Source organism: Colossoma macropomum, unplaced genomic scaffold, assembly GCF_904425465.1.
Source record: "Colossoma macropomum unplaced genomic scaffold, Colossoma_macropomum, whole genome shotgun sequence".
In the NCBI taxonomy this organism is placed as follows: Eukaryota; Metazoa; Chordata; class Actinopteri; order Characiformes; family Serrasalmidae; genus Colossoma; species Colossoma macropomum.
Window position 1 is genome coordinate 5838194 of NW_023494801.1, and position 72089 is coordinate 5910282.

General features: G+C 38.9%; 2 protein-coding genes and 1 long non-coding RNA gene across 3 annotated transcripts; 2 read left to right on the forward strand and 1 right to left on the reverse strand.

Moving 5' to 3' along the window:
* The first annotated feature begins 17875 nt into the window (after nt 1-17875).
* Nucleotides 17876-19879, forward strand: LOC118821841. Its single transcript, XR_005008363.1, has 4 exons — nt 17876-17971; nt 19283-19400; nt 19555-19583; nt 19683-19879. It is a non-coding gene; the product is annotated as an uncharacterized LOC118821841 (long non-coding RNA).
* Nucleotides 19880-26031: 6152 nt separating this feature from the next.
* Nucleotides 26032-28882, forward strand: LOC118821732. The gene is made up of 3 exons (XM_036590461.1): nt 26032-26089; nt 26266-26294; nt 27684-28882. Exon 3 carries the CDS (start codon nt 27728-27730, stop codon nt 28880-28882), a length of 1155 nt encoding a protein of 384 aa, XP_036446354.1. The 5' UTR covers nt 26032-26089; nt 26266-26294; nt 27684-27727.
* A 10111-nt stretch (nt 28883-38993) lies between these two features.
* Nucleotides 38994-56432, reverse strand: ramp2 (receptor (G protein-coupled) activity modifying protein 2). Its single transcript, XM_036589395.1, has 7 exons — nt 56286-56432; nt 53255-53322; nt 52810-52867; nt 46553-46579; nt 45287-45313; nt 42251-42419; nt 38994-42143 (listed from the first exon to the last, which is right to left on the reverse strand). The coding sequence occupies exons 1-7, from the start codon at nt 56341-56343 to the stop codon at nt 41894-41896; spliced, it is 657 nt and encodes a 218-aa protein (XP_036445288.1). The 5' UTR covers nt 56344-56432; the 3' UTR covers nt 38994-41893.
* Between the last annotated feature and the right edge of the window lie 15657 nt (nt 56433-72089).

The window sequence follows — 72089 nt, forward strand, 5'->3', positions numbered from 1 at the left end:
CATCATCAGGAGGGTCAGTTCATGAGGGGGAGGTTTGCAACAGCATCAGAAGCACAGAAAGGGCAGAGTTAGTTCTGTAATGAGTGACTGATCACAGATTACAGTATTAACAGAGTAGCAGAGACTCCAGCAGGTCTAGTTTTTGCAGCCCTTTACTAAAAGGGAGAAACCAGAAAGGTAACATGAGGACATGAGGCTCCCTGAGATGTCGGCGCCCCTCCGCTCCACCGTCAGCAAACCTGAGTGAACGCATGAGAACAGCGGGACGACAGTACCAACACTCCCAGTTTACCATAATACTCCATGACCACGAACCCCCAGATCTACACCTTTTATCTAACAGGGAAAACTAATTACCAAAAGGTTGACTAAACAAGTAGGTGTTATTAGCCTAGACTTAAAGACTGAGGCTGTGTCTGAGTCCCAAACACTGACTGGAAGATCATTCCAAAGCTGGGGGGCTTTGTATGAGAAGGCTCTCCCCCCTGATGTAACTGTATTAATTCTTGGTACTAATAGTGAGCAGCACCTTGTGATCTAAGTAGGCGTGATGGTTCATAGTGGGAGAGAAGTTCACTCAGGTACTGAGGGGCGAGTCCGTTTAGAACTTTATAGGTCAGAATTTTGTAATTGTATTGTAAAAACCACTCAAACATTGAGCTCACTCTTCACAAGAAGCACCTGCTGAAAGGGTTACAAAGTAATATCAAAGAGTTTAGGTACTCATCAGTATATAGCTGCTCAAACGCTCAGTGAAGTGAAAAAGAACCCTAGAGCAGTGGTTTCCAACCTGTGGGCCGCGGTCCACAGTAGTACTGTTAGAGGGCCGCAGCTTCTTTTCAGGTCGACCTCATAACGCTGGTTATGTTTACATTTTCAGTGCAAATCACAGTTAAACATTTCTCTTTTTGATTATATGGAATTTATCCATCATTAATGAATGGTTACAAACAGTATCTTTCAAAAAGAAAGATCCCGAGGCTGGACCACCTAAAACAGCTTCCGTATCTCAGACTGAGACAAACCAAGAAAATTAAATATAAACCAAATCAAAGAAAATAAAGCAGTGAGCACTAACAGAGCTTGGCCAATCTGTCGTTAGGAGTCAAGGATACCACTGTGTTATAGCATTGTGTTATAACCAGGGAATCAAATGCTACTGTGACAAATGGAGGGTGAAGGTGTTATATACAATATGCTTTACCAACTGTCCCTCATGCAAATAACATACCTTGCATGTTAGGAACTTGACAAGCAGGAAAATCAAACATTGGAATTGAAAGAATTTTAAACCTGTCTTTCAGAGAAAAACATCACCTCTGTCATCACTGAGATGTTATCATGTGTAGGTGGCTTTTGGCCCCTGTGAGCTGTTCTGCTGTTTACTTCTCGCTACATTATACATGCTATTTTTGGGCCTGTGTGCATTCCAATCAAAGAATGTCATTTGGGAATATCTCGTGTGATCCTAGAATACTTTTAGCACCTGTGTTATTAAGACAGTTCAAAAAAATGCCTTACACCTTCTATTAAAGCAAGCAGCCACGAGAGGCCTTCCCTGCAATAACATTACAACAACATCACAGTAACACATGGCCTCAAATCACTAAAAGAAATGACCTAAAATGACTTGAAATGAAAAGATTCTGGTTCCACTGACCTACATTAAAAGTAAGTAATTATAGTTTCAGTAAACTTACTTGTTTTGGACTGTAGAGTGACTTGGTCAACATCTGTTGTTTTTAATGTGCTCTATAATTAAATGTAATTTGACTTGACCTATGTACATTTCATTTCTAATTAATTTGCCTCTTAAGATTCTCAGATAGGCCTTGGTGAGTCAATGCAAAAATGTCTTTTTGACTATTGCAAAGACTGTTTAAGGTTAGAGCTTGTAAGTCTAAGTGATTCAGTTCAATGAAATAGCCTGCTGGCTATAGACTTTCAATACTTGTTAGTTACAATACGTTAGCCTTGTAGCTCCAGTGCAAAATTTAAAGAAGCAAAGACATCAAACACGCCTTGCTTGACTCACTGCATTTGGGGTAAAGGGGGAAATTGTGTGAATATTATAGAATATGAATGCATATTCTCAATACGTCTGCATGCACCGAACCGTAACATCTAAACCGTGATGGTTCGGGATGAATAAACATTCCGTTACACCAGGGGTGCCCAATATGTCGATCGCAGTCGACCAGTTGATCACACAGTGCATGCTGGTAGATCGCGCATCATTCAAACAGGCTATCAAATTTCAACACCGTCTTACTGCTTCTGGTGGTGGGCAGGTCAATGTGATAAACTGACATGAAATGTGGCCACTGCCTCTTTAATTTACTGCTACCATAGCGATGCCACAGCCTACCAAATCACTGCTGTAAATTTGTCTCTCTAGCAATCTAGAAAGTCTTCATTTATCATTAGCCAGTTTGTGTAGCGCCGTTTTTGTGGTTCTCTTTTTGTAACTGACTCCTTTAGAAGATTAGTGCAACACCTGGCACAAAGTGGTTCAGACTACACAAACCGGCTGTAAATGTCTTGATTTGCATGACATCAAAAATAGTGAAATCAAAACAGACTTAGTTTTCATATATGGACTGTATGGACTTGGGAGTGAACGGTGCGTTTTAAAACTTAAAAAGTGTGATACCAGGAGTGATTTCTACAGTTCTATTTAACACAATCCTAAAAACATTTTCCCACACATTTTAACCATGAACATAAAAAATCTTCAATGCACAGACCTTGGAGCTTGCAAGTGTGATTGCAATATTGAAAGATTGATAACAAGCTTGTGAACTTCAGCTTTGTCTACCTTGGCTAGCTGGTTAGCTGAGTTATTTGAAATGGTGAGCAGAGAAAGTGAGCTAGAGCTGGAAGAAGCGAAGTGTACTCAAATTCATCTCCTGTCTGAAGACACTTCACAGAGCGAATCCTAGTCAAGTGCAAGTAATGACAGGCAAGCAGTGGTAGACTGAATGGGGATATTGTGCTAGCATTACACAAGTATCAAGTACCTGCACTAATACTTCAGATTTGATGACTTATTACTGAAGACTCACCCAAATGTGTGAGTTTCCAGACTGAGGAGTGCACACGAGTCTTAACAGCTGCTGTAGGTGTAGTTTTTAATACCTAATGTTACTCGGATGTAGAGTCGCACTTTATATATAGATGACTGTAAATTCATTTGAAAAGCTCAGTTTGTTTTTAATGTTGAGAAGTAGCTTTGTAATCTATACATTTTGTTTACTTTTATGATGAGCTATGATAATAACATGCATTTGCTAATCACACGTGCAGCATGTAATATACAGTCATGTGAAAAAATTAGAACACCCCATTAAATATTTAGTTTGAGGGGTTTCTTGCATACACAGCCTGTTTTAAAATCACCCCACAGTATCTCAATACACGCTTAAAAATTTTGTTCTTTAAGGGTTCTTTAGTAAAGAAAATGGTTCTATGTAGAATAAACACTCAAAGATCCCTTTGCAAGATTAAAGGGTTCTTTGCATCATTAAATGGTTCTTCAGATTGATGGAGAATTTGCTGTACATGGTTCTATATAGAGCCTTTTTGAAAAGGGTTCTATAAAGCACCAAAAAGGGTTCTTCTATTGTTACAATGTCAAGTTTTTTTATTTTTTTGAGTTAAATAAAACTAGTTCAATTTCTTGTTACCACATTAAGTCATTTAGGTTGAATTAATTGATGAACCATTTTTACAGTGTAGATATAAGGTATACGCCAATCAGGCATAACGTTATGACCACCTCCTTGTTTCTATGCTCATTGTCCATTTTATCAGCTCCACTTACTATATAGGTGCACTTTGTAGTTCTACAGTTACAGACTGTAGTCCATCTGTTTCTCTGATACTTTGTTAGCCCCCTTTTACCCTGTTCTTCAGTGGTCAGGACCCCCATGGACCCTCGCAGAGCAGGTACTATTTGGGTGGTGGATCATTCTCAGCACTGCAGTAACACTGATGTGGTGGTGGTGTGTTAATTTGTGTTGTGCTGGTCTGAGTGGATCAGACTCAGCAGTGCTGCTGGAGTTTTCAAATACCTTCAGTGTCACTGCTGGACTGAGAATAGTCCACCAACCAAAAATATCCAGCCAACAGCGTCCTGTGGGCAGCGTCCTGTGACCACTGATGAAGGACTAGAGGATGACCAACACAGACTGTGCAGCAGCAGATGAGCTATCGTCTCTGACTTCACATCTACAAGGTGGACTGACAAGGTAGGAGTGTCTAATAGAGTGGACAGTGAGTGGACACAGTGTTTAAAAACTCCAGCAGCACTGCTGTGTCTGATCCACTCAGACGAGCGCAACACACACTAACACACCACCACCACGTCAGTGTTACTGCAGTGCTGAGAATGATCCACCACCCAAATAGTACCTGCTCTGTGAGGGTCCATGGGGGTCCTGACCACTGAAGAACAGGGTAAAAGGGGGCTAACAAAGTATGCAGAGGAACAGATGGACTACAGTCTGTAATTGCAGAAGTAGAGCTGATAAAATGGACAATGAGCGTAGAAACAAGAGGTGGTCATAATGTTATGCCTGATCAGTGTATGTGCCTAGTAAAGTGATCATTGTGTGTATCTGAACATAGTCTAAGGCAGTTTCGTGAGAATGACCCATATATACATTTCTCTGCTTCTGTCTAGGAACAAGATTTATGTGGTGCTCATTATGAATCTGAAAGTGTTTCATTTTCTTCTTCTCACTAACAAGGATTAAATCATGCAGCAAAACAGGTTAGACTCAGCCTGAGCATGCTGGCATCTGTTTGCTGTTCTTTGATGTGTTTCACGTTGCTCTGCCTTCATCATGTGGCACCACCCAGCTCTGTTCCTCATTGTGCCAGGTAAAGCTCTGAGTGAACAGAAGAAGCTGATTTGCTCTTCAGCCATCACGTGTCACCCTGAGGACATTACTGTACCAGTGAAGTTGATCTTCAGGTTTACTCTCTGCACTCTGAGTGTTTTATCTGTTACTGTAGTTGCACATTTCCCATATACAGATAAAAACAGGGAGTCGAGAGTCTCTGATCTTTCTCATCGTTTAGGAGTGTTCAACTGAGAAAACGTTTTACCAAGATCGTCATCACCCCTGTTAGTCATTCCATTCTAAAAGAAGGTAAGACACTCTGATAATTTGGCTATTTTGTTTGGCAAATATTTATAATCAGTTGCGTTGGCTGGGCAGGTTAGGATCCGGGGCTGAGCCCAGTTTATCGTCAGACTGTTTTGGGATGTCCTCTTCTAGAATGCTTTTTGAAATTAACCTGTACAATGTGCAGGTGCTGTTTTTTTTTTTTACTTAATCCCTTGAATAGCCAGAGCCTGCTGGCAGGCCCAAAGGTTTATTTCACATTCTGTAACCTAAGAATAGCTCAAACAGTTTGTGCTGAAGTCCCTTTAGATTTTAAGGGGTTAATGTGACGATTTACGCATCAACAAAATGAACACTGATTCAGCAATGTTTATTTGCATGACTCAAAAACTAAATCATAAAAAAGCAAAACAAAAAGTGTTTATAAGATGTAATGATTTATTTTGTCCTCCCAACTTTTACTGGTTCCATTTTTTGCTTGTTTACACAACTAAAGTCAGATGTATTTGTATTGCGCCTTTTACAACAAGCATTGTTACAAAGCAGCTCTACAGATATCTGGGTCCAAGACCGAAGCCAAGAAAGCAATAATAACACAAGAGCAATATGAATAAAAGAATGAAGACCTGACTAATGAATGTACAATAGTGAATAATGCCTAAAGAAAATAAATGAGCCATCATTAGGCAGAAGTGTTCAGAGTAACCAATGAAAACCTGCAACAACTGTTAGAAGCCTGAGTGAGAAAAGCATTAAATTCATGATTGCCATGATGGCATATTAGTTTTAATATGTAAAGAAATCACTACAGAAATCAGTAAAATAAAGTAGGAAATCATTGTGAGGTAGGTGAACTATATCCAGGACTAAATATTTCAGGCATTATGCAGACATCCATCTCTTCAAGGGGAGAAGTCAATATCAGACATATTGGAATTAAAATAGTTTATAACAAGTTTATGAAGTGTCTCTGAAGTAAGAAAACTCACAAATGGAAACAAAGTGGTGGCTCAGTGGATACTGGGAAAAAGAAATTTTAGAATAACAAAGCCAAAGCAACAGCTATTGGACCTCGCTGAAGATTTGATCTAATTATTTTTATACTGAAGAGGACATAAAAAAAAACTTGTTGGCTTTGAGATTGACTAATTAATTAAATCTGTTAGAAAAGCCAAATGTTTCTCAAGAAATTGGAAAATTTGATACATGACATCACTGATGGACAACAGTGAAGGCTGTTATACAGACTTGGAAACTGAAATCACCAGAGCATATTTAAATCTGTTGAAGATGATGAATGTTGAGTGATTACTGGGGTGACAGTAAGACCCTAATAATACAAAACAGCCCTTTAGGTTTAAGCCTGAGATGGAAGAAGCTGCACTGGAGAACCACACACAACAACTTGTAGTAGTACTTAGTAATAGTAATTTCTATAACTTGAAACATTGTAGTTCTGACCAATCACTGTGGAATCTGGTGGGATCTTATATCTGTATTTAGTATTTTTGTTTTACTGTTCACAGTTTGTTAGACTTGTTTCTGTCAGATATGCAGGGGTTTCTCAAACACAGTAAAGGACAGATTTTTCCTTACTGTTGAAAAAAGGGGCCCTTTATTAAAAGGTCATCTATCTATCTGTGTTTACAGTAAAACAGGATCATTAGATTGATTTTTGTTATGGTGAGATGAAGAGCCAGTACAAAGCCTGCTAAAACCCCTGACTTCATGAGTTTTTGTCCACCATATATGTCACCGGTATGATGTATAGGACAGATTCAGAAGTCTGTGTGTAACACCAGGCAAAACAACAATCTTTATTTATTGAGTTTCTTTTTGTAAACTGATTTTTATTATTGATAATCATGAGTTAGGAACTCATCCTTTGCTCTATTGATGTGTTTGACACTTTCATATTAGCTGCTGCTTAGTCTTGAACTGCTCTCAGCAGAGCAGGTAACCACTTTGCTACTGGTGACTAACATTTGACTTGATAAACAAAAGTTAATCTTTTTTTTTATTTACACTGTCGTTTGTTTGTTTGTTTGTTTAAACAGCTTCTTAATTTGCCATATAACCAAAAGCTCTGATTCTGTTATTAAACTGGTTAAAGCACAGCATACATTCCATGTATGTGTCAGACTGTTGATTTTTAATTTTGAGTAAACTAATCAACCAAAGTTATTTGAAACAAATCAATACTGTACATCGCCTCCAGACCCCCCTAGCATTAAAAAGTCCCCCTACAGTTTCCAAATCACCCCTACGCCCTTGCTGTTATCACATGTCTTATGTCATATATTCTTTGTTTCACTGGATTGAATGTGTGTTAAAAGGTTTAACATGTTCTCTGCCTCTCTATAGGTAATGTGTTTGGGGCACTGGGGCTGGGCCTGGTGACTGGAATCTCTGCTGGTTACTGCATTGGAGCCATGGCTATAAAGATGGCCCACCTTTTAGGAAATACCAGCTTTCTAACAAACATGCACAATCTCACAATGAAGAGTACAAAAAATGGTTACCTATTCCTGGCTCTTCCATATGTCACGTACCTGTCTTTGCTTGTTGCCAGCTTGTCATCAGCAGCTGGAGTAGCATGTGGAGTCCAAGCTTATAATCTGGTCAGAAGACAGAGTCAGGGAGATGCACAAGGAAAGGCTTTAGCTCTGGCTACACCTGTGGCTGTACTTGGAGTGGCAGTGACTGGAGCTGCACTTGGAGCTATCGCAGAATTGCTTTTCTCTGTATGTCTGTCCTTCTGGGAGGAATCACTTCTCATTTCTCTTCTACTGCACACATTTGTCCCCCTAATAGTGTCATTAGCTCTCTTTACTGTAAACCGTGAGTATGCTTTGACTGGTATTCTCATCAGTTTTATTATATTTGGTTTAGTACTTGTTAGGTGTTTAATGTATATATGTTACATGATAACAAAGGCTGCTCTTTTCTTAGACTTAGAGTCCCAACTACTCCTCTATCCTCTGTTTTTGATATTATGTTTACTTGAAGAAGATATCAGAATGATAACCAATAAGATACCAAATATTATCTTTACCTTTGTCTTCATAGCCATTAGTATGATCCATTACGGAAACAGATCAGCTCCTTTACCAAATCCAAATGAAGTCACTTCACCAATGGAGGAGAACATTTTTGTCATCCTGCTTGGTATTCAGATGTTCCAGGTTTCTTGTGGGGCCGTGCTGTACTCCTATTTTGTCACTGGTCGGGCAGGTATAGTCTGTATAGGTGCAGTGGCTGCTACATTTGGAGTTCTGGAAGGCTTATCAAATTTCTCTCAGATGTTGAGCACTGGGGTATCACTGGGGGTTCTGCTGGCTGCGTCTGGGGCAGCAGGAGCAGCCCTCAATGCAGCAGGAGATCGGGGCCAGAGTTATGGAGAACATGCAGGAAGGGCAGGAGCGACTCTAGGAGCTACAGTTGCAGCTTTTCTGTATGTCCTGCATGCAACACAGGATGTGAAATTTAGTATTATGGTAGCTCTCTGTGCAGCTGCTATTCCAGGATCACCTTATGTAAAGTTATGTTGGGACTTGTTGGATGATTTTCATTCACTTTGTCAGGCATTACTTCCCCTGCCATGTATTGTTTTCACTACTACCTGTTGGCATGTCGGTATTGTGGCAACAGCATGGACATTCATTATCGTTTACATTCTTTTTATTTTTCTGTTTTTACTTTTCACTTTCTTAGTAGACATCATCTTATTCCATTTACCTCACTCACCTGCCCCTTCCCGATTTAGAGACTCAGTAATTCACAGACGAATTGACAAACTCAGAGATCAGCTGAGTGACTTCATATAACGTTTTGGAGAGTGCCTCGTGGCCATGGCTGTGACACTACAAAAGAATAATGTGGACTGAAAGCAGCTATAAGTGACTTGTAAGTAACTGGGATTCATGACACTGGGCTTTTTAAGATCCTATTCATAACAGATTGCATGTCAGAGGAATTTACACATTAATGAAAAATATAGTTTATGTAGGGGTGAAAGATACTTTTGAAATTTAAATGTGGTGTGTTCTTGCCCCACATAACTGAAAGGACTTGGCTATTTTTGTTGTTGTTTTTTTGCCTGTTATAGTTGAGTTTGAGGAAGGCACTATATAAATGAAAATAAAAATGTTATTATTAATTATTATTATTATTATTATTATTAATAATAATAATAATAATATTATGGTAACACTTTATTTGGAGTGGTAGATATTTATAAACTCAACAGATTATCAGTAACACATCAACAGCATAGCAGTGAAGTATCAGTAGTGAAGCATCTGACTACTTAAGCAACAGAACACGAGAGGGAGTGTGTTATCGTGAAATAACATCACCTTTGGCTCGTGCCTGTGGCCAAATCACAGTCGTGATGTTATTCATGATAGCACACGAACTCGAGTGTTCTATTGCTTTTATACAATAGTTAATAAATAAAGCAAGAAATTAATAAATTGGGCAGTGAACGCGGCACTTAATATGTTTTAATGTTCGCAGTTCCTTACGCCAAATTATAGTTCCTTAATAAGCAGCTTGTTGCTACGTCAGAGTAACGAACTCCGCTCACTCGCTGCACAGTCTGCTGTAAGTTTAGCTCAGTGTTGTCAATTTTTGCCAGATCAATATTAATGTTGTTTTGTTCCAGCCAGTCTGTAAAGCATCTTATAGCCCATTTCTGGCTGAGTCCAAGTTGTTTAGTTGTTCTTCAGCTGTCGGTCAAATGTGATCTTAAAAGTATCGGAGTGATACAGTGTTTGTGAAAAACCCGTACTGTTATTTCGCCATAACAGCACAGGTTTTTCACAAACACTGTATCACTCCACTGAGACACTGTTGCTAAGCAACAACTTTGACAGATGTAGGAGACGCTCAAGCCATTTGAAAGTTTTTAGAACGCCTCAACCAATCAGCTTGCGTGGCCGGACTAACTGTTGTATAAATCGAAGTAAATATCTTGTAGATGTTCTGTTGATACATTACTTATATTAAGTAGATGGATTGTTATTATTTTACTTCCATTACACAAAACCTGCCCCCAACCCTGGTCCTAATCCTAACTCTAACCTTAATCTCAACCCAAAACCTAACCCTCATATGTTTTTGACATGTTACTGAGAGTCTGTTGAGTGTTTGTTCCATCTAAAAGGACTAGTTATTATTATTATTATAACAGAAGTTCTTGAGGATTACTGAACTTTGTTAACACTGTCACTATTTGAGTGCACTAACAGTGCAAGTTATCAGACTGAGGTGAAACTTTAACTTTGAACAGAATCATGACCTAAAACACACAGTTAAAACAATACAGTGGCTTCGAGACAGTTCTGTGAATGCCCTAGAGTGGACCAGGCAGAGCCCACACTTGGGCCTGCTGCCGAGGGTGAGAATGCTTGTGTAAATGTTTATTTCAGAGTTTTTTTTTTTGTTTTTTTTTTGACAGTGTTTGTCAATACCAGTCTATGCTTTTTCATAATGCATTTGTTAAGGTGTATTTTTCAGAATTCAGTTTCTGTATGTACTGACTTGTCTGTAGTCCAATTAGCCAAGTTATGAAAAACATTCATTTCCATGCATTTTATTTGAATAAATAAATTATGGGAACACAGATGAGGATCACGATGTAGTGAAAATGCCAACTGTTCAATGAATACTATTCCTGATGTGCCTTTTCATATGACAGTGCTGCCCACAAAGTCAAGTGATGCGTCTATTTTTATCTTCAATAAATATGATGATTGCGTCAAAGCTGCATTTTGTGTTGTCTTTATCTTATACAAAAATGTGTTGGATGATCTGAAACACTTAAATGTGACAAATTAGCAAAAATAAAAAAATAAAAACCTATGTGGACATCAGCAAGTTGAAATGGGACAGCTGAGATACACAACATACTTGAAGACAACATACCAGCAAACTGAAAACTAAATCATTTTGGGAGGTATATGATTTCCTAAACAGCATGGCATAAACATATACATATGTGTATATATATATATATATATATATATATACACATAGTGAGAGAGAGAGAATGTGCTGTAGATAGTGCTAAATAGAAACTTTTTGAAAAGGGTTCTTCTACTGTTATGATTTCAAGCTTATAAGAATAAAAGAACACTTTAATCATGCAAAGGGATATTTTGAGTGTTTATTTTTCTGGATAGAACCATTTTCCTTACTAAAGAACTTTTGAACCATCTTTTTAAGGGTGTAGTATTGCTTTGAATGAGGAGTCCAACATCACTAGGTGGCAGCAGTGTTCATTCTGAAGAGGCTCAGTGAAGCCTGTAGGGTGGAGCATGGACACCAGACTTACTGAAAAAAAAACATTGCAGAGGCTCAGGTCAGGGAATCCCACGCTGTGTAGTGGCACTCATTACAGTTAGACTGTAGTATTTACCAAAATGTTGGATTCTGTGAATTTTGAGCTCCAGAAACTGGAAGGGAGTGAATATCCTGCTTTATTGGGGTGGATCCAGCCATGCATGAGAATCAACAGAATCAACTCTGCTGGCATAAACAGAAGCCTGGAGCCTCTGGCCAGCTGTGACTGGCTGGGTTAGTTGTGGTGTGAGGTGTGTCCTGTCCTGTGGGAGCTGTGAAAGTGACGCAGGATTGGATGAGATCAGTGAGGAAAGGCGGAGCTGTGAGGATAACCTGACCTGGGCCGGTAGAGGAAGAGGAGGAGAGAAAGAGGAGAGAGAGAAAAAGGAGGGTGATCGCCCTCTCTTTCCCACCGTATCCTAACAGACAGAAGTAGACAGATTGTCCAAAAGTATCCAGATGTTTGGTTTAATGTGTGGGATTTCATTAAAAGCTTTGTTTGCAGGCAGCACGGTGACGCAGTGGGTAGCGCTGTTGCCTCACAGCAAGAAGGTCCTGGGTTTGATTCCCCGGCCGGGCGACCAGGGTCCCCTCTGTGGGAGTTTGCATGTTCTTCCTGTGTCTGCGTGGGTTTCCTCCCACAGTCCAAAGATATGCAGTGAGGCTAATTGGACATGCTAAATTCCCTGTAGCTGTGAATGTGTCTGTTCCCTGTAGGTGTGACTCTGTCTAGTGATGGACTGGTGACCTGTATTTGTAAATGTATATTCATCCTGAATGTGATGCCAGCAAAATGTTCCAAAAAAAGTTAGGAGAGTGGCCATTTTTAAGCCAGAATTGTTGTGAAATGTTTACGAAATATCTTAGAAAGGTAGGCAGGTGCTAGACTGGCCTGCCTGTATAACAGAAGAATGTGAAAAGGTGAGGTAATACAGTTATCTCTTTGTGATATGTTGATATGAATGTGCATATGTTTACCAAAACAAAAACAAACAAACAAACAAACAACTATAAAGTTCATAAAGTAAAACTATGGAAGTCCAGAGAACCCATGAAGGAGTTATTTTCTGTACATGAAAAAGGTAGCATAATTTTTTGGACTGTTATCTTAAGATGATGAAGATGTTTTCTCAAGATCACATGCATTGTTCTTGTGAATAACAAAAGTTCATAACTTATCACAAAAAGATCACAACTTATCTTGAAATCACAAGCTGTGATATTGAGAAAACAACTTTTGCTATCTTAAGATCACAACGTATTTGTCTTGTGATCTCAAGATAACAGTCCAGAAAATTATAACTACCTCATGGCCTCTCTGGACTTCAAATCAAATGTTGTGTTTTTGTACTGTTTTCAACTTAGTACACAGTATTTACTAATGGCTGCTTTCAGTTTTTCGAGTGTCAGCCTGTGAAATTTCATCCAGCTCATCTGAAATAAGGCACTGTTGGCCGTTTCCTTTCAAAGGCAGCAAGTATGTACGGTGTGGAACTGAACTGAGTGAGTTTAATGGCAGGCTGTAGTTTTCTGTGTAAACTGTCAGTGCTGGTTTGCTCTTCAGCCATTCTATTATCATAAATAAACTACATGACACTGTGAGGAATGTTGATGTTCAGGTTTCAAATGCTACAATCTAAACATTTGTAATGACTGCAAACCAAAAGTAGTGTGTGAGGTTCCTGGTTATGAATTATCATTTTATATGAAGAGTCACATCTCCCTCCAGACGCTGCTGCAGAGTAAGGTAAGATGCTCCTTCTGATCAAAATGATTGCTACTTTATACAACAATACAACAAAATCACAAGCATTTTGAATGCAGAACTTCAGTAGATATTTCAGGTCACTGCTAAAGGGATGATAGAATGTCTGAGTGAAATGCTGTGATATACACTAGTATGTAAACACTAAATGCTGCACACAGTTGCTGAAATGCTGTTCTTCTGTCACACTACACTTAATAACAGCACTGAATAAATCATGTAAAATATTATAAAAGGGGGAACAGTGATCTCTTTGATCTTTTATTTATTGTTGTCATTAATGTAGTGCCAAATGTTACTTTTTAGGAATCTATAGCATTTTTCCTTAACCACAAGTGGGGACATGAGTCAACTAAGAAATCATGCTAGCGTCCAGTCTATACACAAGGATGGTCCATTTTAAAGCTAATATTGTTGCGGAATTTGTTGTCTTTTGACTATGATTTGCAAGAACAGGGAACAGGTATGAGTCTGCAGAGCACGATAGCCCACCAATTAGGATCAGAGAAAAAACACTAACATCTCTTCATCTCTGTACTAGGTGAGGATTTGGAACAGCCTGAAGAGAAGATGCACCTAGATCCAAGCAGTCATCAGTCTGTGTAAGGCTAAAGATCCCTCAATCAAATACTTTTTCTGCTTTTGGAAATATAATACACTGACAACCCCCCTTTATCAATTTAATTTCCAGTCAAAACTGAAAAATATATGATTTCTTTAGGAGAATTTTCTGAGGAGATTAAATATAAGGCAATCTACTTGCATAAAGGGGAAAGTCAAGGGAAAATAAGTGGAAAAAACTAGACTTTCCAAAACTGACACTGAGTCCTAAGGCTGAACTTTGGAGGAGTGAAAAAATATCCCTGCAGATTTCTTTTAAGTCTGAAAGTGAGTCTCGTGAAAAGAATGAAAGCTGTGATAAAACACTGGACATATTAAATACTGAAAAAAGTGTATTTAGTTGTTGAAGCATCTGTGTAGTTTTATATTAAATACAGTGCCCTCCACAAATGTTGGCCCCCCTGGTAAACAAGAGCAAAACTGTCCGTGCAACACTCTGCTCTGATTAAAAAAAAAGTTAGCTTTGGGAGTGTAGCAACTTTTTGCTTTCCTTCTTTTTTAAGGTTCTTTCCTACACTTAAAAATTTTAAATTTATTAGTTTTCTCCACTTCCCAAAATGATACGATGGATCTCCTCTCTGTAATGAGGCTGCATTGAAAATACTGAAAGTAATCGCTACATTTAGATATAACACTTATTTTTAAAATGTATACAAAGTTTGGAATGTTTAACACTGTCATGTACAGTGTATCTTATATGATATCTCATTTTCAATGGGTCCTTGGCTTATCGGGGCCCAAGGCAGCTGCCTGCCTTTGCCCAGTGCAAAGACCGCCCGTCTGCGGTTCCCCAGCTGTGATGCTCAATACAGACATACACCCTCTTCCCTGCAGATTCTTTACATCTCCAGCCACTTTAAACTTCTTAATTATTGCCCTGATAGTGGAAATGGCCACTTTCGACTGTTCAGCTGATTCCTTCTTGCCATTTCCTGGTGCAGTTCAACAACCTTTGGCCACCCGTTATCACTGTATTGTCTGGTCTTTCTCATTGTGATGGATGACTGAGGGAATTTGGCCTGGATGTCGCCTCATATTTATACCCCAGTGAAACAGGAAGCCATGGCTGACCACTTAAGTGTTCCTAAATGTTTAGCTGAATTTTAAAACATATGAATGGAAACATACTTGAGTTAGATTTCACTTCACAAATTTATTGGGGTGCCAACAATTGTGGCACACTTTTGAGAAAAATATTTACTTTAGTTTTTTTCTTCCAATCATTTTGCTTCAAATAGAGTTTAGATTTTTATAAGATCAAAAGGGTAAGCAAAAAAAATTACAGTACAAATATTTGCGGAGAGCACTGTATATGTTTTTTTTTCCTAACGAAAAGCACTTGTAGTTCATGTCTGTTTTAACTGGAAATTAAACAAGGGAAGGGGGTCTCTGACTTTTGCACAGCACTGTAAGTTTGTCAGCAATATAAATCAAGTAACTCAGGTTTTCTCATCAGAACAACTTCAATGAACAGAACTGGATTCCTTCATCAGCTCCACCCACCTCACAGTACGCGATAAAGCATTTGATAATATTGGAGGGTTTTCACAACAGTTTGTGTTTTGTCGTGAGTGCAGTTAATCCTGACTAACTACTGTTAAGCACTAAACAACAAAAACACATAAAGAAACCTATAAAAAGCTCTGCTGTCTTCCTCAGATCTGCATTTGATCATTGGTGCGGTCACACTGGGACTCATCTCAGGACTGTTTTCAGGGGGACTCTTTGGTGCAACAATTGATGAAACGGTCTTCCACCTTCAAGATGTTCCATCATTACGTGATTGCTGGGATGTCAAAACTGCAGTACTAGCATTATCAGAAATGAGTTATGTGATCATCACAGTTTCATCACATGGTGGAATAGGTTTGGGATATGGAGCCTACAGCTTTCTGGTCAGGATTAAAGGGCAGCAGGCCAATGCAAAAGCTTTAGCTGCTGCTGGACCGGTGGAACTGCTGGTAGTCACTGCCTGTGGAGCTGCAATGGGGGCCATCTTTAGTAAAGGAGTGTCTGACACTGACTTACCTTTCATATTTCCTGGGATAGCTTCAAGTTTATTTGGTTTCACACTTACTTGTGCTTTTTTTCTGGAATTGTTCTAAAACACCACCATCATTATTTTAAGCTGTATGCTTTAACATTTTGTCTGTTTTTGTCATTTATAATTATGAAAACTATGTGTATGCATCATTATACCTTATGTTCAACAGTCTGGATTTACTTTTCACTTTTTTTCCTTGTCACTTGTCAGTTTGCTTTTCATGTGTGGCATCTGCTCTTCATTGGTCATGATATGCAAGATAATTTCCTGTTTCCAGCTGTGTTTCTGCCTTTGTTGCTGTTATTTACCATGCTGCTTTCTGTTGGGGCAGTGACACAGTCTGCAGAGGAAAACTATGGAGCCAAAAAGGTTCCAGGTATTGTAATTCTGGCCACACAGCTACTTGAGGTTGCAGTAGGGCATCTGGTGTTTCTCCAGGCTGGTGGTGATGGTGGTGTGGGGGCAGGGAAAATCTGTGCAGGTGCAGTGACTGCAGGAAGTGTTGTTTTAGTGACCCTCCAGGAAGCCTCTTTAATGGTGAATACAGGAGGGAGGTTAGGGGGTCTGATTGGGGTTTTTGGAGCAGCAGGAGTGGCCCTCTCTGCAGCAGGGGCTTTGGGTCAGAGATATGGAGAGGCAGCAAATCAGGTGTGGGGAGGAAAGCTTGGCAGAACAGCAGCACTAATAGGAGCAGCAGCTGGAGCTTTTCTCTCAGCAGGGACAAATGATACAAGTTTTGGACTCTTCAAGGCACTGAGTGCAGTGATTATTCCAGGGATGCCGTTTGTAGAATACACATTTCATTCAGTCTATGACTCTTCACTTCTATAACCTAAGAGCAGTTTAGCCAGTTGGCATTGATGTCTCTGTAGGTACTGAATGATAAGCCTTAGTATATAGTAAGCCTGGCATTTTAAGGTGTCAAAGCAGAAGGCTTGTGTTCATGTGATTCCAGCACACTCTTAAGTTCTTGATCTCTAACTGCTGTTGATGGTGTACAATGTATATACTGCACTATAATCATTGTAGTATATTATAATCATATAATCAAATTGATTTAAGATCAAATTCTTTTATTTAAACATTAATGATATGTTATTATTCTAATCATAATTAATACTTTGACTATTTTCCTGAGATGTTTAATCATTGTCCATATCTTGCTGCAAAAAGAGTTAAGAATCCCCCATTAGTCTAAACTGGAAACACAAATATGTGTGATCAAAACCTTTAATGTAATTACATGCAGACCTGTCGATATGTGGCAGATCATAAATAAATCAATGATTGATTTTAGACTTCCTTGATTGGTGTCGGGTATATTATTGCTATTTTTGAGCTCTACAGATGTTTTAATCCCATCACTCAACAGATTAGGTCATGAGAAATGCCTTTTGCCAAACTGTTCATTCTTTGCATATGTGAAAATAATCTCATTTTTAGTGTTGATGTAATATAAAATCACAAGTTTATTGAGCAAATAACTTGATTATTAACTTACTGCTTGTCTCTGCTTTTGTTTAGGAATGAGTTCTGTGTGGTTCTCATAATGAAACTAAAAGTGTTTATACTGAACATTCCTTATTATTCACTAATAATGTTAATCTCACACTTTCTACTCAGAACAGATTCACATGTTGTTTTCTCCAGTGTTTGTCTAAAGGACTAAATAATAACCAAATCTCGAAACAGAACATCATCTTATTAGACTGTTTAACTCCAGGGTGGCCTGTATCTGCTGGTTTGATGTGTTTTGCCGTCATCAAGCAGCACTACTTCATTCTTCCACTCACTCTGTCAGGTGAGGCTCTTCTGAACAGAAGAAGCTGATTTGCCCTTTAGCTGTCATGTTACTCTGAAGGCATTAATGAACTGTGGGGAATGTTGATGTTCAGGTTTACAAACTGAACTACTGCTATTAGATCTTGTGACACCAGCTGAGTATTTTCCAAATACGGTTGAAAACGTGACAAGTTACAAGTGTCCAGACTCTTATTTGCTGTGTAGGATCATTTAATTAGGGAATATTACATTTTTACTCCTGTTAGGCCATTTCAGCAGAAGGTAAGACACTGAATCTGATCAGAAAAATTCTCTGGCAACATTGTTTAGCAAATATTTCATGAGCTTGTTAATTTTTTCAGACACTTAACTGAGGTTACTAATCAACACTACATTTATACCAGGATAATAAACACTTAGCATCACTTCTGTTTTTTAATGTAATTTCTACTTTTGTTTTCATTTTCAAATGAAAATTACATTTATTGTGAGTCATCAAATAAATTAATACCAGGATCAAGTGAAGCATGAAGAATGATGGAAAGAACTAAAAGAAAACAGGTTTCAAAACAATCATACTGGAACTAGTTGCAGTGTATTATAACATTGTACCTGATGTGTTTTTAGAGTTTTCAAAATTAATGTTCTAAGGTAGGAGCCTCTATTTATCTCTATGACCAAAAATATACTAGCGGTATTGTTTAGTCAATTTTTGTCAAATAAAAACAATAAATTGTTAACATTTTACAATATATTATAATTGCTCATAATTAACATTACATATATCTCTGGCTTGTTAATAAATGCATACAATTCTATACAAAAGTTCAAGCACGCTTGGTCAGATTACAAGTAAAAATAAGTTAACACATCTTCAGGGAAGACACATCTGCACATTTTAATGCATTATTGCTGTTTATTTGCTGAACTCAACATACTCTTGGGGGGAAAACATAAAATGTGGCCTGTGTGAAAGTTATATTTTTCCATTCTTCCAATATGTTAAACCCAGCAAATAAATAGAAATAGTGAAAAAGCAGTGAAAAATGAACAACCCCATTTCCAAAAAAATTGGGACGCTGTGCAAAATAAATAAAAACAAAATACAATAACATGAAAATAATTTAAACCCTATATTTAATTGAAAATAGTACAAAGACAACATATCAGATTTTGAAACTGAGAATTTTATTGTTCTTTGAAAAATATATGCCCATTTTGAATTTGTTGCCAACAACACGTTCCAAAGAAGTTGGGATGGGGCAACAAAAGGCTAGTAAAGTTGTGTAATGGGAAATGGGAATGGGAAAACATTAAACTTTCAGAACTACAGCAGTGATTCTCCTCAGTTCCCAAACACTTACAGATTGTTGCTAAAAGAAGAGGTGATGAAACACAGTGGTAAACAGGCCCCCTTCCCAACTTTTTTGAAACATGTTGTTGGCATCAAATTCAAAATGGGCAAATATTTTTCAAACCCAGTAAAATTTCTCAGTTTCAACATTTGATATGTTGTCTTAGTACTATTTTCCTTTAAATGGTTTACATGATTTGCATATCATTGTACTCTATTTTTATTTACATTTTGCACAGCGTCCCAACTTTTTTGAAAATGGGGTTGTAGATATAAAGCCTTCATCATTACAGACATGGCAGAGACACAAATACAAATGGAAGAACCAGCTGTTGAACCTTTCCCTAGATCCATCATGTGAGTCCAGAAATTCTGCCTTCAAATGAATAAAATTTAAAGATCCCACCTGTTTCTGAAAAGCAACTAAAGCATATATGTTAAAATAAAAGTTACAGTTTTAATACCTATAAATACATCCTCTAACTGAAATATTCATATGTTGTGTTCACAGATCCAGACTGAAATCCTCTCACATCTGCCGTGAGTTTCTTTTTCTGTGACTGACTGAAATCAATACATATCATTTGCATAAAAAGACTAAAAATGATGAGGTTTACCATGTTCTCTGTTCTGCTGTAGGTAATGTGATTGGTGCTCTGGCTCTGGGCCTGGTGGCTGGAGTCTCTGCTGGAGGCTGTATGGGAGCCATGGCTGCAGAGATGGCCTACCTTTTAAAAGACATTAAAATAAATGAGACTGAGCTCAGGATGAAAATTTCAAATTATCCAAATTATCCATTTTTATCAACTGTACACATCACCTATGTGTGTCTGCAAGTGGCCATCTTGTCATCAGCAGGTGGAGTACTGTGTGGACACCAAGCTTATAATCTAGTGAAAAGACAGAGAGGAGGAGAGGCACCAGGAAAGGCTTTAGCTCTGGCTGGACCTGTGGCTGTACTAGGAGTGGCAGTGACTGGAGCTGCACTAGGAGCCATTTTAGAAACGTCTTTATCAAACGTTGTCTCATTCCTGTTTTCACATGATTTTTGTATATCATTTGTGCTTTGGAACACACTTGCCTTCATAATAGTGTTGGTTTTACTGTATGTTTTTTACTGTTTCTTTATTGTGTTCAATTTTTCAGTGCTGGGCCTTGCCGCAGTCTTATTCACTTGTTCTTTGATATTACTTTCTTTACTTGCTTTGATGACTGTCGATTATTTCCTATACATGCTTTACGTTGAAACAGGATTTGTTTTTTTGGCAGACACAGGATCCATGTTGCCCATTATTGCTCCATTTTTTTGTTTATATCTAATACTTGGATCTGAAGAAAAACATATTGGTAAGAGAGTTGGGAAGATGCCAGGTATTATGACTACCATTGTTTTCATAGCTGTAAGCCTGCTGCATGATAAAGACCAACCAGTGCCTTTATTAGATCCAGCTAAATTCACTCCACCTGCTTTACAAGTGCTGGAGCGCATCTTCGTCATTGTGTTTGGTATTCAGATGTTTCAGGCCTCATGTGGTGCTGACCTCTTCTACTATTTTGTCACTGGTGGGGCTGTAAAAGTCAGCGCAGGTGCAATGGCTGCTACAGCTGGAGTTTTAGCAGTCTTATCAAAAGTGTCTCTTATACTGGGCACTGGGGCATCTTTGGGGGGTCTGCTGGCTGCGTCTGGGGGCGCTGGAGTGGCCCTCAATGCAGCAGGAGATCTGGGCCAGAGATATGGAGGACATGTAGGAAGAGCAGGAGCAGTTCTAGGAGCTGCAGTCGGAGCTTTTCTGCCTTTAGCAGCACAGGATGTGAAATTTGGTACAATGGTAGCTGTCTGTGCAGCTGCTATTCCAGGTTCACATTATCTAGATGTTTTTTATCACTTTTTATGTAGGTTTTTTTTTATATTGAGTGTCGTGGTGGAAAAAGTCACACATTTTATTCTGTCTGCTTTATTCTTTTTAGTAAGCATTTACATTATCTTACTTTATATGTATTGTCCATCCTTTGACCTCTCTGGGCTCTCAGAATGTTTCCAGAACGGCAGTGCAAAAGTCTTAAAATTTTGGTGAAAACAGTATATTAAGGATAGTGCTTATAAACATTATGTGATGTTTTTTAACGTTTTTGTAGCTCATTTAATGTCTTCTGTCTCAAAATTCAAAGGGGTTAACCCAAAAACGACAGGTTTTGTGCAGGTTATAGACTGAGGCCCTGAATTACTATGATTCCAAATGTACTAATTTGCATGTGCAGAGTCGTACACTGTATTATATTTAGTTGCTTTTTTGGGTGATTTACAAAAGATGATTGTGTAGATAATGACATTTGCAACAAAGTGGACAAAACAATGAGGCTTTTGCACATGCTTACTGTTCTCGATAGCACTGGCAACAAGATCTACTGTAAACTAGAGAAGGCATTATACCAGTTTTTTTTTTTTCTTTCTATACCAATATTGAATTTTTTAATTGAGCACTTAAGATGATATCCTAAAGTAAGCCATCATACTCAAACTAATCAAACACTATACTACCCCACAGGAAGAAATACATAGCTTACATCTCATCAATACCATCCATAAGCCACTCGTGACTTCTTGTTGCACTATACATGTTACTTTTCTATCACAATTTTTCAGATTGTTATATGATCTTGAACTTATCTGTGTAATTAATATCTGTGTGATTATAAAAAAAAACACTACCATTAAAACTCAGCCTGATGTTAAAAAAATACTCACTGTAAAGAGACATTTACAGTATTTGGAGAATGTTGTATTCTCACTATGTATAGAACATTGGCATTTTCCTTGTTTAAACCGATGGTAATGAGCTGATAATAATAAAATCCTCAGTGAGGCAAGTTATTTTGTCACAGTTGCCTTGTTCCAGTGCTGGGGTTGTTACATGTATAGTTCAGTACTAATTATTCATGTTTTTTTTATGTTATCATAAAATGATAATTATAATTCTATAATAAAATTATAAAATTATTTTCTGACTGATTTTGTGACTGAAGAAGTACTGCTTTGATGTACTAGTTCAACACCACTAGGTGGCAGCAGTGTCATATATTCACTCTTAGGTGACTCACTCAGGTCTGTGGAATGTGTGCAGTGTTGTGCCAGTTCACAATGAAAATGAACTAGTTCAAAATTCAGTTCATAGTAATGAAAATAAACTAGTTCACGTTCATAGTTCATTTTTAAAAATTTGAATTAAATTGACAATTCCAAAAAATGAACTACTTCATTTTCATTTGATTCTTTTTTCTCAATAAATAGGCCACTATTTTTTTCAATAGAACCTCTTTCTACCCATCCATCACCAGCCCAATATCATTGCTACTCATAAACTAAATGAATTATTCTATATCACTTAACAATCATACACATGAGTTACATCTAAACCTTTAAGTTTCATTAAAAAAGAGTATTGAGATTGAGAATATATTTTGACACTAAAACAATGCGTCATATTATGCTGACAATGAAAAAGTTTACGGTATATGAAAGTTTTATTCAGACTATAATAACATATGCAGCAGTTCAAAACCACAAAAAAAGATTAATTCTGATTAATGGGAAAAAAACAGGCTCTGCATAGAAAAAAACCCTCCAGAATAACCTGTACTGCCGTTACTGTGACAACACCAGATAAAAACTGTAATGTAAACAAAGGTACCGGCTCAAAGCGCAATATTCAGCCAAATGTTTTAATGACTGCAAAAAAAAAAACAAACAAACATAAAACTGTTTCAAATGCTCAAACAAACCAACTTCTGAAGTTACGTCTCTCCTACTAGCACCAGACTTGATTGGCTGTGTTTATGGAAGTGTCATGCAGCGTGCCTTTAAACATGAGCGACATTCACTCTCGCAAGAGTGAACACCACTCGCGTTCAAGTTCAGTATTTGTAAACTGATTCGTTCTGTTCATTGTTCACAAAAAATCTGAATGTGTCCAATGAACGCCGTTCATTGAACATGTTCATGCACAACACTGTGTGTGCATGTGTGTGTATCTGTGCTAAAGAAAGAGAGGAGAGAAAGAGAGAGAAACAGGAGGCTGATCACTCACTCTTTCCCACTGTATCCCACCACATAGAAATAGAAACACTGCACAAATAGCTGAAAACACAAATTCCAAAAGCCTGTTTCAGAGGTTTTCAGTTTGGGGCTGGTCATGGCGGGTTAGGGTTTACACAGTTTGGTGGTTTCCCTGCCTACAAAACCTGCCAGTTAACAGATTTGCTAAACCAGGTGTGTTTGAGCTGGACACTGACCCTCCAGGACTGGAATTCAGTACTCCTGACTTGTACTTATTTACTTACTAAATTAAAAATCACATAATAACACATTTTACAAAAATGCAAATTATACAAACACTATTAAACAGTTTATAACTTTTAAAAGTTATTGGTTTTGAACATTTTTGAGTTCTGTTTGAGGGGTAACACACCGCTCGTTCATTGTCACTTTAATCTCCTACACAGACAGTCACTGGAGAAGGAACATCTTGCTTTGAACAGTTTTCTGCTCTTAATGATTAAGTTTAGTTATTCTGGTTAAACAGCCAGTACTGGTTTGTTCTTCAGCCAGCCTGCATCACCCTGAACAAGCTATGTAACCTTGAGGAATGCTGCAGTATAAGGTGTGTCTTTCCTGGTATAGAATAATCTTTTTCATATAAACAGTCGTCTATCCTTCCAAGTATGACTACTGTAGAAGAAGGTAAGACGCTGCTTCGGATCACATTTGATGCCACCAGAGGAGGTAAGTCAAAACCACAACAGGACATGGCTTTTATGCTTAATTTAGACAAATGGTGAAAGTGAAAGAGTTTCTTTTATAAAATATGTTAACACCTCAACTGACAATTTTAGAGTACTGAGTGAAAATGTGTGCAGGTTTGAGTGAAACATCGCGTAGATTCATATCTGAACACTAAACATCTGCTGAAATTCTATTTTGTTAATCCCATCACACTTAGCTATGGCCCTGACTATAACTACAAACATAGCAAAAACTCTGGAGCTTCAATATCTGGATACTAAAGTTACTAAAGCTTATTATTCAGTGACTACAGGGACAATGCAAACTGGTTGAGCTATTCTGAGGTTAATGAAGTGTGCAATAAAACTTTGAGCCCACCGGTGATTTACCCATGTAAGACAGTAAGGATTATGCATTCATTTATACCTCAATGCTGATGTACCTTTTGAGGAATTGATAAAGCATAAAAAACGCATGAGTCAACATGAAGAACCAACATCCAGTCTAGAAAAAAACAGTATATTTCAAGCCAGCAATCCATTTCATTTCAAAGTCCACTTGCAGACATGAATTTGTCCTCTTGTATAATGACAGGGAACACATAAATATCTGCAAAACATGGACTGAAGTCAAATGAAATGACACTAATATCTCTCTTTGACCACAACTGTTTAGGTATTTCACAGCCTTTCAGAGGCACATACTGAGTAACATAAACAAAGCATGAGATAACATAAGCAGTCTAAAAGCTGGGCATGAAAATAAGGATTTCAAAGCTGCAACAGAACTATTAACAGTGTTTTGTGATTGCTACTGTTTCTTCAAACGCTGATACAGCAATTGGGTTATGTAGTATTCAGCTTTCTGATCAGCATTAACCCCTTTAAACCCAGGCTTATTATTCTGTAACTACAGAGACTTTGATGCAAACTGGTTGAGCTATTCTTCTGTTAATAAAGTGGCCAATGGCCATGTAAGGGGGTTGAAGGACAGCAGCATTACTAGGAGCAGCAGCTGGAGCTTTTCTCTCATAAAGGACACAGGATTTAAGTTCTGGATTTGTAGAATACATATTTCATTTGTTTTAATATAAATTTTACTGTAAATGTGAAAGAACTGACATTTCAACCTGTCAATGAAAATAAATAACACAACTAACAAAAACACAAATGAAGCACAACAGTACACACACACACACACTTAAAAGGTAAACAACAAAGGCAACAAAGTAATGTCAAACAAAATTGCTAACTTGCACTAATCAGTGCTCTGTGCTCATTGTGTGATCCCAGAACACATTTAGGTCAGTTTCTGTAAATGCAGTGCCCATTGTCAATTTGAAACTATAATCAAATTATTTTAATTGTTCAGTAATATTGGGTCATTGTGCCTACCTTGCAGTGCTGACTACACAGTAAAATTGTGGTTTATATAGTGTTGTGGGTAACACCATTGCCCTCAATGCTGCCGGCAGGGGTTCGATTTCCCCTACTCGGCAAGAACACCATGCTATATCAGTAAGAGTTTGGTTTATAAGATCTCTGCTTCTATTCAGGATCAGGTTCTGTGTGGTGCTGAAACTAAAAGGGTTAAGTTGAACATTCCAAAACTTGTTCCACAGAACAGTTTCACAAAGTTAGTGACTTTCTTCAGAGCTTCTGGACTAAATCGTGCAACAGACCATCTTTAATTAGACTTTTTAATTCCTGTTGGGGACTGGTAGGCTGCCATCTGTGTAATGCCAAAGAAACTGATTTGCCCTTCAACCATTACATGCCACCCTGAATATAATACACCAATGTGAATGCTGTTGTTCAGGTTTACAAGTGGAACTATTATAATTGCATCTTGTGCCCATAGCTTTGCATTTTCTATATACTGTTGAAAACGGGGAGAATTATGAGTCTCTCTAATCTTTTTCTCCGATTTCCTCAAGGAATATCAAACTTTTCTACCGAAACTTTTCTATCACTGCTGTTATTGCAGTTAAGGACATACTTCACAGAGATAATGACTAAAAATATTGCTTTTTTCTTCAATATATTATTAAGGTTTATAATTAAAACAACTTTTATCTCAGTCTCATTAATACATGAATACATCCTGCTTTGGTTGTAGTGTGCCTCCTATTTTTGCCTTCAAATGAACACTACAAGGGTACATTAGTCGGTATGACTATAACAAAAGCCTCTGCTCCTACAGATATGGCAGAGATACAAATACAGTTGACGGAACCTGCTGTTCCACCTTTAACTACATCCATTATGTAAGTTCAGAAGTTCTGCGTTCATATTTAAAAGCCAACACTCTTGAAATGTGATTAGAGACACATGAATCTTACGCACAACTATCAGTTAACATATCTATAAACACTTCCTTTAACAGATATCAAATATACAGCAAATTTCCAAACATCTCTTTCATTTATTGTTGTGCTTACAGATCCAGAGTGAAATCCTCTTCTATCTGCAGTGAGTTTCTTTTTCTGTCTATTTTAAGTTTTTTGTCTGTTTTTTTTTATATATATACACACAACATGACCAAAAGTATGCATACACCTGAATGAAATCTCATTAAAGGGCATTAATATTGTGCTGTTGGCATAGAGTTAGACACAGGGGAGGCTTTGATCCTGCTGTGAGAAGTGCTTTTTATTAAAGACCTCGCAGAAAGGCACCTACAAAGCACTGAACTCATGGGGGAGGTCACCACCAGCCGTAGGCTTCCCAACACAAAACACTCACACCTCCTAGGCGGCGAGTACCCCAAGGCCCCCAGGCCACGACAGCAGCCGCAACGGCACTCCACCCGGTCGCCATCCACTTTCTCCACCTCCCACTGCACCATTGACGCTGCTACTTGTGCGCACCGCTGGTGACTGACCTGAGCTGGACTATGGCCACCTTCCAGCCATTTGATGTGCCTCTCTTGGTGTGCGTGAGCACGCCTGGTTATAGTAGGGATATCGGTCCAGAGCCTGTGATGGAGAGTGCAATGGGCCATCTGCTGTCCACACTGCCCTCAACCCACCGCCTGCAGCCACCGCTGAACTTCCCGACCAGTATCTGTTTACCCACCGCTCCCATGAGCCTCTTCGCATGGCTCTCTATATGGTCATGCTTCCAGAGCCTCTACAGCAGCGTGAGCCAGTAGTGGGACACTGTAATATGGAGCTCATCTCCCATTTGCTGCTACACCAGCCTCCACTTCTCTGACAAGGCTTTACATCCGATTTTGGAACACTTTTTGTGGGAATTTGCTTCCATTCAGCCGCAAGAGCATTAGCCAGGCTGGGCAACGATGTTAAGTGATAAGACCTGGCTCACAGTCTGTGTTTCAATTCAGCCTGAGGGTAATCAATAGGGACGCAGCAATATGGGAATTGTGGGCTCATGCTGATATGCGATATTTTTCATGAACATATGTGCTGATGCCAATACATAAACCTTCACAAAATGTAGACATTTCTGTTCTAATTGTGCACATATCTGTCAATACCAGTATGATTCTGATATCATCATGCATCCCTAGCATTCAATGGGGTTGAAATGAGGACTCTGTGCAGGCCAGTCAAGTTATTCCACACTACACGTGGTGAACCATTTCTTTATGGACCTGATCTTGCGCCAGCAGGGCAGGAAGTTGGCAAACCGGCATCCTATCACTGTGTTGTGCTGGTAGTCACTGAATTCTTTGGTACAGCCCATTATACTGCCCACGTACACAGGCTGTGTATGCTTTTAGCAAGGGTGTGGCCAAACTCACTAATTAACAGGAGTATCTACATACTTTTGTACCATGTTGTGTATTAAGCACTAATGTATGTTACAGGGTTTAACATACTCTCTGCTCTGTTGTAGATAAGTTTGGAGCGCTGGGCCTTGGACTGGTGGCTGGAGGCTGCATGGGAGCCATGTCTGCAGAGATGGTCTGCTTTTTAAAAGATGCTACACGAAGTCAGACAGAGCTCACAATGAAGATTTCAGAACTTTACCCATTTATTACTTCTTCATATGTCACCTACATGTCTCTACTAGGTGCCGCATTGTCATCAGCGGCTGGAGTAGTAGGTGGACGCCAAGCTTATAATGTGGCCAAAAGACAGAGATGGGAAGATGCCTCAGGAAAGGCTTTAGCTCTGGCTGCGTCTGTGGCTGTACTTGGAGTCGCAGTGACTGGAGCTGCACTAGGAGCTATTTTGGAAATATTTTTTTCTAACTTTATCTTTAAAGTCTTTTCAGTGAATTCTGGTATAACATTCATGTTATGGCACACACTGGCCAGCACAATCATATCCTTATTACTGTGTGCTTTTTCTGGCTTTTTCTATGGCTGTATCAGTGTTTTTGTGTCATTTATGGTATGTTTGTTGATATATTCTGAGCGTCTAATGGCCGTATTGTTTTTTGGCACAGAATTCATTTTTTTCTTAGACTTGGGGTCTCTGCTGCCCCTCATTCTTCCATCTCTGCTGCTTTGCCTGTTTCATAAATTCCATCTCAGCAAGAAAGCTGTGGCGATACCAAGCATTATGATTGCTACAGTTCTCATAGCCAGGAGCTCCTTCCATGATAAAGACCAACCAGTTCCTTTATTAGATCCAGCTGAATTCACTATACCTGCTCTACTAGTTCTGGAGCGCTTCTTTGTTCTCGCCCTCGGTATTCAGATGTTTCAGGCTTCTTGTGGGGCCGCGCTGTTCTCCTATTTTGTCACTGAGGGGGCTACTGACGTCTGCATAGGTGCAGTGGCTGCCACATTTGGAGTGCTCACATCCTTACTGAAAACATCTAACATGCTGGGCACTGGGGCATCGCTGGGTGGTCTGCTGGCTGCATCTGGGGGGGCTGGCATGGCCCTCAATGCAGCAGGAGATTTGGGACAGAGATATGGAGGACTTGCAGGAAGAGCAGGAGCAGTAATAGGAGCTGTAGTTGGAGCTTTTCTGGCTTTAGTGCCTCAGAATCTGAATTTAGGGATTATTGTGGCTCTCTGTGCAGCAGTTATTCCAGGGTCACCTTACATACTGTTTTGTTTAAATGGGATCATGCAAAGATGACATAATTAATTTTACAAATGTTTAAAAAAGTGCTTGGTAATTTACATATCAGAACGCTGCATCACTATATAACAGAACACAAGCCTGATTCTGTGAATAACCCAGTGGTCTGGGTTGTAAGAATCAGCAACAGCATGCTGTTTCAAATGTCAGAAGGGGTTACAAACTCCTTAAAGATGAACATAATGGCACTGGGGTGGAGCTTAGTTGAGAGACCCTATGATAATACTAAATTGTCACTTGGCTCTACTGATTAAACTTCTGGCATCTGAGGGCATTTTCTCAATTTTGCATATCTTCTTAAATTCACCTTTAAAGGCACTTGCACATAACATGATATCCATATGTTTCATATCAAAATGCTTCGTCATCTTTGTTGCTACTTTCCAAAACCGCTGCAGTGAATTCAGCGGCTGTAAACTTTTTGCATGCCATTTCACATGAGTCTCCAATGTCTTGTAGTGCTAAAACACCTGCCACCAGTTACACAGGAAGCAGAATAGAAGAGCTATAATGTATGCATATTTCTATGAGGGCATCCTTGGAAGGGCATAAAGTTGACTACACGAAATCAAGCGCATAGCCTAAATAACATTAAATATTTTTCAAAAGATTTTCCCAATAGGGCCTTGGAAGCTGCATACCTTTTGTTACTGTTCTCAACTCTTTTAACTTTTTCTTATTACATATAATGTTATACATAATAACACTGTAGCTATAGCATGTTCTTCAGAGATGAACTGATTTATCTTGTTTCATATTCCACAACTGTTTAAACTGGTGTAAGATACAGCCACTTTAATCAGAATGTGTTCAGGATTCAATTAAGAAAACCAGTTAAATATGAATATTTGAATAAGTGAAGCTGGTTACCTTGGCTAAAGCCTGAGTTTTGTTGAGCTTGCTTTTGTCTCACACCCTCTTTCAGTCATATGAATAGTCGATGAAGTCAATAATCCTGTTTTAGTTATCTGACAAAAAACATATTTTTTGCCCTCTCTGTGGATATGTATGTGTGTGCGCGGCCAGATTCACACCACAAGGGTGACCTCGGTGACTGCCCAGGAGCACCCAATGCTACCAAAAGTCTGCTCCAAAAAGTGCACAGTTTTAAATTATGTTAATCTGTTAACACTTCTGAAGACATTCAGGTTACCTTAAATGTATTCACACACCACAACAGCCAAAAATATCCAAAAAGCATCATCATGTAAATTTGGCAGACACTGGCATCTATAAGTTGGTAAAACACAGAGAGCATAATTTTGCCATCCTACAGTGATCTTCAGTGAGGTGATGCCCTCTCATTGGCATACCTGACTAATGTTGGCAAGGTCTTAGCTGAGAAGTTAACTATGGTGTAGATATTTTGTGAAGAATCAATAGAATGAGTCTTCAGTCAAACCAAGATATTTTCTTAGGTAACCAGTGGGTGAGTGGGGAGAGGGCAGTATGACTCTAATGTGGCCCTGTGTGTGTGTGTGTGTGCGTGTGCAAAATTTAGTCCAAATCAAAATTAAAAATGTACTTTGTTTACCTCATTAGATCATGTGTTGTTTAAAAGACAAAATTCTTATTTTCTCATAGGAAGGAAATTTATGTTAACTTATTTATATTTTTCCTGATTTATGTTAACTTAAATAAGTGAACAGCCATTATTCCAGAAAATGCATTCAGGTCAATGGAGTTTGTCTTTCTTAACACCAAATTTTCATTTACTTCATGCCTAATGTTAGTACAAAGACTCATATGCTTTATACAGATAGAAGGAGTCTACTAAACAGAGTCTGCCAATAATTAGAAATATTTTTTAGCACACTAAAAATTGTCAGTAGTCAACAGTAAAAAATCAGCAGTCACCCTTTTTAGCCACACCTTTTGATCAATTTACTAGCTCAGATAGGAAACTAGGAAACTTCAAAATACAGATATGGACATGACTGCAGAGTTACGCTGGTTTTGTAAAGTCTTGTCTAGTCTCAGCCTCAGACCCTCTGCTCACAGATACAATGTAAAAAAAGTTTAGCTTGCACAAAAAAATAAAATCATACATTTTTTTCTTGTTCACTCAATTTTTGTAAATTCTTAGTTATAGTAACATTTTCTTTTAAAAGAAATATTTATTTGAGCTAACATGAGGCGATGTGTTGTACTAAGAAGTACAACTAGTCTTGAGCAAAGCTCTTTGAGTTATATTAACTTTTATTTCTTTGTTTACCGAACAATTTATAATTCAGACAAAATGAGTGGAATAACAATTACATAAGTAAAGAAACAGCTACAGTGGTGTTTACCAAGAAATTACAAACTAAACTGGTGTGTGCAGTTCACTGTTGTACTTACGTTATATTGTATGTACACACTCAATGGTCACTTAATTATGTACATTGCATCTATGCTCATTTTCCATTTAATCAGGTCCAACTAATGTATAGGTGCACTTTATAGGTCTGCAATTGCAGATTTTAGTTGATCTGTTTCTCTGCATAATTTGTTACCTCTTTCACCTCATTCATCAATGATCAGCACCCCAACCAGGACCGGCACAGAGCAGGTATTATTATTATCTCATTCTCAGTACTGCAGTGACACTGGCATGGCAGTATGTGTGGTACTGGTACTAGTGTATCAGATACAGCAATGATTTAAATGCCTCAGTGTCACTGGAGTGAGAATAACAAAAAAAAGAAAACAACAACGTCCTGTGATGAAGGACTAGAGGATGACCAACACAAACTGTGCAGCAACAGATCAGCTATCACCTCTGACTTTACATCTACAAGGTGGACCAACAAGGTAGGAGTGTCTAAAAGAGTGGACAGTGAGTGGCAACAGTGTTTAAAAACTCCAGCATCATTACTGTGTCCAATAAACCACCCAAATAATACCTGCTCTGTGGTGGTCCTGTGGGGGTTCTGACGACTAAAGAACAGGGTGAAAGGGGGGTAAAAGGTATGCAGCAATCTGTAATTTAGGAGTACCTTAAAAATGGCCAGTGAGTGTATAGGTATGTGTGGGAGAGAGAGACAGCACAAGAATGAACATGAAGCCTACCCATCTGTGCTAAACACACTCGTCTCTTAACAGATGTGGTGGTGTCTGGTCAATTTCTTTGTCACGTGCAGCCTGTGAGGGTGGATTCTTCATGGCTGCATCAAAAATGAAGAAAAAGTAAGAAAAAGTAAGAAAAACTGGTAATAAACACTCATCAGACAACACATACAGATAAGACTAATCCAAAAAATATATACAGACATATTTCTGTCGAGTAACTAAACTTGTACAAGCATTCAAGCCTCTCAATCACATTAAATCTCAATGTTTTCATTCCACTATTTGAGGTGGCACAGAAATATGAATACAAGTCAACATCAGCTTCACACAGTTAAAAAGATACTTTTCAGTTCAACCTAAAAAAAATACTTCAGGTGGTAACAAATAAATTAACTAATTTTATTCAACCTAAATACATACTTTGAATGAACAATTATTTCAATCAATGCAATTTTGATTGAATAAAACTAGTTCAATTGCTTGTTACCAAGCAATTAGTATTTTTTACAGTGCATAAGTGATGCTATATGTTTATTTTGAATGGTAAGACACAGAAATACAGTCTGTGCTGCAGAAAGGAGAACCTATGGACTCATGGAATCCACACAATTCATGTCAGTGCCCTATCTTCCACTCAAAACTGTGAACTTCACCAATTTTTCATGTATGATATCAGCAAAGACCCCCAGGAGAAGACATTTTAAAAAGTTACGAAACTGTTCTTTATTCATGGTTATTACAGTCAGTCAATAAATCAATCATGACAGAGCCAAACATAGACATACTTGTGGTGACGTCTTGTTACAGTCTAAAATACTGACATCAAGCAAAGACAGACATATCGCTGCCATTAGAACAAAAGCTTGTGTCTCCACTTTACATGAAAAAGAAAAATGTTCTTCTTCTTTTAATGGATGTAAATGGATAAATATTTTTCCAAGCAATTTCAGTTCAGTTCATTTCTGTTGGTCCATTCATCATGAAATTTTGAGACATCCTAAAGGACAACTGGCTTTTTCAAATTATGTCAAAAAATGAAAAACAACAAAAATGGAGATACAAGGATTGTCCCGACAGCAACAATATTTATTTAAAGCAATTATGATTACAATGGTGGAAAAAACTGACAAAAACAAACATGCTACAGAAAGAAATGTAAGTAAAGCTGCTGTCATACCTGAGAAATGCTGGTTGTGGATGTAGGAGACATGGAGGTTGTTACAAGAAGAGTACACATTCGGTTAAGCCTTAAAGCAGTGACATGGAGAGAAGAGAGAACAAAGATTTCACAAACCAATCAGCGCTCAGTAGCAGTAATACCAACCAATCAGCGCTCAGTAGCAGCAATGCCAACCAAACAGCGCTCAGTAGCAGTAATGCCAACCAATCAGCGCTCAGTAGCAGCAATGCCAACCAAACAGCGCTCAGTAGCAGTAATACCAACCAAACAGCGCTCAGTAGCACTAATGCCAACCAATCAGCGCTCAGAAGCAGTAACACCAACCAATCAGCACTCAGTAGCAGTATTGCCAACCGAACAGCACTCAAAAGCAGTAATGCCAACCAATCAGCGCTCAGTAGCAGTAATACCAACCAAATCAGCACTCAGTAGCAGTAATACCAACCAATCAGAGCTCAGTAGCAGTATTGCCAACCGAACAGCACTCAAAAGCAGTAATGCCAACCAATCAGCGCTCAGTAGCAGTAATACCAACCAAACATCACTCAGTAGCAGTAATACCAACCAATCAGCGCTCAGTAGCAGTAATGCCAACCAAACAGCACTCAGTAGCAGTAATGCCAACCGAACAGTGCTCAGTAGCAGTAATGCCAACCACACAGTGCTCAGTAGCACTAATACCAACCACACAGCACTCAGTAGCAGTAATGCCAACCAATCAGCGCTCAGTAGCAGTAATACCAACCAATCAGAGCTCAGTAGCAGTACTGCCAACCAAACATCACTCAGTAGCAGTAATACCAACCAATCAGCGCTCAGTAGCAGTAATGCCAACCAAACAGCGCTCAGTAGCAGTAATGCCAACCACACAGCGCTCAGTAGCACTAATGCCAACCACACAGCACTCAGTAGCCCTAATACCAACCAAACAGCGCTCAGTAGCAGTAATGCCAAACACACAGCACTCAGTAGCACTAATGCCAACCGATCAGCGCTCAGTAGCACTAATGCCAACCAATCAGTGCTCAGTAGCACCAATGCCAACCACACAGCGCTCAGTAGCAGTAATGCCAACCGAACAGCGCTCAGTAGCAGTAATACCAACCGATCAGCGCTCAGTAGCACTAATGCCAACCACACAGCACTCAGTAGCACTAATGCCAACCAAACAGCGCTCAGTAGCAGCAATGCCAACCGAACAGCGCTCAGTATCACCAATGCCAACCACACAGCACTCAGTAGCACCAATGCCAACCACACAGCGCTCAGTAGCAGCAATGCCAACCGAACAGCGCTCAGTATCACCAATGCCAACCACACAGCGCTCAGTAGCAGTAATGCCAACCAAACAGCGCTCAGTAGCACCAATGCCAACCACACAGCGCACAGTAGCAGTAATGCCAACCAATCAGCGCTCAGTAGCAGTAATACCAACCAATCAGCGCTCAGTAGCAGTAATACCAACCAATCAGCGCTCAGTAGCAGTAATGCCAACCAAACATCACTCAGTAGCAGTAATACCAACCAAACAGCGCTCAGTAGCACTAATGCCAACCACACAGCACTCAGTAGCACTAATGCCAACCACACAGCACTCAGTAGCACTAATGCCAACCGAACAGGGCTCAGTAGCACTAATGCCAACCAATCAGTGCTCAGTAGCAGTAATGCCAACCAAACAGCACTCAAAAGCAGTACTGCCAACCAATCAGCGCTCAGTAGCAGTAATACCAACCAAACAGCGCTCAGTAGCACTAATGCCAACCACACAGCACTCAGTAGCACTAATGCCAACCACACAGCATTCAGTAGCAGTAATACCAACCAAACATCACTCAGTAGCACTAATGCCAACTAATCAGCGCTCAGTAGCAGTAATACCAACCAAACATCACTCAGTAGCACTAATGCCAACCACACAGCACTCAGTAGCACTAATGCCAACCAAACAGCGCTCAGTAGCACTAATGCCAACCACACAGCACTCAGTAGCACTAATGCCAACCAAACAGCATTCAGTAGCAGTAATACCAACCAAACATCACTCAGTAGCACTAATGCCAACTAATCAGCGCTCAGTAGCAGTAATACCAACCAAACATCACTCAGTAGCACTAATGCCAACTAATCAGCGCTCAGTAGCAGTATTGCCAACCAAACAGCACTCAAAAGCAGTACTGCCAACCAATCAGCGCTCAGTAGCAGTAATACCAACCAAACAGCGCTCAGTAGCACTAATGCCAACTAATCAGCGCTCAGTAGCAGTAATACCAACCAAACATCACTCAGTAGCACTAATGCCAACTAATCAGCGCTCAGTAGCAGTAATACCAACCAAACAGCGCTCAGTAGCACTAATGCCAACCACACAGCACTCAGTAGCACCAATGCCAACCACACAGCGCTCAGTAGCAGTAATGCCAACCGAACAGCGCTCAGTAGCACCAATGCCAACCACACAGCGCTCAGTAGCAGTAATGCCAACCGAACAGCGCTCAGGAGCACCAATGCCAACCACACAGCGTTCAGTAGCAGTAATGCCAACCACACAGCGCTCAGTAGCACTAATGCCAACCACACAGCACTCAGTAGCACCAATGCCAACCACACAGCGCTCAGTAGCAGTAATGCCAACCGAACAGCGCTCAGTAGCAGCAATGCCAACCGAACAGCGCTCAGTAGCACTAATGCCAACCACACAGCACTCAGTAGCACCAATGCCAACCACACAGCGCTCAGTAGCAGTAATGCCAACCGAACAGCGCTCAGTAGCACTAATGCCAACCACACAGCACTCAGTAGCACCAATGCCAACCACACAGCGCTCAGTAGCACTAATACCAACCGATCAGCGCTCAGTAGCACTAATGCCAACCACACAGCGTTCAGTAGCACCAATGCCAACCACACAGCGCTCAGTAGCAGTAATGCCAACCAAACAGCGCTCAGTAGCACCAATGCCAACCACACAGCGCTCAGTAGCAGTAATGCCAACCAAACAGCGCTCAGTAGCACCAATGCCAACCACACAGCGCTCAGTAGCAGTAATGCCAACCACACAGCGCACAGTAGCAGTAATGCCAACCAATCAGCGCTCAGTAGCAGTAATGCCAACCAATCAGCGCTCAGTAGCAGTAATACCAACCAAACAGCGCTCAGTAGCACTAATGCCAACCACACAGCACTCAGTAGCACTAATGCCAACCACACAGCACTCAGTAGCACTAATGCCAACCGAACAGGGCTCAGTAGCACTAATGCCAACCAATCAGTGCTCAGTAGCAGTAATACCAACCACACAGCATTCAGTAGCAGTAATACCAACCAAACAGCGCTCAGTAGCAGTAATGCCAACCACACAGCGCTCAGTAGCACTAATGCTAACCACACAGCACTCAGTAGCACCAATGCCAACCACACAGCGCTCAGTAGCAGTAATGCCAACCGAACAGCGCTCAGTAGCACCAATGCCAACCACACAGCGCTCAGTAGCAGTAATGCCAACCGAACAGCGCTCAGTAGCACCAATGCCAACCACACAGCGCTCAGTAGCAGTAATGCCAACCGAACAGCGCTCAGTAGCACTAATACCAACCGATCAGCGCTCAGTAGCACTAATGCCAACCACACAGAACTCAGTAGCAGTAATGCCAACCAAACAGCACTCAGTAGCACCAATGCCAACCACACAGCGCACAGTAGCAGTAATGCCAACCACACAGCGCACAGTAGCAGTAATGCCAACCAATCAGTGCTCAGTAGCACTAATGCCAACCAATCAGCGCTCAGTAGCAGTATTGCCAAACAAACAGCACTCAAAAGCAGTACTGCCAACCAATCAGCGCTCAGTAGCAGTATTGCCAAACAAACAGCACTCAAAAGCAGTAATGCCAACCAATCAGCGCTCAGTAGCAGTAATACCAACCAAACAGCGCTCAAAAGCAGCAATGCCCACCAATTATTTAAGAAGTAAGGGAAGGTCCTGGACAAGTGGTGAGAAACTATTTGAACTTTTTGTTTTTATCTGTTTCGCTCCAATCACCCCATTCATTGAGGACTCGCTCACGGGCGCCCTCTGGCGATTCATGTGACATAACGGGAGAAATAAGACGTGGCCAGGCTCCCCTTAAACCGGCACTGGTAATACTGCTTAGATGTAGTAGTCCAAGACCACAAGGTGGCAGCAGTGTTCTATATTCACTCTGAAGATTCTCACTGTAGAGTGAAGGCCAGATTTACTGAACTAAACATTGTGGAGGCTCAGGTCAGGGAATCCCACGCTGTGTAGTGGCACTCATTACAGTTAGACTGTAGTATTTACCAAAATGTGGGATTCTGTGAATTTTGAGCTCCAGAAACTGGAAGGGAGTGAATATCCTGCTTTATTGGGGTGGATCCAGCCATGCCTGAGAATCAACAGAATCAACTCTGCTGGCATAAACAGAAGCCTGGAGCCTCTGGCCAGCTGTGACTGGCTGGGTTGGTTGCGGTGTGAGGTGTGTCCTGTCCTGTGGGAGCTGTGAAAGTGACGCAGGATTGGATGAGATCAGTGAGGAAAGGCGGAGCTGTGAGGATGACCTGACCTGGGCCGGGAGAGGAAGAGGAGGAGAGAAAGAGGAGAAAAAGGAGGGTGATCGCCCTCTCTTTCCCACCATACCCTGCCAAACAGAAAAAGAAAAACTTGGTCCAGAAGTGTCCAGATGGTTGTGTAAGTGTGTGGGATTTGATTAAAAGTTTTTTTGTAGTATCTTGATGGCACGCACAACCTATAACCTACTCACACTGATTAACGATCACTTTTTAAAAGCTTTTCTTTCGTTCAATAAAGTGTTTTTTCTGTCTTGCATTTTTTGCCAAACAAATATAGATTGTAGGCTGTACATATGAGCATGTTAAATGCTGACTTTACCTTCATTTTGACATTACAATGCCACAAATAACATAAAATAACCTCATGAAATAAAAAAAAGGCCTTGTATCACAGAGGGGGGTCTTGAATTTTTGAATTTGGATTTGCTGAAAGAAAAAACAAACAATCTCGTTTAGTTTCTTATATTCAAAAAGACTTTAATGACCAACACAGTTCTAACCACCTTTTCTTAGAAAGCACTTTACATTTTAGTTACAAAATCTGCTTTACACAGGAGTTTAAGCCAAATATTGCAAAGATAAAACACTAAATGAAAACAACAGGCAAAAAACTAGTCCTTATACTTTCAGCATATGCAAAAAAAAAGAAAGAAATATGTTTTTAATCTGAATTCAGAAAGATCTATCAAACTTGCAATCATTCATATTCTTTGGAATGCTTTTATGGATCTTTAAAAAGAAAAAAAAATGACCCATCAACAGAACTAGGAGTCTTCAGTAAGCCTCATCAGCTAGACCTGTCACGCAAAATTTTAGCCAGCATTTAATTGCAATATAAATAATTGAGATCAGCAATTTCATTGTCTTTTATTGTTCATTACATGCAGCTAGTAACAGACAAGTCTAAAGTGGCTTCCTAGCTGTCAATACTAGCTCCGAACTGACCACAGATACCGCTTGAGTTTGAATAAACAAACATTACTCCCTTCTGCCCCTAAAGGTGATATAGCATGATTATGTAATACCTGTGGTAGGCCCAGCCTCAGCTGAATGAAGCAGTCTGGACAGGCTAAGCTTCAAAAGATCAGCAAGATATGCCAAAATTAAGCCATTACAAGCTTTAAGTGTCATAAATATACTACGAGCAAGACTTGTAGTCAATGTGAAACTGAATATGACCCCAATCATAGGCTCAAACTTTCTTTTCCTCAGAATCTCTAGCATCTGTCTTTACTATCTATACAGGAAACCCAAATGTACAAGGCAAACTCATTCATCATCATCAGAGACGGTACTTAAATGACATCATTTAATTGTAAGTTGAAGTGCTACGAGAGTAACAGTGTAAAATATGGTTCACAGATCGTTAAGCTCCGTAGTGCAGTACATCACAGGGTAGACCGACACAGTTTTACTGAAAGCGCATTTTTTCATAGTCGTTCAAAAACCAAAAGTGCAAAGGTACAGAAAGAAAATACAAGTTAAAGATGTTACATTTCCAGTATATAAAACATTCAAACAGACACACGTCTCCAAGAGTTTATCTTAACTTTTTTCCTGTCTGGTTTTCATCAACACTCAGTACTCTAGTAGTGTGGAGGAATGGCAGACCAGGATTAAGCCTAGATTCAGTTTAAAAAAGTAGACGTTAAGTTGGGTAACTTGAGTGTGCTGGTTCTATCATAGCTGAGATTAAGGCCTAAGATGCCAGAGACATCATAGCAAAGTAGAGGCAAGTGAGACTCTCCAGGCCAAAATCCTCTATGTAATCTAAACTACCCCTTTTACCACAAGCATCTTTTTCTCCTACTGTCTCTTGGCTCTGACCCTTAACCTGACCTCTACTGTGCTAAACCTGAATGTTTCCCCAGGACGTTACACCAAAGTCTGCATTCTTCTCCACAAATACAGTTTCGTTTCCAGAACCTTAGAACAGGGACATTTAGTGAGCTGCTCGTCAGTATAATACTGAGGAAGAGTTACATCATTATAACATACACAGTGATTAACTGAGATATTCATGTTGTTCAGTTGCTCCCTAATATTTTTTTTCATATTTGCCTCAGGTATTACTAAAATGATGACAGAAATGATAACCAGTTATGTGCCAGACATGTGCTACAAACCACAAATTCAGTTTGTATATATATATACAGTGATTATATACTTGATTGAAATATGTACATCATCCTCACCACATGAATAAAACATATTACACCAACACAGTTACTGCCAAAAGTAGTAAAAGACAAATCTGTGTTGATGAAAAATGTTTTATTCATGCAAATCTGATAACTTGCAACTTTGAAAGACTGTAGCCTACATACAAAACTAGCACCACATGTTTTTATACATAAAACGAGGTCAACAAAGTATGAGTTACATTTTCTAATGATACATAATGTTTTAGATATCAGTGATAAAGCACAAAAACAGAATATTATTAACAAGAATTATATGTGTGGACGAGAGAGATAATAATTACGTAATGTTTGTGCAAATAAAAGGTAGTGAAGCTGTAATGTCTCATGTAATGCCAAAAAGTGGGGCGACCATGTCCACCCCTCACCCCCTGAATTTGACCTAATGTATGAAAATAATGTGAATATATAAATCACGTAAATTCAATGCATCACTTTTTCAGTGTAATTGTATATTTCCTTCAAATTTCTTGTTCATTCCAGACCCTTCAAATATAATACATTTGCATTAGTTTATAAAATTTCATCCAGCTTGACTGAAATAAAGTCCTTTTGGCTGTTTCCTTTCTAACACATGAAGCATTCATTTCCAGCATGCATTATAACGGTTCAAAACACTTTCTCTTTTTTCTTCTCTGTTGTATTGGTGAGGCAAATATGAAGAAAAATTGTGGATAAAATTCTCTCCTAGTCGTCATATCACAATTTTGAGTCAGTTTTTATGACTCGAGTCATAATAGAAATACACATTAAGTTTTTAGTATAAGCATATCAAGCTAGCCGGATAGCTTTTGTCAATTGACTGTCATTCAAATTTACATTAAAATGCTGATAGAGAAAATAAACGTTACAGTACATAGAGTGAGCTGCGTGTGGAGTCTCTATGGACCTGAAACCACACAGGCCGTCCCGCTTAATATCAGCATTTGCATATGTAAGAGAGCAAATGAGAGCGGAGTTTCTTTTTGCAATAGTGAGCATGACAGACAAAGCTGGCAGATGTGTTAACGACACATAACTCAAGGTGTCTGAAATTGCTGACAAAACACATGATCAAGAAGAAACAATACTGCATTAATCATTACTGAATATGACTGTGATATGTTACATCTGTCTGTGGTATGTTACAGAAATCATGAACATAATAAATTATTGGCTCAAAACTATGTAGAAGAGGGAAGCTTGGGTTTTAAGAATAATGGGCAAAGGAGACTTTGGTCAAGCTAGTTGGATGCGAGATTGAAAATAAAGGTGCCAACAGGGTTCAGTGGAGAGATGTCAAAAATAACCACCTTTGGTTCCCTAAAGAACTTTTTCAGTGAATGGTTCTTTAAAGAATACTCCAGTGTCTGCATCTGTAGTGTACAGTCACTTACCCCAGACAATAATTTAGATAGATTTGGGACGCTGTATGTAGGGAAAACAACAGGGAACCCATAAAGTAATTGATGCAAAAGGCCAATTTATAATAGTGATAGTTAAAATGAGTCAAAGATTTTCTGTTCTTGGAGAAAAATATCTAAACTACTGCCTAAATTGACCGTATGCCAAAAAAATGCAGCAAATAGAGGTTAGATTGAAAAGTGGTAGAATGAAACATCCATTGAAAGGGTTTTTAGGGCAGTGGTCCTCTAGTTTTCAGGAACCCTCAGATGGTCCACATTTTTGCTCCAACCTTAGTTGCAAGGCATAAAGGCAGAGCAAACATATGGACTGTTTGAGGGGGTCCCTGAGGACCATTTCGAGAACCACAGATTTAAGGATCCAAACGTGGAATCACTCCAAAGAAGCCTTTATGCAGCTGGAATGGAGATGTAATCATTTAAACGTAATGCCTGACATAATCCTGTCTCAGCCTGTCCTTGGTCCATTTTTGCCTCCAGATCATTGGCACACAGTAAGCGAATGAGCCCCAGTCCTCCATAGGGGCAGGTTCCTCAGAGCATTCGTGGGAGGTTACTGAGCTAATGAGGGGCACCTCACCCATTAGGACCGCCTGTCCCCATTTTTCGTCTTCAGAACCACAAGGACCACCATGGCCGGGATCAGGCATATAGGCGTCATGACGAGGGCAAAGATAACATTGGGGGGAGGGTCCCTCAGTGTCTCTGTGGGGCATTCCTGGAAGTAGGAGGTGTGTATGTCAACAAAGATCTGCTCCACCAGCTTGTTGGGCCAGGGAAGCAACAGGCAGTCTGCTATATGCTCTGTACATTGGGTCAGTGAGTTGTAGGGACTGCCAAAAAGATAGACAGACAGAAAGTCATTGTCTTGCATCAGTAACTGGTCTCAACATGGCAGTTGTATGATTTGATGTAATGCAGCGTAAAAACAGACACTAACCTTTTAACTTTGTCCCACATGCACCAGCTAGAGCTGTTCATAGCACTCATTTCTCTCATAAAGTCAGCTGTACAAAGTTCGATTATGAGAGCTTCATAGCACTTAGTCCTTGGCAGGTGGTACTCCACGCATAAATTACAATAATTATTACAACTTGCATTCCCACAACCTAAAGGATAAAAGACAGATAAAAGCACAGGATACTTAGGACAGTTGGTCACATTTTGCTTCACATTGAAGAGATGTTCCAAGAGATGTTCTAGAGATGTTCCACTTGTTTCAGCCTAAATGAAAACTTGTAACCAACACTACAGTAGTATCTAGAGTGAGATATTCTAGTTTATAGGCTAAGAAAACCCTCTTCTGATGATGTATCCTGAAGGTGGGAAGCACTTTTGAAAAACTATAACTGCCTTGGGGTAGACTGTTTTGAAATGTTTTGCTGGTTCAGATCTGGTTCATACCTAGCTGATTGCTATCAGTTTGTGAATACAAACAACAAATCATCTGTATATACAAAAGTAAAGTAGGGTGTTCCACAAGGCTCTGTTTTAAGACCTTTATTGTTTGCATTATATATGCTACCACTGGGTACTGTTATCAGTAAACATGACATGAATCCACTGCTATGCTGATGACCAGATGATTATCTTATGAAGAGAACTGTGTAGACATAAAAGACTGGATGTCGAGTAACCCTCCTACTCAACTCAGACAAAACAGCAAAAGCCTTCAAGCTTCAGTTGGTCCAGAATACGGCAGCCAGAGTCCTCACAAGAACTAGAAAGTTTGACCCTATCAAACTTTCAACACTGTTTTATCAACACTACATTACAGTGAACTTATCTCTGATTATGAATCACCATGCCTACTTAAATCACAAGGTGCTGGCTCACTATTAGTATCTAGAATGAATAAAGTTACATCAGGGGGTAGAGCCTTTGGAATAACCTTCTAGTCAGTGTTCGGGACTCAGACACAGTTTTAAGTCTAGGCTAAAAAACCTACTCGTTTAGTCGAGGCTTTGGTCATTATTTTTTCCGGTTAGATAAAAAGTAGCATATCTGGAGGTTCACTGACAGAGTATTATGGTAAACTGAGAATGTTGGTGCTGTCGTCCCACCACTCTCACACACTCACTCCAGTTTGTTGACTGTGGAGAGGAGGGGTGCTGATATCTCAGCGCACTTTCATGTCTTTTATACTTTCTAGCTCTCCCTTTTTAATTAGGCTGTAATAGCTGGGCCTGTCGGAGTCACTGCTTGCACTCAGTTCACACTATCCCTTCTCAATCACCCCAAACAGAACTGTCTGTGTATCCTGCTGGATCTGATGCTGTTGCTTCAACTTCATTGATTGGGTGCCTCTGCTCGAACACATTCTGGACTATTTCAACCACCATGTAGCTTCCTGCTGTCCAATGCTGTGCAGAAAGCCTACTGATACTGCTGCCTGCACAGACTCAAACTGGAACCATTTAATCATAGACATTGTTTCACCTGCCTTTCAATGCACTGAGTTCTTCATATATTCATACTAACATATCATCATGATAGGCTTCTAACAGTAGTGATTTAACTCTCATTTTCATTGTCATATGCTCCTAACAGTAGTCACTGGTTTTCACTGGTAACAATGACTGATTTTGATTGATCTGTTTCTCATTGTTGCTCTGACAAGCCTCTAACAGTAGTCATCATTTATCATTGGTTAAGCTAAATACTTCTGTCCAATGCCAGGCTGATTTCTTTTTCTCTTTTTCTCTGTATTTAATATTGCGTATTAATTACAAAATCCGAAATGACTCATCAGATGAGGAGGATAACACGCCTCCAATTTTCAGCCCTTGTTGCTCACTTGCAGCTCAGCACAGAGTCACAACATTTCACACACAGAGATCCAGCAATTTCTAGTTAATCTAATATTTACAGGGGAAAATATTTTATTTGTTACTGATTAAAAATAATCAGTCAATTTCCATTCCTCTAGCAGAATTGTCACTAGAGGGCCTGCAAAAGGTTCTTTATACTCACACATCTCATTTGCAATAAAGGGTCTTCAAAGAACCAATCACTGAAAGGTTCTTAAGAGAACTAAAAGTGGTTCTTTCATGGCATTTCTTTAAAGAACTCATGTAGGAAGTTCTATTTCTAAGGGTGTTCTTGAGAAGCCCAAACATCTGAAAATGAACCATCATCTATTGTGCATTATTCTGTTCATGTATGCCACTGTTTCCTGGCACTAATACTGTAGATCACACAGATTCAGATGGACCCATTAGTTGATTATGTAACTTAAATCCATGAATGCTTTCAAAATTTCTGCATAATTCAACCATTAAGACGTCAACAAAGTCATTCAGAGTGGTTTAAAGTGGAATGGTTAATTGTAGAGAAACTTACTGACTACTGATTTCTTCACAGTGGTGGTGATAGCAATGTCTACAACTCAAAAATAACCATTTCATTTACTTCCCACCATGACCAGGGAATCTTCATACATCTTCTAAGTTTTTATATGTACTGTTGATGATAAAATAGTCATAAATCTCCAAGTCTTCTTTAGGTACACCCTGTATGTACCTCTTTGCCATGAATATATTTAAAATACATATGTTTTAGGCCAAAACCCTCTCAAAGCTATTTTAAAACAAGTTAAACAAAGTCTCAGACATCAATATATTCATAACCATTTAATGTATTTCCTTTCTGTGATGAAGCTTTTTGAAGGATTAAACTCTTCAGATGGTTCCTGTAACCAAAACTGTGAACAATTCAGACTCAGAAAGTGTCTCTAGAAAGGCACATTTGATATCAAACCACTCTGAATGACTTTGTTTACATCTCAACAATTTAATTAGGCTGGAACCACTAGAAATTCAGTGGAATTCCCATTTAAAGTGCTTTGAAAACACACAACTGCATGTGGACTACAGGACTGGAGTTGGAACACAATTTAATTTACAGTTATTCAGCAATCTGCGCATAAACTCAACATTTACACTACAGGGCCTGTAAGAGACAGAAAAACACTTACGAAATGATGACGTTTCCAAGTTGCCACCTACAACAGAAGAAAGAAGAGAAAATTCTTATACTCACTATACCAGACATAGAGGTTCCCCCCACATTTATGGGAGAGCAGGGCACAACCTAAAACATTTATATTTGATATATAATATAATAAAATCAACTTCACTTAACATACAGGAGCAGAGCACTTTGTAGTTCTACAATTGCAGACTGTTGTCCATCTGTTGCTCTGCATACTTTGTTCCCCCCTTTTCACCCAGTTCTTCAATGGTCAGGACCCCCACAGGACAACCACAGAGCAGGTATTATTTGAGTGGTGGATCATTCTCAGTTCTGCAGTGACGTTGACATGGCCCACCCTGTAGATGTGAAGTTACTGCAGTGCTGAGAATGATCCACCACCCAAATAATACCTGTGGTGGTCCTGTGGGGGTCCTGACCATTGAGAGCAGAGTAAAAGGGGGCTAACAAAGTATGCAGAGAAACAGATGGACTACAGTCTGTAATTGTAGAACTACAAAGTGCTCCTATATAGTAAGTGGAGCTGATAAAATGAGCAATGAGTGTAGATACAAGCAGCTGAACACAGCAGCAGCCCTTTACATTGTGTGAAATTGAAAATTGAAATGAATATACAAATAGAAATCCTCCAGAATTACTTAAAATAAAATCTCCTCACATTTAAAGAAACGTTTATGCCTGGAAAAATGTATTTAAGGTGCACAGTTGGACCTTGCACCTGCACAGAACCTTTATTTCAAACAGTGCATTACAATATAACCATTACTGTGGTCACAATACATGAAACTGGAAGTGTCCCCTCCATTTTATCTCATTGATAAAAACATTGGATATTTTAATGATGTATTGACCACTGAACTGGAAATGTTCCCGTTTTCATTTCAGAAATCTCGTCATCGTCTAATAACGGTGACCAAGAAGGTGATTGACCCCTTAAATGGCCAGGGCCTAAAGAACCAAAGTTTTATTACCCACTTCTATAACCTAAGAACAGCTCAACCAGTTTGCACTGAAGTCCCTGTAGTTACTTAATAACAAGCCTTAGTAAGTAATAAACTTGTGTAATAAACTGGGCGTAAATTCTGTGTCTCATACAAATGACTCGGTAATCAAATTCACAGATGAAGCTGCCATGGGAATACGAGAAAGTGACCCAAAGCGTGTTCTACTTGGACCTGTTTATCTGTGTTACATTCCACCCCGTGTTACACTTCGCCCTTCTCGCCCATACAGACAGTAAGACACTCACCAGATGACGACGTTTCTAAGCTGCCACCTATGAAAGAAGAGAGAGGAGCGAGAGAGAGGGCAATTACACCCACATTCAGACTTGGAGGTTCTCAACATTTGCTGAGCAAATGAATCACTTGGCAACAACATCAACAACAGTGACAACAGGCTGTTATTCATCCTATAAAACCTAACAACAAAGAACCAGGCTGGCATGGGGCTGCAGAGTAATGAACTGCTTTTTTATGGTGCAGCATCTGCTGTAAGATGCTCCAGAACAAATTCAGGGATGTTTTGAAAGTTCAGAACTAGTCATACATTCACAATTCTGATGGATGTCTTCAAATACTTCCACTCTGCTCCACCATATTTGTGTGGAAAGGAATATACTTTGCTCAGTGTCACTTTATTCCCTCACATTTAATTCCTAAGAACTTTTCTGGGCTTGATTTCATTCTGATGCGCTCATTGAGATCCTAGTCCGGTTTACAGAGACCAGAAAGTGAAGAATAGCTCCAAACTTCCACTGCAGTTCTCTTGGGAACTGGAGGACTTTCTGGACCTGAAACTCTTCTTTTTTCTCCCAAGCTGAGTTTTTGGTAGCTACTTTCACTTCTGCCTGCTTGTATTGTTTAACAGTAACAACACTTTTACTTTAAGACAGTTTTAGCTGCTCGTCCCACCTCTGTTCCACAGAGAGGGACCCTTAATCGCACTTACCCGAGAGGACACAGAGCGACACCCCTAAAAAGATGAAGGCTCCCCTCATAGCAGAGCGGAGCTCCACTCGGCTCCTCCGGACGGATCGAGCGGATTTTTTAACGCCAGAGGAAGCAACAGGAAACGCGAATCCAGGTTAGCACGTGGCAGATGTTTCAGAACAGGGCTTTCTTATTCTCTCTCACTCACTCACTCTCTCTCTTTTCACTTTCTTTCTCCTCTTTCTTACTTTCCTCTCCTCTCTTTTTCTCACGTCTTCTTCTCTTTGACTGCCTCTATTGTCTTTCTTGCTCTACTTCTCTATTTTCTCTCTCTCACACTCAGTCTGTGTCTCTTTTCCTCTTGCTTCCTTCTTTCTCTCCCTCTTTCTCCCTTTCTGTCTCCCTGAGGCACCCTTCTGTTCTGAGGCGAGCACACCCTGACCAGAGACACATGTGAAAATCCTTTAGCCTCCCTCTCTCTCTCTCTCTCTCTCGCTCTCTCTCTCTCTCTGTGCTGTTTTTTTTCTCCCCCACACTCCTATCCTCTCTTTCTCACAGGCTGCTGCCTCCCTAACACACTGCCTCTCTGATTTATTCGGCTCGCAGCTGTTGCCAAATAGGAAACATAAGTAGGCTAAACATTTAGGGCCGAGCTAGCAGGCACGTCTTTATGAAACAGACAAAAGAAGGGCCCAGCCGAGATGTTTAAAGCAGACCGAGCTCAGAAAACCTAACCAAAGTCCTCCAGCTGCGCTTGAAGGGCCTTAACACAACAGCAAGTTGTTGGCATTGGTTTTTCCCACCGTTTTTCCCATTCAGATGCCCCTAAGACTGCACCCCCCCGTGTGTGAGACGACTTCCTGTGAAAGCTACGGGCTTCCGGCCGCAAAGAAGAAGTTTGGTTTTACAGCCACTTCCACAAAACTGGACTTCTGATTGGCTTGCTGCAGGCATGAGTTATCGTCACTGCCATCTCCGTAAAAGCATGGACACAGTGATCATAACATTAGGTACGCAGGGATCTGACGTGAGCAGGGTCCTTATGGGTTTCTGGGAACAGGGCCCACAGAGTAAATCTGTACAGGTCAAAGAGTTGACCCAAAACAACCTAAAGCAACAAGCACTGACCATCATAGAGGTCTTTAGAGGTCTGTACACCTGGTGAGCTGCTAAAGCAGACTCCGACCAACGAGTAGAAGGTCAATAAACCTCCATAATGAAAGTGAAAGCCAAATTCTGTTATTACTATCAGAGATTTACAACACATATTTAACTAAATAGGCTGCATTTGTTTTCAGAGGTGGGTAAAGTAGCTCAATCCCATAATCAAATAAAAGTGCTGTTATATTGGTTAAATAATGACTCATGTAAGAGTAAAAAAAGCCTTTCTGAGAAACAACTTGAGTAGAAGCACAAAAGTAGCAGCTCAAAACACTCCTTAAGAGCTGAGTGCCCTATAAAATTACAGTGGAACATTTTAGAACATCCAGCATCTATAAGCAAAGTAGCTGAGCTTTGTTAGCCTCCATTCTTCTCTATGGCTACGTTCACTTTACAAGCCTCATTGCTCAAATCTGATCTCTCTGACATGATGGTTCACACCCGTTTAGGTAAGTGATTCAAATCTGTCATTAATGTGAACGAACCAGCGTCTTGAAATGACCCGCAAATGATTCTTCTCAGTAAAGTCACATACGAATCACATGCCTCATGAACAGCAAACAAACTAACGAGCAGAACGAGCCTTCGCTGCGAAGATAATCAACTCTGATTCATTATTAGAAGGTGAGAAAGGTGAGATGTGTTGCTATTTCACTGTTTACAGGCTTTAATTTCTGTTTGGCGCTGCTGCCATGGTAACGCTGAATGATGGCGCACGCGCAGTGGAAAAAAGCACATGAATTCTGATCTGAGCATCACATTAAGGTCGCATGGCCTCGAATCGGATTCATATCAGATCTAGGACCACATATGAAAGTGGCTCAGGTTAGATTTGAAAAGATCAGATTTATATGTCCACACAGCCCTGAGAACATCAGATCTGAGTCACATTAGGGCAAAAAATCAGATTCGTGCCACTTCAACCTGGTAAAGCGAACATAGCCTATTTGACACAAGTGGGAGGTGTGACCGATCACAAAGCAGTGTAGATGCTGTAGACAGTGTAACAGATTGACAATAAACCCAAACAGAGCTAAGTAAATGTTATAAGGAGATAAATGTAACTGAGATGGGAGAAGGCCAAAATGTTTGAATGTAAGTTCATGTAAAAAAAGTTATTTCTAACAAATTTAGAGCATTTCTGTTGATCCATTCATCATGAAATTTCCACACAATGTAAAGGACAGCTGATTCTCTCAAATGATTTCAAAAATGAAAAACAACAATGACAATATATTAGTGTGTTTTTGTGTGTATGTGTGTGTGTGTGTGTGTGTATTCATAATGTAAATTGATCAATTGACAGTGTCAGGACAAAACCTTGTATCTCCATTTTTGTTTTTCATTGTTTGAAAGTGTAGGACCAACAGAAAAGGTGCAAAATTGTTTGGAATAAAATCTATACATACTTTAACATACACTGAAAGTTATGAATTTCTCCTGGAAAGTTTTGGAGATGTCAGACAGTGGTAATATATATCTCATATACATACTCATATTCATATTCAATAACAGTACAGTAACACTGCAGTACAAGTACGTAATCATTTTGTTAAACACAACCATTAATGAGTAACGAGCATATACTCTACTGGATTGAAAACTCAGTCAGTGATGTGAAGTGTGTAGTTTATGATATGATCATGAATACCTGAATATAAAAACAGAGAAACCTTCTTTTCAAGGAAGACACACGATGTTAACCCCTTAAAACCCCTGACTTATTACATACTAAGGCTTATCATTTAGTAGCTACAGGGACTTCAATGCAAACTGGTTGAGCTATTCTTAGGTCATAGAAGCGTATAATAAGATTTTGGGCCTGCAGGTGGGCCCTGGTCAGCTAAGGGGTTAAGCCCATGGTATTCAGGATATTGCATTTATTATATGCTCCTAAAAACTGATACAGAAACGCCAAACGTTAATGGTATATGACATTGCTGGACCTTTGCATGAGTGTCCTAATATATTCATAGTCCTCCACAGTCATAAATGAACAATTATATGAATTATATACTGACCTGTTTTCATGACTGTTCTAAATAGATTATTTATAGCTCATACAAATAATCCTAGGTGTCTTGTAGTACTATAAGAGACAGTACTGATCTAGATCTTACAGCTTAAGGGAGAACTGAGATGCCCTACAGTATGTCCAGTCTACAGTTAACCATGACATGAGGTGTACAGCAAGCCTCACTGAATGTGTTTTCAGTTCATTACATAATTTGCTGCTCATTAATGAATGTCTAATGTTTCAAGACGATTGTGTAACTGTAATGGAGTGTTACTGTACTGTTAATGAACATACCACACTTTATGTAAGCAATATATATTCACATAATACATATCTTTATATATGCCAGAAGATGTTAGAATAGAAAAGTCCCATTGCTGCTTTCCTTTATCTCTGCTCTCGCTGTGGCATGAAGGCCGTCTGGACAAGCTGTCTGTCTCAGACATGCCTCACATCTCAGATGACCTTTGACCTCAAAACAGACACCATGCATGAGGCAAGAATCGGTGTGTGGGCTTCAGCGGTCAGCTGTGTAAGCTCCTGCTTTACCCCATCCTGAGGAACAGAGAGGCTTCACAGCTGCAGCTGAAGGTCTCTTAAATCTTCGGTTAGGTCAAACTATTTTGTTATGAAAGAGCAAAAAATGTTAGGCTAAGTTCAGACTGACAGGCCAAATCCGATTTTTGTCATATCCGGATTGTATCCAGATTGATTTTTGATAGCCCGGACAGCAAAAAAAACACATGAAATGTGATTTCTGCAAATGAGATTCAGACCACAATATGGAGGTGGTGTGAAATGCAATTCCCATCAGATTTTTACATGTGTGTCTCAGTCTGGACGCTCTGGGCTCTGGACGCTCAAATCAGATTTCTGAGGGTCTTTTTCGTCACTCGCAACACAAATATGTCAAATCTATTCTTTCGCATAAGCGTGAACCTTTGGTGCTCTTCCCAAATCCCAGCACTTCTGTCACTCTCGATTTGTCATTGTCATTGTTTGTCATGCTGTGAGTGACACAAAAGATACTTTCAGACTGAGACGCACCTGTAAAAATATGACTGGAATTGCATTTCAAACCACCACCAAAAGTGGTTTGAATCTGATTTACAAAAATCAGATTTCATGTGGTTTTTGCTGTCCAGACTATAAAAAAACCTATCTGGATACAATCTAGATATGACAAAAATCAGATTTGGGCTGCCAGTCTAAACAAGGCTTAATGTGCCTTGTTTCAGGTCATTTCAGGACGCAGGTTGGTTCACATCAATGACAGACCTGAGTCACTTGCCTACGCAAAAGTGTGGAGCAAAAAATCAGATTTGAGTAATGAGGTTTGTAATGTGTACATAGCCTAAAAGTGCTGTTGTGAGGTGCTGCCACTTTCCTAACCACACTCTTAAAAATAAAGTCGCCAAATAGACCCCAAGAGAGTTCACTGAAACAATGCCGTAAAAGAACCACTTTTGGTTTCATAAGGCGGTGGTTCTCAAACTGGGTGGCCTTTGCAGATGCACTTACTATTCACAAAGAGAGAACTCCTGCCATAAATGACCTTTTAGTGGATGGTTCCTTAAGGCTGCATTATGCAAGTTTTGGGGATTTCCAACTCTCTGGTGGAAATGTGTAATTGCACGCAATATGAATATTTTGTAATGTGGGTTTTGCTTTTAACCCCCACAAGCGGATGAATCTGACGAAAGAGAATTCAAAGAGAATTCAGTCAAAACTGAATGAAGGACAGTTCTTCAGAGAATGTAGGTGAAGTTTCTACTATTGTCATCGTATCTTCAACAAAATAATGTTGATTTTGTATTGGAGTTCTAAACATTGAGCCGGACTTTCTTTTTGAGCCTGTGACATTCATATATAAATGTTTGACATAACTCCAACTCAACACCCCTCACTTTTAAATGATTATTTCAGGCCTTACAGAATGACTCGCAGCAGATGCACCTCATATTTAGCCTGTTTTTTTTACCTCTGAGGTACTAATGCTATGTTATCCAATTTAAGCAAAAACATCTTCCATAGAGCTGTTTTAAATACTCATCTCTGTATTAAAAGGACCCCCATATCACATAAACATTCAATACCAATTAAAGCTTTTTTTCCTGGAACTGTATGTCCAAGCCAATGACCTTTTAGGAACCCTTATTTTTAAGTATGTACAGATAAATATGAGCCCTCTCACAGTGAAAAGTGGTATTTCACCAATTCCCCTTCTGCAGCATGTCAAATTGAAAGCCTGGGAAATTTGTCAGCACGCTCCAATCAGCCTTAAAAATGTGCTATCACTCAGCCCGACCTGGCGGCCAAGCGTGGGCGGAAGCCCTTGATCTCCTATCAGACTAGGCCATTATATTTTGACAGCTGGGCTGTTATAGGCTCTCTCACTTATTGTGGTTAGCGGTGTGGTTTGGACTCCTGGGAGGACGGGGAGTGTTGTCCTGACCTGGAGCAGAGAGAGGGAAGAAAAGCAGGTTATGTAAAATGCACAAGGCACTGCTTTCACTGCATACTTTTACTCATGATTGGCAAAAGAGTTCATTTACACTGTAAACTGATATAATTCTAACAATACACAATATGAACGAGTAAGGCATTACATTTGCTTGATTCACGTGTAGAAATCATTTGCACATGAAGAAAACATTGTATCAATGCAGTTATTGTTATAAGTAATAAAGAGAAAACAGAAAAACAAAAGTATGTTGATGAAATATATTTAATAAATGTAGAAAATGATGAGCACACTTCGGAATCAAGTCAATTCAATGCAGTGTGGTTACTGAATTTTCTTAGAAGTTTGGTCAAATTTATCGGCAAAAAGGGACCTCACCAAATTGTCCTTCTGTCCATTTGGAATGAGGGCATGCAGGCCACTAAACATCAAAACCAGGCAGGTTACTGAAGAAAAAGAAACACAGAGTTTGATTCACATATACAAACATACTCACAAATGTGTAATACTATATTAACTCAAAGCAAACAAAATATTAAAAAATCATTTATGTATGTCAGCATGTATACAGAGTAAATTGTCTGAAACTGTCCTAAACATATCCTATATATATATATATATATATATATATATATATCTGCATGTAATAATTGCTGCTGTCAGTGTTAAACACACATGTATGATCCTGCATTAATAACACATTTTTTTAATGTGAACCTTCTTACTAAGGCTTATTACTCAGTAACTACAGGGCTTCAATTGGTTGAGCTATTCTCAGATTAAAGGCAGCCCAGGCACTACTTAAGTTAAAACCCCCAATTATTTTACAGTGTAGGCTTTCATATGATAAAAATAATGTTATGGAGGCACTGACAGTAATAAATACATTCAGATGAAGCCCTTTTTGTCCACTCATATAACACATTGCTTTGTAAATGGATTCCTTTGACCGCCCTAGAAATAATAGCCTGTGTACCGTATATATTACATCTATGCATGTATTATTGTTTCTAAAGCAACTCTTATCTAAACCTTACTATGCAAAAAGTAATGCTTTTGTTTTTTTTCCATCTTAAAAAATCAAATAAGAAACTTTAAAGAAAAAAAACATTTTACAGAGTCAGGATCATTTTGTTTGTCCCGTACAGTGGAACAGTTTCTACTCTGGTTTCCCTACAAAGTCAGGACATATTTTTCCTGGAAATGTAAAAAACACAAGAGCACACACACACTGACACATTTTGACCTTATCATCTTCAGAGGGAGGAAGGGAGGAGAAAGAGAAAGATAAGTGGAGAGGGGTGGTAGAGCATCCTCTCTTTGTCCAGTGTATTTGGCCTTTGGCAGGCATTTCCTGACCACAGCACTTATTTCAGTGTTCGAAAACTGTCCAAAAGTAAAATGCGCCAGAAAGGCTTCTTTGATGTCGAACAAATGAATATTCTGAAAAACGGCTTCCGTGAGCTACATTTAGGCCCAATAATGCAATAATTAACCCTTGAAAATCTTTGTATGTTGGTCCACACTTCAGTTTCTCACTTTTAACTGCTGAACTTATATATCAGTTTCAGAACAGCTACTGAATCATTTACAGCAGTTATAGAGTCATTTATAGCAGTTACTGAATCATTTATAGTAGATACTCAATCATTTATAGTAGTTATTGAGTAATTTATAGTAGTTATTGAGTAATTTATAGCCATTACTGAATCACTTTTAGTAGATACTGAATCATTTCTAGCAGTTACTGAATCATTTATAGTAGATACTGAATCATTTATAGTAGCTATTGAGTAATTTATAGCCATTACTGAATCATTTTTAGTAGATACTGAATCATTTCTAGTAGTTATTGAGTAATTTATAGCAGTTACTGAATCATTTATAGTTGATACTGAATGATTTTTAGTGGTTTTTGAGAAATTTGTAGCCATTACTGAATCATTACTGAATACTGATGAACTTATATATCAGTTTCATAACAGTTACTGAATCATTTACAGCAGTTATAGAGTCATTTATAGCAGTTACTGAATCATTTATAGTTGATACTGAATCATTTTTAGTAGTTATTGAGTAATTTATAGCAGTTAATGAATCATTAATAGTAGGTACTGAATCATTTTTAGTAGTTATTGAGTAATTTATAGCAGTTACTGAATCATTTATAGTAGATACTGAATCATTTATAGTAGTTATTGAGTAATTTATAGTAGTTATTGAGTAATTTATAGCCATTACTGAATCATTTTTAGTAGATACTGAATCATTTCTAGTAGTTATTGAGTAATTTATAGCAGTTACTGAATCATTTATAGTTGATACTGAATGATTTTTAGTGGTTTTTGAGAAATTTGTAGCCATTACTGAATCATTTATAGTAGTTATTGAGTAATTTATAGTAGTTATTGAGTAATTTATAACCATTACTGAATCATTTTTAGTAGATAATGAATCATTTATAGTTGATACTGAATGATTTTTAGTGGTTTTTGAGAAATTTGTGGCCATTACTGAATCATTTATATTAGTTATTGAGTAATTTATAGCAGTTACTGAATCATTTATAGTAGATACTGGATCATTTTTAGTAGTTATTGAGTAATTTATAGCAGTTATTGAATCGTTTATAGTAGATACTGCATCATTTATAGTTATTGAGTAATTTATAACAGTTGCTGAATAATTTAGTAGATACTGAATCATTTATAATAAAAGTTCAGTTTCTAGTAGTAATTGTTGGATAATTTTAGTAGTTACTGAGGAATTTATAGCTGTTACTGAATTTAATAATTTAAACTGTTTACTCAGTCTTTATAGTTGTTACTGAATCATTAATCATTACTGAATCATTTACAGTAGTTGCTGAAAAATTTTTAGAAGGTAGTGAATCGATTAGAGTAATATTGAATAGCTATTATAAATATCTTTTCAAACTATTAATATATAATATTTATAATATTGTTAACCACTTTAGAGCCCCTTATATGTGCCCACCTTTCAATTCCTATATATAACTACATAGACTTAGTGTTACAGTAGTTCCTTAACAATATGTGAGTATGTATCTATAATGAGATTAAAAGTGAGTAAAAGCCTGCAGATTAAGGGGTTTAGGTCACTTTTAAGAGGTTAAATTTCATCTAGTCACATATTTGTCATTTAAAATTAGAATTTTTCTTTGTTTCACTTCAGTCTTCTGTATTCCTTCAACATGATCTATTTCATAATACAGTTCTGGACCTAAGAGAACTCTTCAAAACTCATAATTAACGTTCTTGTTTATGAACATTCATATTCCTTTCAGAGCTCTAGCTCAGACAGAGTTCTTCACATGTGTTCTGGCCACATGTATTACAGTAATTTCACTCAAGAACACCAGAAACACAAGCAGCGAGGTCAGACTTACCCCAGAAAGGGGCTCTCCACACTGGTCTTAGGCAGGGTGAGGGTCTGAGGAGATCCATGGTGCTGTAAGTCCAGTGCTGGTGCAGTGAGTGAATGTGTGTCTATCAGTGAAGCACAGATCACATGTAGGAACCTTTATGCAGGAAGACTCAGCTAAAACAACAGGATGTGCTCATTTCCTTAAAGGGGTGGTGGACTCGCACAATGGGACACAAGCCACAGATAGGGCGGGCTGCTGCTGTTAGAGACCACCACACTACCATTCTGTCTCTCTCTCTCTCTCTCTCTCTCCCTCTCTCTCATTCTTATATTGTGACTGTTTCACTCAGCTACATTCTCCTTCTTCTTTCTCTCTCTCTTTCAGTGATAGTCTTTCTTTTCTCTTTCTTTCTCTCTTTATCTCTATCTCAGTAATAGTAAGTCTTTCTTCTCTCATTCTCTCTCTGTCTCTCTCTCTTTTTCTATCTCTCGCTGTCTAAGCAAAAGAGATAGTAGGCCTAACCCTCTCTATCTCTCTCTCTCTCTCTATCTATCTATCTGTCTATGTTAGTGATAGAATTAGTCTTCTTTCTTTCTTTCTTTCTTTCTTTCTTTCTTTCTTTCTTTCTTTCTTTCTTTCTCTCTCTCTCAGTAACAGAGTTAATAAATCTTTCCTTCTTTCTTTCTTTCTGTCCTTCTCTCTCAGTGATAGTAAGTCTTGTGATATCAGTCTCTATGACATCAGTGATAGTAAGTCTTCTCTTTCTATCTATCTATCTATCTATCTATCTATCTATCTATCTATCTATCTATCTCAGTGATATCAGTGAGAGTTAGTAAGTCTTTCTTCTCTCTCTCTCTCTCTCTCTCTTATGAACTCTACCACTGAAATGATAACTGTAGTGTAGGGGAGACTGAAGAAGACGTTGGAGGAAGCAAAGAAGAGAAAAAGAGAAAGAGACTGAACAAGAGTAAATCTCTTACTGGCTTTTTCTTGCTGATGAGAGCTAAAAGAGATAAAAGGATACAAGACGGTCTCACGGCTAACAGGAAAACAATGAAAATCCAGCAGCAGAGTGTTCATCCCTGCTAATGTTATCACTGAAAGATGGTGATGTAGGCTGTAACCTTATCTGTATCATCATAGTCACACAGAGTTTAGTAGTTTTCCCAGAAGTCAAAAGTCATCTCTCAAGCTCAGTCCTGTTTCAGGCTAGCATGCAAAGAATTCATAAATTCATCTTACACCAAAAAGTTTGGTCAGTCTTTGTCAGTTTCACACCAAATACGCCCTGAAAGTTTGTAACCTCCTGTAATAAAATTATATTGGATGGCTGTGATCTTCAGGCCCTCAGGCGGCACTGCATTAAAAACAGACATGATTCTGTGGTGGAAATCACTGCATGGGCGCAGAAACACTTCTGAAAACCACAGTCTGTAAAAACAGTTCAGAAGAAACCATGGTCTGAAAACATTACACATTCATTAATGGGCAGCAAATTATGTAATGAACTGAAAACACATTCAGTGATGCTTGGTGTACACCTCATGTCATGGTGAACTCTAGACTGGAAATACTGCAGGGCATCTCAGTTCTCCCTTAAGCTGTAAGATCTAGATCAGTACTGTCTCTTATAGTACTACAAGACACCTAGGATTATTTGTATGAGCTATAAATAATCTATTTAGAACAGTCATGAAAACAGGTCAGTATATAATTCATATAATTGCATATAATTTATGACTGTGGAGGACTATGAATATATTAGGACACTCATGCAAAGGTCCAGCAATGTCATATACCATTAACGTTTAGAGTTTCTGTATCAGTTTTTAGGAGCATATAATAAATGCAATATCTTGAATACCATGGGCTTAACCCCTTAGCTGACCAGGGCCCACCTGCAGGCCCAAAATCTTATTATACGCTTCTATGACCTAAGAATAGCTAAACCAGTTTGCATTGAAGTCCCTGTAGCTACTAAATGATAAGCCTTAGTATGTGATAAGTCAGGGGTTTTAAGGGGTTAACATCGTGTGTCTTCCTTGAAAAGAAGGTTTCTCTGTTTTTATATTCAGGTATTCATGATCATATCATAAACTATACACTTCACATCACTGACTGAGTTTTCAATCCAGTAGAGTATATGCTCGTTACTCATTAATGGTTGTGTTTCAACAAAATGATTATGTACTTGTACTGCAGTGTTACTGTACTGTTATTGAATATGAATATGAGTATGTATATGAGATATATATTACCACTGTCTGACATCTCCTCCATTCAGTGTATGCTAATGTATAATAAGATTTTATTCCAAATAACACTTACAAAGTGCTGTTTAAAGAAGAGGAGATGCACCCCAGTGGTGAACATGGACCGTGTTGCTGGGATAAAATGCAAAATAGGCATATGTTTTTTTGAAAAAAAAAGAAGAAATTCTCAGTTTTAACATTTGATATGTTGTCTTTGTACTATATTTAATTAAATATAGGGTTTAAATGACTTGCATATCATTGCATTCTGTTTATAATTTCTTTTGCAAAGCGTCCCAACATTTTTGGAAACTGGGTTGTATATCTGCAGTGACTTAAGGCCCCTGTCTTGAGTAAGACAGCCCCAGTTTGTAACAGAATCTCATACAGTGGATAGAAATTAGATGAAGCTTAAGTTAGCTTTTCATTATTAATTCCAGTTCCACTTTAAATGGTTCAGCTGTTACGTTCAAATGCCTGGGCATACGCTAGAATGCAGCTGCTGCATTGTTTAAGGTGGAAAGGAAACTCAAATAAGAGGCTAACATCTGCCTTGAAAGATTAGCGAATCAATTACAACAGGACTGTGTGAATCTGGCCACAATATCATCCAATCTGGCATTGACAAACACAACAGGCAGAGCTCTGCAGAGTTTATTATGTTTGTTTCAAGCCTTCAGTCTGTTATCTTATGCCAGTTTTTGAATTTGAAGCTCTAATTGTGGTTCAAAGATGCAAATGGAGATGTTTAAAAGTATATCTGTTGTTTTGTATCACTATAAAAGTGTTGGAATATGCAAGGCGACGACTGCACTGCTGTTTGGACTAGCCTACAGCCTGCTATAATGACATTACTGGACGTTAGCGCCTTCTGAAATTGTACCTAAAAAGCTGGCCTACCCACTTTGTATGTGTACGTAGAGTTTGGGGTGGGCTGGTCTGCATCCTGTGACACCCGGTCTGAAAACAAATCCCACTCCAGCCCTGATCACCGATTTCCTGCTCAAACACACACGCAAACTGTGGCTTTTGGCAACGAATCACAAACTAGATATGTTCAGTAAAGTTACCCTTAAACTTCTCCATGTAGATGGTGATCTTTTTCACCTGATGATTAGAAGGTCTCCTTTTGGGATATCCCAAAATACAACTGTTCCAAGTATATTTGTACAGATGACACTTCAAATAAGTGAATCCAAAACAAGCACTGCTTACTTTTTCCTCCATCTTCATTGCGCTCACGTACTGTCATGCCATATGTAGTACAGGGAGTCAGTGGTGGGTCCTGCATCCAACTGATGCATTTCTTCATGAGTATTTTACTCAAACAAGACAGTTGAGGCTTATTTGTTTAGAAAATATGGTCTTCAAATTCATAATTACACACTGTATTGATTTTCTGAGTACACTCTTATACCTTCTCTACCTACATTAGTCTGTGGTGGTTCTGTGTTTTGAGTTCCCTTAAAGCTATGTGTTTGGTCATCTTGTGCGGGTACAATACCAAAGTGCTCAGGAAGGCAGTGATTCCAGTTATCCTAAATGAGTCATAATGTGTTCTAATGCACATCAGCTTGTCCACACAACCTGAATTAAGACCTGGATATCGTTTAAGTGGGTTAAAAGAAGTTTTGGAGATTTGGAAGTTTTCACAAAAACAGTTTGGGTGACTATTGAATTTCAGTTCATTAGCAATGTTATAATGAAAATGTTTATAATAATAATAATTAATAATAATACTTTTTATTTAATGCCGGTGGCGGCTCAAAGTGCTTTACACACAGGTGATAAAACATAGTTATACAAGAAATCATTAGTATTTATTTAGAATCAGAAGAAAATGAAAAAGATTAGATTAGAAGATAAACACCACGAGACGTAGAGTTTTAATTAAATGCTAACTTAAAAGATACATTTTTAAATGCTTCTTAAATGTGAGCACTGAGCTTGACTGTCTAATAAAAGGTGGAATTGAGTTCCACAGTTTAGAAGCAGAATAACTGAAAGAGGCCTCTCTATGTTTTCTGTATTTTACAGAGGGTATCTGTAGAAGGCCACTATCTGCAGATCTTATATTACGTGCTGGAACATAAACAGACAGACACTCTGTGATGTAAGCGGTGCTTTAAGGTCGTTTTGAGCTTTAAAAACTAGTAGCAGAACCTTAAAGTCTATCCTGAATGATACATGTTAGGCTTGTAGCTTCAGTTCTAAACTAAAGTAGCAAAACTTGGACACCAAAAAAGTCTTGGCTGATAAATCGTTTAAGGTAAGTGGAAAAGTGGTAGATTTTTTACAGAATGATTCCTTTAAAGTGTTTGATTCATTTGGAAATATTGGGTTTTGTTTTTCTATTAATTTGCTACAGCATAGTCCAGCTTGGCAGTGTAGCATTTTAAACTGGAAACCCAGCATCATGTTCCAACTCTAAACAGCATTGGAGTCTAATGGGAATCATTTAGAGTTGTGTGCTACAGTGCCTCATTATATAGAATGAGATTTTTCCACTCTTGTTCCACAGTTGCTACAAAAGTGTAAATTTGTGGGAGGAGCATGGACAGGTTAATTTCTGGTCAGTTCTGGAAATGATTTGTGTCTTTTTGGCACATTTAGATGAGCCAAAGCATTCAGACAACAAACTCCGTGTAAATGGAAATGATTTAATTGTATTTGGTCCCAAATTGCATGTCAACAATAACTTCGGTGATCCAATGTCATCATCAAAGGGTCTGCTGTTGATGTGTCAGTGAGTTCTGAAGTGGTTCTGAAAGTAAAGCTTGTAATTTGAACACTGAAAGAAAACAATTCAGTGGAGAGCCATAACACAGACATCAACAATCTGGAGTATCATGGAAAAAGGAAGAAACACTGGTGTAGTGTGTGACCAGTGACAGACAAATTACCGGAGATCTGGGAAAGAAAGTAAAACAACTGTCATTGAAAATGCCAACAAGTCCCACAGCGCAGAGACTCTGATCACACACGGCTTCAGCCACAGAAATCATTGAGTCCACATGGCATGAGGAATCAAAAAGGACAGAACGCAGCGCAGCAGAGGCTAACAAGGTCATCCAGCGCAATCCTGAATCCTGAGGCCTTGAAGAAGATACACCCCCAGCACACTGTCAGGGAGGTTAACCCCTTAAACTTTAGGCTTGTTATTCAGTAATTCAGTAACTAATAATAGTGATTTATAGTAATAGTGATTTCTGCTACTTTCAGGAGTGCCAGTTCCTAACACTGGCCCTCAATTGTGCAGACACAGCTTTTATCTCCATAGAAAAGCACTGTCCAATTAAATGGGACACCTCTTTAGCAGCTGCACATGAGCCTAAGGTCACCATCAGCTACATCAGCTACAGGGGTCGGCAACCGAAATGTTTAGAGAACCAATTTTGTCCTTTCAACAAAAATCAAATCACCTTGGGAGACACTTTTTACATTTTATGTCAATTTTACTATCTTGGCTGTAAATATTTATGTGCTAATGTACTATTATAGGCTAAAAATGTAATATAAATGGAAACGCTGACTTTGCTCTGCTTTAAGTTATAGCTGCTTTTCTCTCATCTCCGGCAGGAAACTTTTCCACTAAAGTAGAACAGTTTCTTGTAAAATGTCTCTCAGCGGTTGATTTTTTACGAGGCTGAAGTCGCTTCTCATTCGTCAGCTTCTTGTTCACATTTTCCCGTTCCACCTTAAATGGTGCCTGAGGCGCCAGAATGTAGCTGCTGCACCATTTAAGGTGGAACAGGAAAATTTGAATGTGAAGCTGTCTTTAGCTTTGCAACCTTTTAGTGTTTGACAGTTTCTCCTTGCAGATTAAATGTATCAGGAAACCAACTGGAATGCTTAGAAATGCAAATAAGTCTGTCAAATTGTCTCTGAATTTTCAATGTTCATCTTACATCTTTCCTTTTGCCGTTTCGTTAGATACTAGCTAGGTGAGATTGTTGTCTGCGTTGCTCTGGTGACCAGCAGTCTCCATGCCAATCTTCAGGGTTAAAGGGTGAATTAGCAGTTCTACATTAACTCCAGAGTTTAAGATCATTTATTGTTAAACTGTGTTGAACGATCAGCAGTGCTTTATTTTACTGTAAAGGAGGATTATTTTATTTTTACCTACAAATCTGATTCTGCTGTGGAGCCACAACAGGACAGTGAAAGAGATGCATGTGGCTCTGGAGCAGCATGTTGCCAACCCCTGATCAAGGGGGTCAAAAGCCCCCCACTGGGTTGTAGAGCAGTGTAGCATCCATTCAATACCTTTGGGATGAGTTGGTGATCCAGAACTGATCATCCAACATCAGTATCTGACCTCACTAATGCTCTTGTGGCTGAATGCAATCAAATCCTCACAGCAGTGTTCCAACATCTAGTGTAAAGATTTCCCAAAAGAGTAGAGGCTGTTACTGCAGCAAAGGGGAAAAACTCCCCTTTGATTTCAGAAGAAACATTGGATAAGCAGGTTTCTACAAACTTTATGTTTTGGTCTCACAGGGCCAGAAGTGATCCCATAAAAATACTGTATGTCTGGGGATAACATGTTCTACGTTTTGGAGCTGGATTGCGGAGAAATCTGCCACAAACAGGGGTACACCCCTCTAAAACCCACCCAAATTCCTTTAGCCCCGCTCTCAGAATGTCAGAGTACAACTGATAAGACGAGCAAAACAAGTTAGCTAATGAAACGCTGTTGTTGATAAAAGAACCCGTTTTGCTCCTACAAGAGATAATATTTCTTCTTTCAGTACACTCTTAAAAATGATGGTTCTCAAAAGGTTCTTTACTAATGAAAATGGTTCTATATAGAACCATGAACAGCCAAAGAACTCTATGCATGATTAAAGGGTTCTTTGTATGGATGATTGGTTCTTCAGACTGATGGCAAATGTGCTGTAAATGGTTCTAAATAAAACCTTTCTGAAAATATATATATATATATATATACATATATATATATATATATATATATATATATATATATATTATATATATATATGCTGTTGGAAGAAAACCTTGTGTCTCCATTTTTCCATTTTTGACATCATTTGAAAATTCCTGTTGCATTTTATAACGATGCAAAGAACCCTTTAATCATGCAATGGGTTCTTTGAGTGTTCATGGTTCTTTATATGGTTGAAGAACCATCTTTTTTAAGTCTTTATGCAATGTGTTCTCCCCCCACCAACACAGGTCTACATTATTAATTGTTTTTTTGGGGAACTTTTTAGCAATGCTAATCTACATTACATCCATGTGCTAATGAAAGGCTTGTTGTTTGCCTGTTGTTGTTTCACAAGGGCACCATCGCTCTCTACTTTGAGCTTTGCCATCATGAGGCCTTGGACTGGTTTGAAAATGTCACATTCAGTTTGTGCCCACCCAAAAATCTCTACACTACAACCCACTTTTAGCCCAAAATTTCACATGGCCCCGCAAGACTAGGCTGGGGATTGAAATTCAGTACTTTTATGGTCTGGATCGAGTTGCTTCACTGCTGTTCAGTATCAAAAAATTCCATGTGATTCAGTCTTATCAACATCATGAGCCAATAAACATGTTTCTTTGAAAATCTAGACTGCTGACTGACTGACAAGCATGATATAAACATCAGCGGAGTGTTGAACAAAACACAGCACATATACAGTGTCTCTAAAGAACGTAAGAAAAATATGCATTGTTCAGGAATTGGTATTAAAGTACCAGTAGCACTATTGCTTTCTGTATCTAAACATTTTAAACTATACCTGGTTCTAGTTAAGAGAGTGAATAATGGTGGTGTGGAGTTTAAGATGTTGATATTAGAGACTCAGTGTTGTGTGTGTGGGAATAACAACATGTAATTTTCACTTCCCAGAAATCATTAGGCCTTCTCTGAAGGCTTAGAAGGCCCTGAGGGTTCCCCTCTGGTAGTTACTGTATAATAAACCTGGGGTTTAAGGTGTTGAATACAGTTAGCCACACAATTCACTTACTAAGAAACCTCTTAAAATAAAGAACATCTGAAAAGCCAGCAAAAGAGACTTGCTTATGGTAGTATATCATGGAAAGCTGGCTAAGTAGCTTCTGAAATTGGCTTGGCATTGTTCAACCCAGTGTGTTCAGTGGCGTAACACTCTTCAGGCCTGGAGAGAGTCCACTTTACTCAAACAAAGCGTTGTTTAATGATCTTGGGAGTGCCTGTGCTACTCATATGGGAGTACACTGGGGTTATAGCCATGGAAGGAGAATAGAGTTTGTAAGAGAGAGAGAGAGAGAGAGAGAGAGAGAGGCCAGGATGACAAATCCTGGCCCCCAGCAGAGGTTCAGAAAAATATCTTCTCCTGCTATTGACGTACGTGAACCCTCGGGCCTGCCACTGACGCATGTACAATACAAACCTCACCACTGGCACACACATACAGCACAGCTTACTGATGGTGCAAGAAGCAGTGTCATTCCCCCAGAGATCCTCACACACACTTACACACACACACGTGTTTTAATACAGTGTCAGGACATAGGGTCATACCTGTGTCCCATATGTATGTGTGTACATATATATATATATATATATATATATATATATATATATATATGTATATGTATATAGAGAGAGAGAGAGAGAGAGAGAGAAAGAGAGAGAGATAGATAGATAGATATATCAGTACCCTTCTTGTCACTGGGGTGGTACCCTCAACCTCAGGGGTACATCTCAGTACCTTTAGTCAGGGAACATAACTGTACCATAATCCATTGAAATGATATTTTCTGAGCTGTACTGACTCCACACACCCCGTCTCGTCTCCAGGCTTTTATTTTATTGTTCTGTTTTAAAACAGTTTATGAAAATGTACAAATATGTACTTTTCACCTGGGAAAACTTATTTAAGGTTCACAATTGGACCGTAAAACCTTTGAGGGAACATTTACGTTGTTTGTACACTGATGAACGAAAAATGTACCTGCACAGCACCTTTATTTCTATATATACATATATATATATATATATATATATATATATATATATATATATATATATATATATATATATATATATAAAATAGTAACTTTACAGAAGAAGGCAAAAACACTCTTACCTTATTCTAAGTGATTTTTTCTATTGGTCCATTCATCATAAATTTTCACACGACATAAAGGACAGCTGGTGTGTTGAAATGATGTAGAAAAAAAAATGGACCAAAATGGAGATACATAGTTTTCTTTGGACAACGACAATATGTAACAGTAATGTCCTATGTGATATCTATTATATACAGTGCTATCAGAGCAAGAATCATACCAGCCTTTTATTCATGGAATGTCCAGTCAAATTAGCTATGAGTTACTAGGGATAGTAGTAGGGATATTTTTCCACACCTCCAAAGTTCAGTTTTAGAAGTTGGTTTCGCATTTTCTGCTTTTCATGATCCAAATAATCTCAAACACATTCAGTGATGTTGAGGCCTGGGCTCTGGGATGGTCAGTCCATTGTTTTGAGAACACAGCTTCTTTGTTTGATGTGCAAACATTCTATATTTTTGTCTATTTCCTTTTCTCAATAAGAGCTTCTTGACAACTACCCATCCTTTCAGACCCGTAGCACTGAGCCTTAAGTATAATTTTAAAACACAGCTCTAATTTTAACCTCAGTAACTTAAAAGAAATGGTTTTGCTCTCTCAGTTTAAAGGAATAACCCCATGGATGAAGCACTTCAGAACGTCTTGTGTTTTTTTTCTGTTTTTAACAAAAAGTCAGGACATTTTTGTTCTGAGAATGTACAAAAACAAACACACTCTCACACACACACTCAACCCCTCACACACGTCATCACCCCCCCACCCCCAACCCCAACTCACTCAGCTGGGTCTGGGCCCTGTGTATTTCTGCGAGCCAAATTATTTCCACATTTCATTCAGATTAGTTTAGGACATTTTTTTTTTCTCCAGCGCTGCTTTGTTTCTGTTTGTGAGGCAGATTGAATTACAGGGACAAAAGTGCTGAGAGAACACAAAGTTTTAATGTGATTAGCAAACAGAATAATGTGGAAGTGTCTCGGTCCTGGCGGGTACAGAACGTTACTAAGGACAGACAGATTGTACAACAGATTCTGGATATCTGGATCCTGAAATAGGGACAGTGTAGCAGATAGTTCTGGTTCTGAAATCTGACTGGAAAGTAATCAGTATACACACTTATGACTCTGCATATCAGTTGGTTTCTGTATTAACATGCTAAGCAGTGGTGGCTCTATGATTGCAGGCCCACCCACTTTTATCATTAGCCACGTTTACATGCAGCCTAATAATCTGTTAACAATCCAACTAATAGCTCAATCAGAATAAAATACATCCATGTAAACATCTCAATCAGAATAGACTAGACCGATTGAGGCCTTTCAGAATACAGTTTATATCCGATTGAACGAGGTGGGTAATCCTGCAAATAATCTGTTAAATAGAAGAATAATAGCCATGTAAACTCCTGTGTCTGATTACATTCCCTATCAGAAGAGCACGTTTTGTGCATGTTTATTGGCATAATACTGAAAGTCTATAATGTTCAACATGGTGAGAGAAGAAACTGGTCTGCAGAGGAGACGGAGTTTATTCTCTGATCTTTAAAAGACGGCGGTGGGACGGACGTCCAGCTTATGTGTCTCAGAACACGACGTCTTCCTCTCAGCCTTCTTTAATAAGGACATGTGAAGTACGTTTTCCTGAGTCTGACGTCATTTTAAAGCAATTGAAATCACAAGCACTGCTCACTGCTGCTCATCTCACTCTGACTGGACTCACATGATGCTCATGGTAACTTCTACACTAAGTGGCACTCTACTTTTGGTAGTAAAATTCAAAAAAGGCAACCAAAAACAAGAAATTATGAAAAAGTACTTGTTAAATATATGACATACTCAAAATGCTGTCAAGAGGATTTACTGGGAAAAGGAGACGGACACATCAAACAGAAGCAGAACAATGGACTGACCACCCCAGAGTCCAGACCCTAACATCACTGAATGCGTTTGAGATTATTTGGTGAAGAAGCAGAAAATGCAAAACCAACTTCTAAGACTGAACTTTAGAGGTGTGAAAAATATCCCAGCAGATTTCTTTGAGAAACTGAAAGTGAGTCTCCTGAAAAGAGCCGAAGCTGCAATGAAGGTGCAGAGTGGACACAGTAAATACTGAAAAATCAGATATTATATTTAGTTGTTGAGGCTTCTGTGTAATTTTCTGTTAAATATATGTTTTTACGTTTTCCTCATGCTAAAAATGAACAAAAAAAAATAAAAAACTAGAACTTAATGACTGTTTTAACTGGGAATTAAATAAATGAAAGGAGGTCTCTGACTTTTCCACTGTACTGTACTTTGCTTTCTGTGACCTATACCCCCCGTTCCCATCCACGGGAGTAAGTATCTGCCTGTTCCTGAATTTGTCATGCCTGTCCTAAACCATAGTCCTGACGCCGCCTCTGATGCTAAGTTGTGATAGTGTTGCTGACAAAAATTAAGTCATTAAAACACCAAAACCCGAATAGTCAGAAAAAAACACTTACAATGTTTTTTAATATATCTTTAATTTGCTGTGTTGTTACAGAAAATTAGAGATGCACCAATATGGGAATACATTTTACATGTACGTATCTTTACATCTTAAGCACTGCGTTCTGTAAAGGCCACTGCACACCGGATGCGCAGTGTCACACAAAAAAATCACCACTGTTTTTAACAGAGACTCTTCGTTTGGCTTTAGGCCCTGTTCTGGTGTTTACTTTGAAGGTAAAACCAACATATACTGTTATTTACACATAGAAACAACTGAAATCACAGGCATTCATCTGTAGTGGCCATATGCCTGCGTAACACACATGCATGTGAAGGGGACTGTTCAATGCATTCGTGCGTCACAGCGCGCCACTCAGCATTTTGCCATTACTACGTTAAATTAAAGCCATATCAAGACCACAAAAAGCCACAGTAGATCACATGTGGCTTGAAATGTACAGAGAAAGTCAGCCAGTCTTTTAGGTAAACAGACAAATGCTAAGCTACCTCAGCTAATGTTTTTTTTTCAGCTTACATCTGTAAGCTTGAAAACAGTGAGCTTGTGAAGAGGTATTAAACTGATATCAAGCATGATAAGCAGTGGTGGACGAACTTAAGTAAAAGTACAAAAGTATTTGCCTTCAAATGTACTTAAGTATCGAAAGTAAAAGTACTAAAAGATTCTTTATGACTGTAATGTCCTATTATCATTTTTGTAACAAGACTCATTAACTTCATTAACTCATTTTAGGTAAAAGTACTCCAGTGTCACTCTTGGTAAACCAGTCTTTTAATAGAATGTCATTAACTAGTGACGCTGATGTCTGTTAAAATTATCATGAACACAAAACACTGAAGGCAAACAATTTCCATTAGATAGAACCGAGTGGCTCTGAAATAACAAGCAAAGTTTCAGTTTAAGATTTATTTGCAACTTAGTTACAAGTTTAAGTTTAATAAAAACTTGCTTTAAACTCAGATTCACCAATGAGTTTTCCTTTACTAAACTACATCTGTAGGTCTCTGTTCATAAACATAAACTAGCCAAAATAAACTACTATAAAATGAAATAGTGTTTGTATAAATTCAGAAAAAAGACGTCAATCACAACTGCATATGTGTACATATTTCTATATTGTGGTCTATTTACACAAAGTTATGTTAGTTCCATCATTTATGTTGAATAGACACTCCCAAAATTTTACGCTGTTGCACTGACGTTGAACCGTGTGCTGCACTGGGTCGGTATGTCCAACACATCAAAACAAGCTCAAAACAAAGTGCGCGCTGTGCCCTGATTGGTGCGTTTGCTTCACGCTTCTTTCTTTTTGACATGTTACGTTTTTATGCACACATAAGTCAAAAGGAACAACAGATTTCTCATAATGTAGTGGAGTAAAAAGTAAGATTTGGCTTTGAAATGTAGTGGAGTGAAAGTAAAAAGTCACCCAAAATGGAAATACTTCAGTAAAGTACAGATACACAAAAAAAACTACTTAAGTACAGCAACGAATTACATTTACTTCATTACTGTCCACCACTGATGATAAGTAATGCTAAATTGCTTCACTTAAAATACTATCATTTTAGTAAATTTATACGAGTACAATGTAATAATGAACTTGAGCCTAGCTATTATCAGCTCTTTCTGCCGGTGCCTCAGGCAGCAGAATGAAACTGCTGCACCATGTAGGGAACTACCTACTTTGGTTGCTACAGGTTAACTACACTGTAAAAAATATTATATTGTCAAGTGAAATGATCTTAAATCTAGTCTATATATGGGTCGCGGTGGGGTGCTGGAGCCTATCCCAGCTGTCATTGGGCGGAAGGCAGGATACACCCTGGACAGGTCGCCAGTCCATTGCAGGGCAGACAGACAGACATACACATTCACACCTAGGGACTATTTTAGCTTGCCCAATTGGCCTGACTGCATGTTTTTGGACTGTGGGAGGAAACCGGAGTACCTGGAGGAAACCCACGCAGACACAGGGAGAACATGCAAACTCCACACAGAAAGGACCCAGAAGGATAAGCGGTTTAGATGATGTATGTATGTAGTCTATATATGTAAAATGTTCAATTTTAAGGTGGTTGTGTACTGATTATAAGATTATCTAGCTTATTTCTAGACATTGTTTACTTGTTTTAGGTAATTTCATTGAGTAAAATTATCTCACTATACTGGCAGATAATTTTGATGGTTTCAACCACATTTCTTAAAACAAGCAAGATTATCTGACAATCTGACAAAAGTGTAATGGTGTGAACCTTCACATTCATACAAAATGAATATGAAGCTAATAATGCACTGTCTATTCACAGATTTTACCAGTTGCTCAATTTCTCAACCTGGTAACAGTTGCTATGAAAAATAACGGATTGCTTGGTGGAAGTTTTTAAGTTTTTTTGCAATTATTTTCAACAGTATCCTGAACAATATTGGTGTTTTCATCATGCGTTTTATAACAGCAATAACAGGCTGCGCATTACAGTGATTTTGCCCCACTTGAGTGGATTTGTACTTTATTGTATGAGTGTGTGTGCGCACGCACTCTTATGCCTTTGAAGTGCAAAGATGTCCAAAATCATTTCAGCGGTCATTGCCCCAAGCACATTTCCCTGGCTAGCTTCAGAGTGAAGGCAGGGAAAGCTCTCCTCACCCCCCACACATTTGGAGATATCACACTCCACCTCGCCAGCCAAAACCAACACGCTGGGTTTACATTTCGCAAAAATGAAAACTTTTCCACAGATAAGGCCTCCCTCTTGCGCCTGTCTTCCCGAGCCTGTTTGCTTTTGTTGTTGGGTCCAGGATAAACGTGACAGCGTCCAGAGAGAAGCCCTGAGGACAGGCCTGCAGACCATAAAACTGCTGAAACCTCGGTCCATCACGGAGCATGGTCCTCCATCATCCGGAGCTGAAGAGTAAAGAGCTAAGCACCTGCACAGGATCTCAGCCAAGAATGCAACTCCGTCCCATTTCCACAAAAACGTCCCAGAGGCCAATACGATTCCCAAAACTGAGCTGCAGTGAGCCTGGCTGAGTGGAGGAAACCTTTACCGGTACATCTGGTACAAGAGCAACACTCCAAACACAATATCAGGTCAACAGATCTATTTAACGAGAAATGAATACTCCGGGGAGCCAATTTATTAAATCTTCTATTTATGCAACAATGCGATTGTGATTAAACATTTTTCCCATCGGACGCACCCACACACATTTTGGACCACCATCTGAAAGCTACAGAAAATGGAAACATCATGTTGTTTATGCAGGCCGAGTTTCTCCATGTTTAGCCACTCCGAATGAGGGGAAACCATTAGGAATGGGTTCAGGAATCTGAGAGACTTAAAGGTAGCCTGGAAATATATGACCAACAGCTAACAACTGAGCATATGGGCGCCAGTGATTCAGTGACTCAAGCTTAAGAGAACTGAGCCTGCAAAGCAGACTGATGATGTGGATTTTTTTCTCACTCTTAAAAAATTAAGGTGCCAGAAAGTTCTCTGGAGGGATGCCACTGAAGATCCACTTTAGGTTCCTTAAAGAACCTTTTAGTTGAACTGCTAACATAATGTAAAAGCTCTATTCCAATAAAAAAATTCAAGAATCATACAACCCCATTTACAAAAAAGTTGGGACGCTGTGCAGAATGTCAATAAAAATAGAATGCAATGATATACAAATCATGTAAACCATATTATTAAAGGAAAATAGTACAAAGACAACATATCAAATGTTGAACCTGAGAAATTTTATTGTTTTTTGAAAAATATTTGCCCATTTTGAATTTGATGCCAACAACATGTTCCAAAAAGGTTGGGAAGGGGGCATGTTTACCACTGTGTTTCATTACCTCTTCTTTTAACAACACTCTGTAAGCACCCCTATACCATCATGAATACTGGCTTTTGAACTGTGCACTGATAACACGCTGAGTGGTCTTTAGCCTAGAGGACACAGCGTCCATGGTTCCCAAAAAGTAATGTCAAATTTTGATTTGTCAAACCACACTTTTCCACTTCCC

Coding starts and splice junctions, on each gene's coding strand:
- LOC118821732 (XM_036590461.1), top strand. CDS start 27,728: ATGGGAGCCATGTCTGCAGAGATGGTCTGCTTTTTAAAAGATGCTACA.
- ramp2 (XM_036589395.1), bottom strand. CDS start 56,343: ATGGATCTCCTCAGACCCTCACCCTGCCTAAGACCAGTGTGGAGAGCC. Junction 45,314..46,552: donor CTTAGAAACGTCGTCATCTG/GTGAGTGTCTTA, acceptor CTTCTGTTGTAG/GTGGCAACTTGGAAACGTCA. Junction 42,144..42,250: donor ATGTGGGACAAAGTTAAAAG/GTTAGTGTCTGT, acceptor TCTTTTTGGCAG/TCCCTACAACTCACTGACCC.